Source organism: Chelonoidis abingdonii, chromosome 7 (genome assembly GCF_003597395.2).
Source record: "Chelonoidis abingdonii isolate Lonesome George chromosome 7, CheloAbing_2.0, whole genome shotgun sequence".
NCBI classification, from domain to species: Eukaryota; Metazoa; Chordata; order Testudines; family Testudinidae; genus Chelonoidis; species Chelonoidis abingdonii.
The window spans coordinates 35365802-35437248 of record NC_133775.1 but is presented as its reverse complement, the minus strand read 5'-3'; the positions used below and the strand labels follow the sequence as shown (position 1 = coordinate 35437248).

The following is a 71447-nucleotide window of genomic DNA, read 5'->3' as shown; positions in this document are numbered from 1 at the left end:
TGACTATTGACAGAACCCAAAGGTCATTAAAGCGGCCGTGAGAGTTGAGATTATCGAGATTACTGCTGTTCTGCCCTGCCTAGTGTTTGCCACTTCGGTGATCTACTTCAACTTGCGCCTTAGTTGGGTCCAACCTAAGAGGGGAGCTAGGGTAACGGTTCTTGTGTGCCCTCTCCACTCCACCAGGTTCAGGGGTACCTTTTGAGCCCTGGTGTAGGCGGTGTCCACAGCCATGTTAATTATTCCAACCTTGCTCGAAGTTGCCGTTCAGTCAGCTGCTCCTCCTAGTGGCCTACTGTTCCTAATTGGTCCTGCTCTGATTCCTCTCCACCTTCAGACGTTTAAGTGTGTTTGCAATTTGTCCCTGCAACACTTGAGAGAGCCTTGCAGGTGGACCTACCTCGATCCCTGGCACCCTGTGGGAGCAGCTCGAGCCTGACTACACCTGGAAGAGCACGTTGGTCAGTTGCTGTTCGTTCACTGGTCTGGCTTCTGCCAATGTACCCCCTCCGGAGTCATGATTAGAGCAGGTTTCTTCTCCGCTCTTTTCACTGCTCCCCGCCAGGCCTCCAACTGGAAGGCATGGATTACTCATCCAGCTCCTTCGTTCAAACCTTCGCCTCCAAACCTGGAGCATGCTCAGCCAGGTTCGGATTTACTAGGGTCACAAGGAGCAAAGTTGCCCTTCACGAGCTTGATTCGACCAAGAGGTACCAGGAGAGAGTGTGTGCATCCAGAGAGGAGTTTAGATACACACACGCCGCGAGCTCAAGGCCTCCTCCTCAGATCAGATGGCAGGTGTGTGCACACCGCGAGCAGAGCCACGTAGTGTGCCTTGGGAGCCAGCATCTCGCACCGAAGAGCCGACGACGATCGTCCGTCTCGTGGATCCCTCAACAATAAATACTCTGTTGTGTTGAGTGGTTCGAGTGCTGATCGTGTGCGCCGTGCTGATCACTCGCCCTAGTGACAATGGTGTATTGAGGTTGAGGATAGCAAGCAGAGGTATCGCCGCAGATGCATGATCTTGCGGGTTGCGTATTCCTTCGTATAGAAGTGTAACCACTGTAAATTGCGCATGTCTGCCACTAAGGAGAAAGTGGGTTATCCCCACAAATAATGCAGCTCTTTAGAGGGCTATCACAGCCATTTTACTGCAGCTCTTCCTTACTAAGTGAGCTGGATATAGGGTGCTTATCTCTCATGGGAAAAGCTTCTGACTGATGTAAGTACAGGGTGCTCCTCTCCGTTGATGTCCTGGGAACAAGCACCACTACAGGGCACACTCAGCCTATATATCGGAAGGCTTTGCCATTGTGCTATGTGTGAAGCTCTTGATGAGGTTCCAGGATGCTCTTTTAGCTCCTGGAAATGCCTTATCACAGACTGTGGGCCCACCTGATCTGCTTTGGGCTGGTGCCCTCTTAGGTACATGCAGTCGTAAGTGGGTGATGCAATGGTGGGCAAGAGATATGAGTACACATGCATCTGTAGTACCTGACAAGCTACAAGTGATGCCCCCGCTGACATTTTGAGACTGCTCGTATGGCGACACTTGTTGTCTTTAAGGGCCTGTACTCAGTCACTGACTAGGCAGTCTTTGATGCCCTGCCACCCTCCACTGTCGGTTACTACATACCAGATATGTGCCGTTCACGCTCCACCGCCTATGGGCCAGCATGCATTGGCCCACTTTAGGCATTAGCGCCTGCCTCTGGAGGTCCTGCAATATCACCAGTCAGTGCCTCAGAGTTCATTCGCAGGTCCCCACCTGTGAAACGACGATTAGTGTCAGTGTATGTGTCGTGTACCGGCCCCATGTAATGACACTCTTATCCATTAAGCACTGAATGGTGGCCATAGCCCCCTGTAAAGGCCTGAAGGGCAAGGTCTTAAATTGTATATCACACACACCGGAGGCAGAGAGTCTTTGTCTTGTGTCTTGCAGTTTAGGGGAATCTGCCAGTAACAGCTTTGATTGTTTAGGTCAAGGTAAGATACATACTCGGTCGGACCCCCCAGTCTGCCTAGTAGCTCAAGTTTCTCCTTCTGTCTATGAGGCGCAGCTGTAGGGAAATAATGTCTGGCGTCACCGACGCAACAGTAGAGATGGATACATGGCTAGGGCAGAAGAGTCCTTCCCCTCAGCGGCGTCAATGACAGAGACATTCCAGCACTTTTGAACCTATAATACACTTGGGGCGCAGGACGTGGCTCTTGTCAGCCCCGCGCAGTTCGCTCCTCATGTCTGCAGGGCAAAGCTCTGATATTAGGAGAGGAAGCTGTATCTAAGGTACTCAGTGACCTCATGGAACCAGATCTTGTATAAACATGCACTGGTCAGGGTTCACTAGAAAATGGGCTAGTATATCTGGAGGGGAGTGGGAATTTACTCCAAACCAGAGTAACAAGACACAGAGTTAAATATTAAAAATATTTGGAGATCTGCTCAACCTTACAGTTAAGAGTGCATTGAGTTATCACAAAGCAGAGCTCGGTATTTCCTGGAAAAGGAACTAATGCAAAAAAATTTTTTTTCATGGAGTGCCTCCTTATGGGATACCTACGTGTGGAGATACATCCGCCCTCAGGAGTTCATCCAATACAGGCAAACAAGAAAGATCAAATCACTGGAGTTGGTGTGTATATGAGCATCCATTTCCGGGGTGGCCTTGCGCGACTGAGAGCATAGGAGTGTTGACAAAGAACACCAAACAACAGATCCTGCAGTGGAAGAGCTCGTGTTCACCGCGATCTCCTCTGCGCCTCCCGCATGCCTTATAAGCAAGTGTTCCTGGAAGTACACCAAACCACATAAACCGATAGCTGCTGCCAGGCTATCGGCAGAAAGAGGCACAAGGAATTGCAGAGTCCTTTCTCCACTGGTCCAAGTTCCTGTTAAACAGGAATGGTGACCACGTCCAATAGAGTCTATATGACTGCCACTCTCATACGGACTTATACTGCGTGGTACCTGTGTAGATGTATATTCGCTTTCGGCACAGCAATGGGTGCAAACCACAAACAAGCCTTTGCCATCCCTCATCAGGTGGCTGGGCTTCCCAGCCATTGGTATCGCGCTGTGGGGCACAGCCTGATGTGGAGAAGGGTGGGGAGAGGTGAGTTTTCACAGAGCTCAGCCCTTGTCAGTTTTGGAATATACAAGCCAGGAATCGTGAACTCTCCTGGGTCTGAGTAAAATGGACAGTAAACAGGCTGCCCTGTCTGGACAGCCTTCAGGTATCCAGAGTGACAGAAGCATAGGGTCTCCGTGGCTAAGTCTGCAATCTCCATGGCCAAAGTCTGGGTTCTGGCCAGCTAAGGCTAGGAGGTTATTTTGTGGTTCCACTGGGCTGCAGAGTGGGCATCAGTTAATGTTGAGGAAGGGCGATACGTCAGCGGTCAGGGAATTGCCTTCAGATGTTGGGGGTGGCGAATGGAGGGTAAACTAGTCGTCAGTCTAGTGCGGGGCCTTGTTGCAGAACAAGTTCTGCAGCGAGTTCCCTATCAGTATGTGAATTCGTATGAGGCAACGAGAGAGATTAATAGGCGTGCACAATCTGCACAGTGGCGCGGGGCCCAGGGTCCAGTTCGCTTGCTTCAAATTGGACACTTGGTGATTAACTAGCCACACAGCGAGCACGCACAGAGGGGTAATGCGGTGTGATACTCAGACATGTGGCGCACGTGTCGGACTAAATCCCTCTAGCATTTTGCTGTTTTCGGACGCAGAGATCGCCTGTGAAGAACCCATGACGTATACTCAACTGTCCTTGGGCGAGATGCCAGATGGTTTTTTCCCCAAAAGTTGGCACCAGGCTGATTGGGTGTATTGCTATCCGGGATGCACGTCTAGAGGAGCTGGGCAGTCACTGCGAGGTACTTAGGGCCGAAGTCTCTCCATCAAGAGCAGCTACTCTGGCAAGGTCCCACTGGCGCAGAGTGCGCTCACCACTGGCAACTCTCAAGAGCATCCAAATTCAGGTCCACATCCAACATGTGGCTGAAGAGGGATTACAATCCAGGTGGCCACACAGCCCCTTCCCCAAATCCAGGACTGAATAGTGCTGTGGTGCCATGCGCCCTCATATCAGAGCATCTTGGGGTAAAAAACGATGTCGGATTTAGATTTGCGGACGGAGGCGGCTCAGACTTCCTGGCTTCGATACACATGGGGAGGGAATTATTCTGGCTAATGATAAGCAGTGCCTGGTGGAAAGTCGTAATATTGAGATGTGGCCTGGCACTTCCCATTAAACCCTGTTTTTTTCGTTATTACAACCTCTGCCTAGGCTGGAGACTCAGCTGCTCTTTTGAAAGGTCTCTCTGTAGCCTAGCCAGAGCAGGCCACCCAGCCTGGCCCACAGACGTCGGGTTAGGACCTGACAGAGCTGTGTAGTACACTGATAGGTGCAGGTAAGTTGCTCAGGCCCGCTCGAAGAGAACTCGAGGCCTGTGGGTTTTGGGCTTGCACTGACATGGCTCGTTTATAGATTCCTGATTTTTCACTGTATAATTATAAGTTGCGATGATTCACGTGGCTCTCACATCACCTATGCTCGGCACAGCTGCGGCCAGTTCCACACCAAGAAGGATAGGTCGGGAGGAGAAGCAGTGTGACGTGCTGGCTCTTGAGTCTGTGTAGGACATGGATGGGGTATAGGTAGTCACTCGCACCATAGATCTTTCAAATAATAAAAAGCCAGGTTTCCAAAAGTGGCACTGATTTTCAGCAGGAAACTGCCAGTTTTTGGCTGCCTAACTTACAAATCTAGACTCCAAGCGCCCACGAAGGGACACCTACTGGGCCTGTCTTGGCTGACCTCCTGCATGACCACTGGCCAGAGATGGTCTCCCCGAACATAAGATGCGTCTGGGCAGGAGTGCCTGGCAGACGTGCGGGTGTCTGCATCTCCTCCCCCATTGAATTCCCATGCGCCCCCAGGCTGCTTGTCCTAGAAGTAACATCCCCATGAAGAGATCTAGAGGAGCGGTGCCCCATCGCAAGGTGGTCGAGGGAAGACTCCAGACTGGTGCTAGGGGTTTGGAGCGCCCCACTAGGCGGCATCGGCAATTCCCCGAACCGCCAGGCCAGTGAGCATGGGTGAGCCAGGGCGAGCGGCTGTACGGGGGAGGAACGCGTAGAGGAGCTAGCCGCAGTTCGTGCCGTGGCGAGGAGGGGCTCACACCGGAGCCGCACGAGCAAGCCGAGAGGTGCTCACAGCCGGCCACTGCAGGCAGGTCACACAAGAGCAAGCCACCGCGTGCGCCCCCTCCGGCAAATGCTGCCACCCATAATTCGCGGCCTAGGCGATTGTCCTAGCTCGCCTAAATGCAAGCGGCTGGCCCTGAGACTCCTTCCACACACTGCGGGCAAGTCCGGCGCCTGGGCCAACAGCTGCTGAGATGCACAGGCCGCTGGGCGGAGGCTCAGGCATTGCGGAAGGCAGAGCTCCAGCAGCAGGTCTGAAGAGTTTGAGAACCCCAGGCTGCCGGCAGTCGATGAGACGCACAGCTCCTGAAGCCAACTCGGATGTGACTGGGCAGCTGGATCGGAGTGTTGGGGTCCTGGGCTCTCAGAAGGTGGGGACACTTCTGACAAGCTTGGGGTGCCTACGGTACGGAGAGAGCGAAGGATGTAGGTGGTCAGAGTGGTCAGGCCGAGCTAGTGCAGTCCCCTTGCAGAGGGTTTCTGAAGTGAAAGGGAGCTCCCTGCTGGCAGCATGAGCAGCGGATCAGAGCTCTAGAGAGGGGAGAGTCGTATGGTCAGTGGAACGCAGGGTCAAGAGACTGAGGCAAGGAAGTGCCGAGGTGTGGGGGGTGGGATGGTAGTAGAGCAGAGCGGGGAACACTTGTGTCTCGGCTTCACTACTGGTTGGAAGTCGCAGGTGGACTTGGATAACTGTAGGATCAAGATTATCTGGGGTGGGCTCGTGGGGATAGCTCAGACCAAAGAGCCTGCATGCAGCAGGTGACCGTCTGTGTCCCTAGGAGCGACGGCGCGCACAGCGACTCCTGCTGGGTGGTAAGGTATATAGCTTGGAAACGTAAGCATGAGCCATCATGTGGGGTGGTGGGGCTGCTCTAGGAGAATGTTTCCCATTGTCCTAGTGTCTATACACAGGGGATAGAGGGATATGACTTGGGTGACGCAGTCGGCTCCGCACTGTGGGTCCCTGCCTCTGGATCAAGCTGACGATGGTTACCTGTGAGAGAGACCGAATGGGCTGGTTACTTCCCTGCGACTACCTGTGGGAACACAAGGATTGGTAAGCAGGGTACACCCATGGCAGACATGTGAATCCATGGCAATTTTCTCCTCATTTTGCTGAGGTAAATAGTTGAGGAGATAGTCATGAGGCAAGGTCATGGAAATCGGAATTTCCGTTTCGAATGGCAATTTCAAGGATTGTCAAGCACGTGATTATATTTAGTTCCAAATTGGAAGAAAAAAAAAAAAAAAAAAAAAACAAGACCAAAGAATTTCAAAATTTCTTGTGAAATAAATTTCCCAAAATGGTCGTGTGTAAAGATTCATTTCATATTTCCTGACTTTGATTGGTGCCACATCAATAGAAATATTTTATAGTATAAAAATAGAATTGCAAACATGAGCAGTGTTTTTGAAATAAAAGGTCAACCATTCTGTCTCAAAAATTCAACCTTTGAACCAGAGTGTGAAGTTTTGCCCAGCATGGAATGCATGCTGGCGGGCTAATTCATTTCTGGCCATGACTAATGTAGCCACTGATAGACGAATTCTTCAGACAAATACACAGTAATCAAGGCATTTCCATGGAATAGAGAATATTCACTGGCGCGAGAAACTGTTTTCATCAGGCTTGGCTCCCTATCAATTTTAATCTAGTCTCCACTGTCCAGCCCCAGCCAAGGTCTATGAGACTGCGATTGGCCACGGCGAATGCCAGTGACTGGCGCTGCTTCTGTGACCAGCACCCTCTGGTTTGTTCCTAGAGTTCGAGGGGTTCTGCGTTATCTGGACTAGGCCGAGAGCTTATTTGGCTCCTGGATTCTTTCAGGCATCACTCGCCACCGCCACAAAGTGTCCCTCTGCCCTACCTATTTCCGCTGCGTGAGCTGCTGATCGTCAGACAGAAGGGAGGAGGGTCAATGCTCAGCCAGGCGGAATTGATATCCCGCCAGCGAACTCCTCTGCAACAACGAATATAAGCAGCAGCATGAGAGAGACACGTTGAGGAATTAGAAAAAATATGTAACCCCCGGCCGCTTCCCAGGTGACCACAGCAGCGAGATAATCTTCCAGGATTAACTCCTATGGTAAAGGCTGGGATAGCGTTCAGTGTAGGTCCCCCTGCAGCAGTTTGCTTTCTCCAACGGAATGTACCCCAGTACAGCCATGACCCAATCAGTCCCCCTTCCCAGGTGACCCGCAGCAGCGAGATATCTTCCAGGATTAATTAACTCCTGCACTCATTCCGTTACTCACCATTTCTTCACTGCTGTGTGTTTCTCTGTGCTCTGGTTGGTATGTGGAAGTATGCTAAAGTGAGACTGTAAACTCCTTCGCTGTGATTATAACACAATGCTGCCTCTCTGTTAATGTTTCAATTTTTGTCTTTCTAATAACAGTGTCCTTGAATACCCCACTGGCTGGATCAGAGACTGCTGAAAGCAGGGCCGTCCTTAGGCATAGGCAACATAGGCAGCTGCGTAGGCACCTGAAAATTTGGGGCACCACTGGGTCTTAGCGTCCACGCACCTTGTTTTCCTATCCCTGTTCTGACCCTTCCTGCAGGCTCCCACAGATGGCTGCTGCAGCCTGTGTGAGTCTTCCTTGGGAGGGAATCTAATAGTTAAAAGTAAAAGCCTCCAGCCTGCCAGACCTATTAGCACAACATTGAATCTGTTAAGAGCCATTCAAGGGTAATGAAGCCATTTAACAGGCATTTGCCACCCCAGGTATATACTGACAGGTTTAAGAGTGGTAGTCCTGTTAGTCTGTATCAGCAAAAACAAGGAGAAGTCTTTGTGGCACCTTAGAGACTAACAATATTTTGGGCATAAGCTTTCGTGGGCTATAACCCACTTCATCAGATGCCACGAAAGCTATGCCCAAATAAACTTTTATACTGTCAGTTTCTGACTTTACTGAAAAACATTGTGCCTTAATGTAATATTTCACAGAACATGTCAGTCTACAGGACCTTAGTTTAAAATTTGCTAAAAATATTTCATTAGTGAGCTGGTGAAGATTATAAATGACATCTCTAAAAAATGCTTGCAAGACTTTTAGATGCACATCATCTTTAGCCTTAAATGTTTGATCTTCAGATATATAATTTTTTAACTAAATCCTTCAGAAGACCTCCCTTATCTAATACACATTTTAATTACTATAGTTAAAAAAAATGCTTCCAAGTCTTCCTGGCCTTTCTGTCCATCCTTCACGCGCTGTCCTCCTTCCGATTGACAGAGCCCTTATAGGGACAACAGTCCTCTTCTTCCAGATAGCTGGACAAAGAGTTTCCCTTTCTTAATTCTAACTATTGATGACTAGTTTTAAGAGAACCCTCCAGCAAAATCAGTACCTTAGTAAGACATAAAATCCTTGTTATACCTAAAATCTTTGGAAACATGTTTTTTTAAAGTTGGTGAAATTTCATAAACATGTCTATTGTTGTGGAGATCAGACAAAGTAAATTAGTGTTCCCTTTTTCTAAAAGCAATGACATTGTTATGAACACACTAAACCTCTCTGATTAATTTAAAATAATGTCTTTGTTTCAGTGAGTTAAATATGTAGTAATCAGGAATGTTGGCTTAAGGTTTAAGAGTACATTTAAAATTAAATTCATCTTAGAAAAACTGATTAAGAAAATGTAAAACAGAGAAGAGCGTGCATCATGTATTCCATTATATGTAATGTTGTATTCAGCAGGACAGCTGACTCACCCTTACTATGAAGTTTTTGCAAATAAGGCCTGGTCTACCCTAGGGCGGGGGTGTCGCTGTAAGATACGCAACTTCAGCTACAAAGTATTTATTCCGATTTACCTCCCATCCTCACAGCGCGGGAGCGACGTCCGCAGCTCCCCCATCGACTCCACTACCCGCCACTTGCTCCCGGTGGAGTTCCGGAGTCAACGGGGAGCGCATTCGGGGTCGATATATCGCATCTAGAAGAACACATATATCAATCCCGATAATCGATTGCTACCCGCCGATATGGCGGGTAGTCTGGACATACCCTAAATCTCTGACAAATTCAGGGCATATCAAAAAGCCTGTGACTGACATTTTTTGTTCCAAGTTTTTAGTGCTTTTCATTAGTAGCTTCTTCTTCATGTCCATTTCTGCATGAGGGAAGAGGGTATGGGGGTCTCTGCGGGGAACTGTGACTCTCCCACCACAGTGAGGCAGGCTGGGCATCTCATTATCCTTTGCTGACTTGTCCCTCCTCCCCTCCCCCACCGGCCTGTAAGCTTGGGCTGCCATCGGCATAGGGGCACCAGTTTAATAATACTGCGTAGGGCCCATAAATCTAAGGACAGCCTGGCTGAAAGGCTACAAAACCGTAGAGAAGACATGAAAAAACAAGAAGATATGGTGAAAGCAGTTATGAATCAGTCTCCCAGACAGAGTAAAAACTCCAGGAGCTGGAGGGAAAAAATGCAGTGCTGGAGGGAAGAGAAGAGCAGGAGAAAGGCAGTAGCTAAGAAGAAAAGCACGAAGCAGTTGATTAGCATCCTGGCGCGCCAAACGGACTGTTACCAGCACATCGTAGCCATGCAGGCAGAGCACTACGTGCGCCCCCCCCCCAAGTCCCAAAGCTCTTTCCCTTGTGCCCCAATGTCAGCTCAAAACCCCCTCTCCAGCATCCAGGTTATTACCACCAGCAGCTGCCCCAACACCTGTACGTTCACCCTACCAGCCCTGAGAACTACAACCCTTACCTCTGCACTCAACCCCCATCACCATGCAGCATTTTCATCCTGAAGTGCAGCAGTCATTGCCAGCACTCCAGACAGGACATATTCAACCTCTGACTGTACAGTTCACCACCCACCCCCCTGCCCTTTTAGTTATTTTTTTTTCAATAAATGAATTTGTGGCTTTCAAAACAGTTTCTCTTTATTGCAGAAAGTGTAAGAATACCGTACCCAGGAAAAACAAGGCACTGCAATCATTGTAACCACTGCACTTCACTCCCGTGCAAGGCACCAACATACTGTTGGCTTTTCAGCCTCAAATTCCCTCCTTAAGGCATCCCTAATCCTTGTAGCCCTGTGCTGGGCTCTCTAGTACCCTGCTCTCTGGCTGTGCAAATTCAGCCTCCAGGTGTGTTGAACGCTCGAGGTTCTATTCCTGACTGAATGTTTCACCCTTCCCTCACAATATATAGGAGGGTAACAGCACGCGGATATAACAGCAGGGATGCTGCTTCCCCAAGTCTAGCTTCCCATAAAGAGAAGCCAGCGCCCTTTAAACGCCAAAAACACACTCGCACAGTCATTCTGCACTGCGGCTCAGCGTATAGTTGACCGGTCCGTTGCTCCTGTCAAGGCTTCCGGTAATGGTTTCAGGAGCCAAGGCATTAACGGGTAAGCGGGTCTCCAAGGATCACAATGGGCATTTCGACGTCCCTACTGTGCTCTTCCGGTCTGGGAAAAAGCCTGGCCTGCAGCTTCGCTGAAAAGGCCACTGTTCCGAAAGATGTGTGCATCATGCACTTTCCAGGCCGCAGCCTGTGTAAATGTCAATGAATGCTCACGGTGATCCATAAGCGCCTGGAGAACCTAGAAGAAATACCCCTTCCGATAATGTACTCGGATGCTAGGTGGGGTGGTGGCCAGAATAGGAATATGCGTCCCATCTATCGCCCCTCCCACAGTTAGGAAAACCCATTGTGCAAGCCATCCACAATGTCCTGCACGTTCCCGAGTCACGGTTCTTCTTAGCAGATGCGATTATAAATGGCCCTGCAAACTTGCATCAACACGATTCCAATGGTCGACTTTCCCACTCCAAACGGTTCCCGACCGATCGGATTAGCATGTCTGGAGTTGCCAGGCTTCCAGACTGCAATAGCCGACTCGCTTCTCCACTGACAGGGCAGCTCTCAATCTCGTGTCCTTGCACCGCAGGGTGGGGGCGACTCCTGACACAAGTCCATGAAGTGGCTTTTCTCATCTGAAAGTTCTGCAGCCACTGCTCGTCATCCCATACTTCCTGATGATGTGATCCTACCACTCAGTGGCTTGTTTCCTGAGCCCAAAAACAGCGTTCCACGGTGCTGAGCATTTCCGTAATGCAAAGCACTTTAGTGTCATATGCGTCAGGCGATCGATATAATCGTCGGACTCCTCGCGCTGTCACTTTGGAGCTTAAGGAATAGCTCAACTGCAACCGTGATGTGCTAGCACTCATCAGCAAAGTCCTAGCAGCTCGGGCTCCATTTCCCACAGAAATCGCACTGCACAGAAACTGTTGGGAAGCCTCACAATGGCGCGCCCAACTGGACAGAAAAACAGTGACTGCTGGGATGTGAAGCGATGCACCACGGGGCATTGGGACAGGAAGCGGAATGATTCGCACCCTTCCGTCCCCTTCCCACAACCCACGGTGCCAAAATGGGACGAGGTGCTCTGTGGGATAGCTGCCCACAGTGCACCACTCCCAACAGCACTGCAAATGCTGTGAATGTGGCCACACTGCAGCGCTGATAGCTGTCAGTGTGGCCACACTGCAGCGCTTTCCCTACACAGCTGTAACTCCCAGCGCTGCACAACTGCAGTGGCCACACTGCAGCGCTTTCCCTACACAGCTGTAACTCCCAGCGCTGCACAACTGCAAGTGTAGCCAAGCCCCAAGCTTTCTTCTGGTGGCCATCATAGGCCTGAAAGGATAATGTGATTAAATCACGGCTAAAGGCCACCAGGAAACAAGCAAGTACTGATGTAACCAGATCTGGTGCATCAGTAAGAGGTGTTTAGCCATCTAACAACATTAATTGTGTTTTCCTCCATTCTAGCTGCAGCCCATTGGAATCATTCCAAGTCTTTTGTTAAACATTATTGGAGACCAACAGACAATGATAAATATCAGCTTGCTGCAGCAAATTCCAGGTAACAGAAAGGGTTATATCCCTCCCTAGTGTTCACATAAAGGGGAGGATTTATTATTCCACATGAGAAAAACAGATTAGTGTTGATTGTGATAATCAGGAAATCTGTTTTTACAGCAACTGATTTTATCATTTCTGTTTCCTGAGATGCTGACACTTTCTTTTACATTTGTCTTTTATGTTTATTCATTTAGCTGGTTATTTAAAATATATTGTTGTTAGAGGTTTGTCTTATAGCAGCAGGTTTCCTTCCCAGGTACCAGCTGCAGACAACAAAAGAAGAATCCTCTTCTACTTTAGATCATATATAGTTCAACTGGGCCAAATTCTGGGTTTAAATCTGGAATACTTCCACTGAAGTCAATAAGGTTATTCTGGATTTTTATACTGAGTGGTAACGGAGCAGGCCTGTTGTGTTTATAATGTTTACATTTAACAATACTGAAGATTTGTTCAATTTTGGTAGAATTTTAGAAAAATATTATTTTACAGTTGTACAGCACCTTTCATCTACAAAGACTGCAGAATGCTTATAGCAGGTTGACCACTGTACCTGCCCAGAGACTCATTGTAAGGTTGGGCCACAGGGCTTGAGCCTGCAAGGTGCTGAGCACTGGGAGTACTCTGCACATTGTAGGACTACTGGACTTTTACAGTTTGCTCCTGCTCACTTTGAAGTCAAGGGTAAAACTCCCAAAAACTTCACTGGGAGCTAATCTGACCCCTACATACAGCGATCTTTTCATCCACTGCTAAATTGCAGACTCCCCTGGAGTGAAATGCTGTTACTGGATATCTTATTTTTTATCTAATGCACAGAGATGTTTATCCAGAAACATACTGATTACATACATTAGTTTGCAGTAGCAATCCCTTACCACGCGCGGCTGGGAAGGCACCCGGGGCGCGAGCGCTCACCCCCTGGCACTGACTGTAACCAGAGGGCGCTGCGCACGCAACTAGATAGCGACCCAAAAGCCCACAGGAGGGCAAAAGCTTCATGGCGCGGATGCGCATGCTCGGATGTTTCGGACATGCGCACTAACCGCAAAGGCTAGCGTCGGTGGGCTGGTTCTGCCTTTCGCCCCAGCCTGCCCTCGCTCCCGGACTCCGCCTCCCGGCTCCAAGAGGAGCAGCTCGAACTCACCCTCGCCGCTGTATCACCTGCTCCCCGCCCCGCGCCCTTGTCCCAGCGCCATGTGACCAGCCGCGGTTACAAGGCACTTTTTCTCCTTAGTCATCGCCCTCCGCAGCGCAGAGCCGAGCCCGCCGCCAGCGCGCACACACCGCGCCGGCTCCTCGTGCCCGCAGATCCCGGCGCTCCCTCGCAAGCAGTCGCTGCCGGCTCCGAGTCCTCAGAGCCGCGGGAACCTGCCGACCCAGCGAAGGCGACAGGCGGGCGGAGTGCAGGCTCCCATGGGGACGGACAGCGGCAGAGCCAGGATCCTCCTGGACCACGCGGCCACGCTCAACCTGCAGACGGGCAACCTGCTGAACTGGGGCCGGCTGCGCAAGAAGTGCCCGTCCACCCCCAGCGAGGAGGTGAGAGGCTGCCCCCAGCCGGCCTAAAGTCTTCCGGCCGCTGGCCGGGCGCAGGCTGCGGGTCGGGGTGGGTGGGGAAGTGTCTGTGAAATGCCCCCCTCGCCCGCATGGAGAGGAGGTGATTGGGGTATGAAGCCGCTGCCGCCCCCTTCCCCTAGGGCTTGAGGGGGGTGGCAGTCACTGGGGTAGAGCTGCTGCGAGCAGTCACTTCCGGGCAGGACGGGGGATGACTCACCTTCTGTAGCTTGTATCAGAGGGGTAACCCTGTTAATCTGGAGCAAAAGCAGCAAAGGGTCCTGTGGCACCTTATAGACTAACTTGTCTTATTGGAGACCAGATGCAGAGCCAAGTCTTCATACCACATCACCCTGACTAAGGCTGGAGGAGGGACTGAAACCTGGGTCTCCCCCATCACAGGTGCTTAGGTTACAAGCCGGTAACAGACGTTTAGGCATAGCTCCCTTTGGTGAAAACGTTCCAGAGGTTTCAGAATTTTTGAAACCTAAAACAGTTGCTACAGAAAGGAATTGCTGCCCTCTGGGCAGCTCTAATGATTGCTAAGGTAGGGCTAAATTGGGCTACCTTTTTTGTACCAGTACCCTATACCTCATCAGGAGCTGATTATTGACTGAGCAAGGAGTACTTACATGAGTAAAGTAGTAGGATTGGTTCCTCTTTACCAGCTAAGAACACTAGACTCTTGAATAAGTGGGTGAACCTCAGTGGACCTGTAGCTGCCTAGGTTGGTTTTGAATTTGGTCTGTTGTGGATATTAACTTATGGTACATAAAATGCGGCAAATTACTCACTGAGAGCATTGAACCCTAAGGGGCATAGTACAGGCCTCCCAAAGGAATTTGACTTGGCAGGATTTGCTGCAGGGAGTGTTGGTGCTGAAGGCTCAGTCATAGAGGCCATGGGCCTGCTACTGTGGAAATGCTTGGGTCTTTGGAGTCTGGCACACTAAAGGAGTCACTCCCAGGAGACTGGTTTCAGGCTGAGAGACCAGACTGTGACTCCATGACAGTCCATCTACTATAAAAAAAAAAAAAAAATTGCCACTATGTTGTGTTCTGGTCTTGCCTGTGATGTGCCTCGTGATTGTGATATGGAATCATATTACAGCTATGGGCTTTACTAATATGGATCAAAGAGTCCCCAGACTTGCTCTAATATATGTTTTCAAGGAAGAAGGGTGTTACCTTTCTAATAAGAGCCATGGTGAAACCTGATTCTCTGGAAAGGTACTAATGAATTTTAAAATGTGTATAAAGGGGCTCAAGCAACAGTACTGGAATTCACTTAAGGAGTAGTTTTAATTGTATATTTTTGGCTATAAAGTAAATAGAATCATTCCTTTGTGCCTTGCACGTAAGAAGATGCAATAGTGCACAGTGTGATGATGGTGATAGCTCTTAGGAAACTTTGATGTGTGTTTTAGTCTTGAGACTCCTCTTAATATCACAATCATTCCTGTGCTTTTCGAAGACTAGAAGCTTATGACACTTGTAAAAATTTTGAGCACTCTTCAGACTGTTTTAAAACTGTTGTATGCCATGTCTCTCCATGGCTATTACCTTTGTTAGTATGTATTTGGCACCAAACTAATCCAATTAGATTACTGCGGGAATGCCACCTTTTAGAGGTGGTGTTCATAGTGTCATGGGTTTCAGATCTTATCCACGCTATGAAATACATGAAAATTATCTCAGCATTATCACAAGAAATAGTAGTGGTAGCAGCTATCTAGCAAGTTGAGAATTATTCAGCAACTACAAGGATTGTGATTTTTAGAATAGTTGTATGAAAGCAGCATTGGCAACTTAATTGATCTAAAGTTTTATTTTTCATAACTATTAAGATGAGGTGCAATGGAGTAGACTTACGGATAAATGCTGAAAAGGGTGATTGACTGGCACAGACTGTGGGTAAGGAGATTATGAAACATTTATTTTTAAAGTTACTGACTCTAATTGAGTTGTTGCTATATGCTGTTCAGTGGCCTGGATGAAGTGAGTGTGAGGTCTCGGACCAATTCCTAGTGGACAAGTTTCTGCATCACAGCTGGCATGCTTGTTGTCAGTCTCAGTAGAAAGCTTAAGAACTGAATAAGCATAGAGATCAAACAATATTCTCATTCCAGGAATGAGCCCTCCAGAAAAGAAATTAGCGGGGCGGGGATTGTATAACTGCTGCCCTGGTTGTGCCTAATCTGTGGATAAAGCCCAGGTAATGCAGAACTGACACCAAAAAGGGGCATCCAGTTCACTGAAGTTGTAAACTAACATTGCTAGTAGGTCAACTTAAGCCCAAGAGTTAGCTTTTATAAACAACATTTTACATAATGTGTGGTTAAGATAAAGGTTTCTATTAATTCCTGAGAGAGAGAGAATATTTTTACTTTTGTTTATAAGAATTAACTGTTCCAGGTGACAGAAATCCAAAAAATGAACAAACAACATTAACTGTGGAAAATTAAGTTAAATTTTAACAATGCTCCTTTAATATTCTAAGGTGTTTATTGATTCAGATAAGAATTTGACCAAGGTTTTACAAAAGGTGAGCCTCAAGTTATGACCTGAGGAGCCCAACTTTAAGAACCCGCTTACAAAAGTGATGGCCAAAATAAACAAAACATGCTATATTTCTTGAAGAAAATTTTTTTCTTAATCCCAATTTTATTTGGTGGATGTGAGAAGGTGGAAGAGTTGTTAATGAGCAATATTTATAATGTACACCTTCAGCAGTCCGTTTCCTTTGCCCTGAAGGAAATGGATCCTGGGTCACTCCCCTGAGTTGTGCCCAAACAGTCTCAGTGCAGCCCCACCTATTTTGTAATCACCCAGAGGTATTAATTCCTACCTGTTGAGACTTGTGTGCAGTCTGCCTGGTGCAGAATTTTTATCCTTTCTTTACTATTTCAGATGGTTATAAAACAATCTTTAGACTCTTAACATTCACAAATTTTCTTGTCTCTTATATTAAACTTTTACATTTGTGGATCCCCACTTAAATGTTTGGGGACTGTGTTGGAGTTATTTTTGCAGGGTATTATCACAACATGGATTTAACCATAAATTCCTTTATTAAATTCAAAGAACAAATGGTATTTATACAATTGCTCTAAACTGCCTACACAGTCTAAATAATAAGCAATTTACTACATGCAAACAGTAACAACACTTACAAGTATTTAATCAAATTACTTACAAACAGGCTAACCCCAGGGGTTCTTAGATCCATATTGATTGGCTCCAACTTTGTCTGGCAGGTATTAGCAATGAACCAGTGGCGGATTAAGAATTAGTGGGGCCCTGTGCTCAGCTTCATTGTTGGGGCCCCTCTTTGGGATCCAGCCAAGAAAAAGAACATTCTCACTTATCTCCCCCTGCCCCCATTTTTCATTCTTTTTTTCTTTATCCTCCTTCTATAAGTAATAGGAAGTAAATGAAAATAAAGTGAGGTACTTGATTTGTGTATTTTTCCACAGACAACTTGAAAATTGCTGAGGGTCTCGGCAGACCACTAATGATCTTTCCAAATATTGTTTGTATTGTTAGCTAACTATTCTAAAGTGCTTTGGATAAGAGTGCTTGATCAAAAAAAAAAATGTAAAAAAGCATTGAGGTGCGGAGTCTGGCCAGGACTTATGATGCGGGAAGGGGCTCAGGGTTGGGTGTGGAGTGCTTACCCAGGGCAGGCCCCATTTGGTGCGAGGGGTGCAGGTGGGGAGGGGGGGTGCAGGAGTCAGGGAGGGCAGGGGGCTGAGTGTGTGGGCTGAGGTTGTGGGGGTGCTCCTGGTCCCCTGCCCTGAGTGTCTCAAGGCAGGGAGCTGGGGGGTGGGGGGCGGGGTATGTGCAGGGAGAGTGCAAGGGCCCCACCTTTGCTCTGCCCTGCCCCGATTCCACCCCCTTCTCCAAGGCTCCACCCCTGCCTCTTCCTGCCTCCTCTCCTGAGTGTGCTGTGACCCCGCTCCTCATCCTCCCTCCTGGCAGACAGGAAGCAAATTGTTCATAGAATGGTAGTAAATCTATGAGTATCCATACAGATTTAAAAATAACCTAAAAAGAGAAATGGAGCAATGGCTTACAAATCAGTTGTGTCCTGTACATGTCCAATTACTGTCTTTCCAGCTCTCCACAGAATAACTGGCCCCATAGAACATTCTTGTTTAGTAATGTGTTTACTAAAGCAAAGCCTGCAGTATAAAATAATGTGTAGTAATGATATAATATGATCCATATAGTTGTATGATCACAATCCTAATAGGTTTAATTCTGCATCTGTGACCTCAGGGAAAGGGTTACTGAAAGGTAGGATCTTAATTCTAGTCTCTTCGGTGATAGATGATCTGGGAGCACTGGCGGTACAAAAAATATATTAAAAAATGCAGTTAGTTATCTCTAGAAGAGAGGAAAAAGACACTTCCTTTCAGGAGATGGACACCTAATGAATGGTTTGACTGTTCTTGAAGCTCTGATTCCAGTGTTATGATATAATGCTCTTCTAATGTCTGATTAAATTGTTAGTTTACACAAGATTTTTATTGTCTTAAAGGAAGATGTTCTTTCTTTGCTGAAAGACAATGTGTTTGACCCTACAGGCATTGGGAGCTCAGCCAAGAATGCAAACACTTTTCAGAGACTGCGGGGACTGTGGGATAGCTGGAGTCCTCAGTCCCCCCTTCCTCCCTTCATGAGCATCCATTTGATTCTTTGGCTTTCCATTATACTTGTCACACAGCACTGTGCTGTGGACTCTGTATCATAGCCTGGAGATTTTTTTTCAAATGCCTTGCATTTCGGTCTTCTGTAATGGAGCTCAGATAGAACAGATTTGTCTCCCCATACAGCGATCAGATCCAGTATCTCCCGTACGGTGCATGCTGGAGCTCTTTTTGGATTTGGGACTGCATCGCCACCCATGCTGATCAGAGCTCCATGCTGGGCAAACAGGAAATGCAATTCAAAAGTTCACGGGGCTTTTCCTGTCTACCTGGCTGCATCCGAGTTCAGATCGCTTTCCAGAGCGGTCACAATGGTGCACTGTGGGATACCGCCCGGAGGCCTATACCATTGATTTGCGGCCACACTAACCCTAATCCGACATGGCAATACCGATTTCAGCGCTACTCCTCTCGTCGGGGAGGAGTACGGAAACCAGTTTAAAGAGCCCTTTATATTGATATTAAGGGCCTCATTGTGTGGACGGGTGGAGGGTTAAATCGGTTTGATGCTGCTAAATTCGGTTTAAATGCATAGTGTAGACCAGGCCTGAGATTTCAGGAGTGCTTTTAGGTTAAGGCAGTACTGACCTGAGAGATTTATGAAGTGCAGTATCCTCCACTACTGACCAACCTCTTAGTAAAAGAGGAGTCAGAACAGCATATATAAGCAGAACCAAACTAATTTGTACAAGCAACAAATAGAACTTTGAAGTAAAAATCTTTTCTGTTCCTTTGTGGCCCTTTTCTCTCAATCAGCTCCTGTAACTTTCATATGAAGTTCATATAAACCTGTTTTGTCTCTGCATTAGTGGCATAACTCTTAAAAATGAATTAATAATATAATGAAATGTTATTTTATAGCTACGTGACTGCATTCAAAAAACGCTGAATGAATGGAGCTCAAAGATCAGCCTCGATCTAAACCAGGTGAGAGGTCTACAGTTTCTTTGCAAATAGAATTTAACTGATCAAATATTTTCCCTTTGTCACAGCTTGGTTCAATACTTGTGAAATTAAATAGGTTACTGGAAAGACAAATATTGCTTTTGATTAATCTATGTTGTTCAACAGAAATAAGATTTAATCAGCATAAATTCCTGGCTAAAAACATGATTTGTCATTACATACTGGGGCAAATCTCAGATAATATAACTCATCTTGAAAATGAATTACAGCACATGCATGTGCAAACATGGTGGAGCTTCTGAGTTATAGATCTGTTTTGTAAGATCATGCAGACTGAACAATTTGGCCTGGCCACTCTTTGTAAGGGAGTTCTCTCTAAGTGAAATGTTAGAATACTACAGGATGTGTTGTTGCTGATTCAGAAGTGACACTTTTCGTTTGAGGTGCCAACTTTCAGATAACACATGAGACCAAGACCCTGACCACTTGATGATACTAAGGTCCTGTGGCTTTTTGTATGGTCGCATTTCAATATTAGAGCCCACCTACTAAAATTTGGAAAAATAAAAAAGGTAAAATATTTCCTGTTTTGTTTTGCTCTTGGCTCCCTCTCCCTTGGCTTGGGGACAGCGGCATCGTCAGTAGAGGGATGATGTCCCCTTGATGAGCCAAGTTAGACGTGTTCTTGTAGCTTAGCTCAGTGTTATGTGAGGAGAGAAGAGAATTTTGGCCAGTTGGCTGCTGCATGAGCCTGCAGCCCTGTATGTGTGAGCTTCTCCTATGGTTGGCTTAATATTAAAGACCTCTGTGGGAGCTGAAAGAATATGGATGGCTTTCAAGAAGCCATATGCTACTTTACTAGCAGCCTCAAAAGCAGGTCTGTATTTGAGGGCAGAGACAGACCTTGTCATGTAACTCTGGCTTGGTCTACATTTAAGTTAGGTTGACCCAGCTGTGGAACTGAACTCTTAGGGCAGATGGGGCTGTGCTGATGGAAGATTTCTTCTGTCAACTTAGCTACCACCACTCAGAGAGGTGGATTACCTATAGCAATGGAAAAAACAGTGGTTCTCAACCAATTTACCATTGTGGGATGCATTCAATACTACATGTATGGTCCTGAGGATATCACATGAGCTGCAGCTGTGTGCTGATTGGGCCGCAGGTTGAAAAGCTCTGGAAAAAACCTATTCAGTTGCTATAGAAAATATCTACGTTAAGGTGCTACAACAGAACAGCCGCAGTGCTGTAGTGGTGTTGCTGGAGTGCCTGTACTGTAGATGTGGCCTTTCTCTTACCTGTTACCCACTCCTTCTCTGCTCTAGAGGGGCCCAGCCTACTCCAACACCAAAGTGTGGAAGCACTAGGTTACTTCCTTTATTGTATTTTATGCTCATCTTTTTTTTTTATCCTGGTATAAAGCTTTTGTTGTAACAGGTAATGCATTCTTTAGAAGATTATTAACTTTCTAATATTGACAAACTGCTCCTAAATGTTATGTATTTACTGCAGGAAATGCCAGATGTCCTGGAATGTACTGTAGATCAAACAATGGAAAAGATAAATCCTGAAGAAAGGGAAGAATTGAAAGTGTCAGGTAAGGAATGAAAAAATGTACTTTGCTTTGCAGAATATACTTTAAATTTAGGAAACTTAAAAGAACTAAATAGCTTTACTCTGGCTAGCAGGCTTGTTTGCTTGGGTTCTGTTCAGGTGGAGCAGGGCTTAAGTTTCTTCATTAATATTAATTAAATAGAGAAGAGTGTTTCTGGGGTGGAACGAGGAGGAAAAGAGGAGAGTGGAAATGAGAGAGGAAAAGAAATTCTGGAAAAGGACATACTGAGTATCTGATGAGACTTGGGTTCTGGGTCTGAAAAACTGCTATGTAGAGGTTCAGGCTTAGACTGGAGCCTAAGCTGAGGATCCCAAAGCTTGGACTCCCGCCCAACATCTACACAGCAATTTTTAGTCCCCTGAGCTCAAGCCCTGCAAGTGACCCAGGCCAGCTGCAGCCATGCTCCAGGGCTTTTTATCCCCATGTAGATATACAGTGAGATTCAAAATACTAGAATTCCATTCCCATTTTTTGACTCACTTTGGTCAAGTCATTTGATTTCTCTGTCTCAGGCAGGTTATGTCTACTTGGGCAAATTGTATTGATTTAACAAAATTGGTTTAGAAATGGATTTAGTTAATGGGTGCAACTTCCTAATAAACACTCTTAGGCTGGTGAGATTTGCATTCATGTAACTAAATTGATATAGGGTATGTGGGATAGCACTGCTCCAGCAATCTTTAGCTGCTGGAACAGTCTTTGAGTGTGGTGCTGTGAGTGGCTGGTGTAAATGTACCTTGAGCAGCAGCTGAACTAAATCCTTACGCCTGATCTGTACTAGGAAGTTAGGTTGGTATAACTCTGTTGCTCAGGAGTATGAAAAATTCACACCCTTGAATGATGCAGTGCAGACAGTGCTAGATCGATGGGAGAATTCTATCTCTTGGGAAGGTGGAGACCTCCACCTTCCCCCACCTGGATGGTGTAGTAATGTCTTCACTGAGGAGCTGAAGAGGTTTATATGTAGACATACTCCTAGTTTTTAACGAAACTGAGGCTTGGTCTACCCTACAGAGTTAGGGTGACATAAGGCAGCTTAAGTCTACCTAATTATATCATGTCTATGCTAGAATTCTGCTTCTGCTGAAGTAAGTGGCCTGCTACACTGACATCGTAACTTCACCTCCATAAAAGATGTAGCGCTTATGTGGATATACACCTCTACCTTGATATAATGCTGTCCTCAGAAGCCAAAAAAAATCTTACTGCGTTATAGGTGAAACGGTGTTGTATTGACCTTGCTTTGATCCACTGGAGTGCTCAGCCCACCACCCTCCCCCTCCCTTGGAGCACTGATTTACTGTGTTATGTCCAAATTCGGGTTATATCGGGGTAGAGGTGTAGTTAGGGTGATGCAGTGTCCCTGTTGAGACTGTGTCACTTACATGGGGGGGGGTTGGCTGTCATTCTTGTCAGTTTCATGGCTGCTATTCTCTTCCTCCTTCCCAGAGTAGAGAGATTCATAGCTGGAGCCCTGAAATTGACAACAATGGTAATTTCACTGCTGATAGGCTCTCTGTTGTGAAATTGAGCCTGGTGCCAGGTTCACAGCTGCCCCTCCCCCAGCTATCAGCCCAGTGCCAGACTCTCAGCTGGATCCCCACCCTAGACTGATAGCTTGAGCTATGAGCTCAGTCTGGGGATCAATTTCAAAGCAGGAAGTCTATCAGCAATGAAATTGACTTTCTTGTTAAATCAGGACTCTGGCTCTGAGCCCCTGCTGCTTTGATCTGAGGCAGCCATGAAATTGGCAAGAATGTAAATTTCACTTGTGGCAGGCTCCAGGCTGTGAAATTGAGCCTCAGCCAGGCTCACAGTCCTGGCTGTCATCTCAAGGTAGGTGGGGGGGCTCCAGCTGTGAACCCCACACTCAGCTGTCAGTGTACTGCAATGCCCCACTAAAGCTGGTGCAGGTGCTCCTGGTAAGGATGTGCACCGCCAGCAGAAGGAGGGTAGAGTGGACACCAATGGCTAACTGAATTACCGCGGTGGTTGTTGGTCAATCTAAATTAAGCCGACCTAATTTTTGTAGTGTAGACAAGCCCTATGTTAAATCAGAGTAAGGCACTCATAGACCAGTTTGAGAGCCCACATCAGGGAGTTTCATTGACTTAATTAAATCAGTTCCTAAAAGGATTTAGTTAAATTGGTGGTCATACTGTAAAAGGTAGTTCTTAAGGAAGCTTTGAGGCTCTCCTGCATTGCACTGGGGATGAAGTGGCTCCTGGCATCTCTGAGGATTGTTGGGGAGTATCAGGGTGGCATGAAGACTTCTGTAACTAGCTTTGCTAGACCCAAGGGCTGTATCTCTATTTTTTTTTTTTTTTCAGTGTGTGAGTGCACATAATATATATATTGATACCCTCATGGGCAGGATGAATCTTCAGATAGTGTTATAGAAAGGACCCATGTGCTGTTGTTAAAAGCACAATATCCATAAATGTTACCCTTCAGTGCCTGATAAGCCAGATGACAGCAGTACAAACTTTCATATCTTTATTTAGGATGAGTCAGGCTTTCTCTGCTGTTCACTGAAAAGACCTGCATTAACATATCTTGGTGCTCTATACAGCTTTTAATTACTCTACCTTCCCCAAGCAGATTTTAAATGCATTTTTGCAAACCTTTGCCTCCTTTTTCCTTTAACACCAGGGTTGTCTTAAAAAAATGACTAATAAATCTTGTAATTAAGGAATAACACTGGAGGCAATTCTATTATAATGTATCCAAGTTACAGAACGGTAATCCTGTTAGTCTGAATCAGCAGAAACAATGAGGAGTTGTGGCACTGTATAGACTAACACATTTCTTTGGGCATAAACTTTGGTAGGCTAAACCCACTTCATCAGATGCACGGAGTGAAAATACAGTAGGAAAATATATATATAATATAATAGCAGTACATGAAAGGATGGGAGTGCCTTACCCAGTGAGGGGTTGAGACAAATCAATTAAAGTGGGCTATTATAAACAGGATGAAGTCGATACGGTGCCACAAGTACTCTTTGTTGTTTTTTAATGATCTATCCAGTGGAATATGATGAATTTAAGGGGAGAAGGTCAAACTATAGAGAGAGATGTTAAATTTTGAGCTTCAGTAAGTTGGGGGGGGGGGAGGAGAGGTCTGTTGGCTCTATGAGGTTAACTGTTTTAAAAACAAACTTGTCATTATGATTGTTGCTTAAAGTACCAAAACACTTACTTCTCTGTTTCACCTGTACAAGAGTCTACCCGTATTAGGTAACCTCCTGTCTTAAGAGACTTCTGAAAATATCTCCAAAACATACTAACTACAGTTCAGTTTCACCTTTTAGAACACCGCTTATAAACATCTCTCAGTTCCTTAAGAGGCTGGCATGTGTCCTAAGCACTCTTCAGTAGATCTTGCCAAAATGTAAGATTGATACAATGCTAGTACATAGCTGGAAATCTAACTGCTCTGTGCATTTTACTGTATATTCTCTAATAGCAGGAGCTGGTTTTAGTTATTAACTCACATTTCTTTGGTATGCAGCAAAACTGTTCATCGTAGGATCAAACTCTTCTTCAATCAGAGATGCAGTTGATATGGGTAAGTGCAAAACTGAAACTTGTGTGCAACGCTTTCTACTTTCTGATTGTTACAAAAATTCTTCAGTTTGTAATACTTGGGTTTTAGGTTATCTTTCTCTGTGCTGAAGAGGGGAATTTTACATTTGCCTTGATTTATTCTGCAATTTCTCTAGCAGTTGTAATACTCTTAAAAGTAAAATGGCCAAAATAACTAAATTAAGTTCTAATTTATATGTTGGTTCTGTTCATATTAATGGATTAAAATATAAGATAGACTCTTAGATCTCCAAACTTCAACTGGATCTGTGTGCACAGCCCCTTGTTCTGGTAGGTACAAGATCCACAGAGATGGGCTCTATTTGCAGGAATAAAGTCGCCTTATACCAAAATAATTAAAAAAACAAACAAACAAAAAAAACACTATTCGGCATAAGATGTGTGGTTGGTTCTCTTATCTGATGCTGAGGTAATTGTTGAAACAGTAAATATTTTCCAATTTTAATTTGTTCTCTGCCTAGTTCTGTACATTATAGAAACTGCAATATTGATGTCTCATATTCTATATGATGCTTGTTTCAGCAATGTAACATTAATGCTGCAACAGCATATTTAAAATTTATTTTATGAAAAGCGAATATATAGGGTTACCATATTTGAACATTCAAAAATGAGGACGCTGCACGGGTGAGGGGCGTCAGTCCCACCCACACTCAACCCCCACTCTGCTTCAGGTCCCACCCCTTCCCGCTCAGCCCCACCAGTGCATCTCTCCTCACCCCCTGGCATGCTGCTTCCCTCCTCAGTCCCCAACCGACTGCTCGCCTCCTCCCACCTGCCACTCACCTCCTCACTCCCCTGCCAGACACTCCTATGCCCATCCCGAGAACCCCCACCTGCTGCTGGCTCGCTGCTTGCCTCCTCACCCCCACCTGCCCACCCACCTGCTGCTGGCTCTCTCACCTCTTCAACCCCTGCTGCCTGCCGCTGGCCTTTTCACCCCTCCCCCGCCTGCTGCTGGTTTGCCGCCCCGCCTCCTCACCCTCCCACCCGCTGCTGGCTCATTCACCTCTTCACCACCCCCCGCCTGCCACTGGCTCCCTGCTCGCCTCTTCACCCTGCAGTGTGGGCGACCCCTAGGCACAGAGGCGGAAGGGGTCTCCGCGTGCTGCACTAGCTCCCTCCTGCCCAATCAAAGCAGCAGGGTCTGCAGGTGCTGGCAGCGGGCAGAGAGCCCTCTCCCCCCCAACCCGACCCTAGGAGCCAGAGGGACCTGCCGGATGCTTCCCGGGAGCAGCCCCAGGTAAGCACTGCCAGGACTCCCCACCAGTAATAAGGGTGATATAAATCAGCCAATCCTGCTGTAAATCAAAGGTATTCATAATGAAAAAGGAATAGAGAGATACAGACTCTGTTCAAGAAGTCATTTTTCACCACAAGACTGTATCTGAAATTCAGTTTTCAGCTCCATATTTGATTCTTAGCTGGATACAGAAATTCAGTTGCTGTCATTGGGTACAAAGATTCTTTGAGGCTCTAAAACGGTGATTCAGAAATGAAAGTGACGTAAAGCTGAGTATATGCTCATGTTTTTGAAAGATATCTTATCATACTTACTATTTATCTTCTTATCTCAGCGTGAGTTGTCTTTTTTTCTTTTTTTCCCCTCAGCATGTTCTGCCCTTGGGGTTGCCCAATTAGATTCTGTGATCATTGCTCCACCTCCTATTGAAGATGGAATTAATCTTTCTTTGGAGTATTTACAGCCTTACTGGGGAGAACTTGAGAACTTAGTTCAGCACAAAAAGATTGTCTCCATAGGTACCTCTGATCTAGATAAAACACTGTTAGAGCAACTGTACCTGTGGTCACAGGTAAGGACAGACTATTCAACCATAATAACTCTGAGGCATGGTATTTACTATTGTTTTCTTGGTATGCCACATATCCAGTTGAAAGTCTTGTTATAATAGCTGTTTTTATTTTAAAACTAAAATATTGATTACACTAATCTGTGTTTCTCAAAGGTATATTGGAGGGCAAAGGATGAGTTTTGAAGATTCTTGGGGTTCAGTGGGGGAGGTCTGGGTATGAGAGGCTCAGCGCAGATCCAAGTGGTGGGGCAGTGGGGCTTTGTGAGGTGGAGGTCTGGGTGCACCTGGTTGGGGCTCAGTAGGGTGGGGATCAGGTTCCGGGGGGCTCATCAGGGTGGTCCAAGTCCAGGGGATGGGGATATAAGTGTGGGGGGACTCAACAGGGGATGGTCTGGGTGCAGGGGTGGGGCTCAAGGAGAGTCCAGGTGCAGGGGGGGTTCCGGATGCATAGGAGGTGGGGTGCAGTGGGAGGTGATGGGGGGGTGCTGGATGCAGGGATGAGGCTCAGTGAAGTGGGTTTTCAAGTACAGGGGGCTCAGTGGGTGGTTCAGGGTGTGGAAGGGTGAGGCTTGGCAGAAGAGTCTGGGTATGGGGTGGTCTGGATGCCTGGGGGTTGGGCAGACAGGGGAGCAGCTCCCTGTACATTGCCCCTCACCCTGTGGTTGAGGAGTGATGGGGACAGGAAGCAGAGGTAGGGTGAGTGGAGCGTCCTGCAGCTGAGGGAGGTTTTGGGGGGGTCGATCTGATTCAGCCTTGCAGACGAAGAGGATGGTCCTGTCCTGCCCAGACCAGCAGAGACTGGCAGCTGAGCTGCAGGCAGGATACGAGCCACCTGACAGGAAGTCCCCAGCCGCTTCCCCTTCTTTTCCCCCCCGCAGTGATTTATCTCTTTGCCAGCTGCTCTAGGAACCTGAAATGATGGCTCTGTGCTGCTAGAGGGGGGCGTGTGACCACTCTTGCAGCTTCCCTTTGCTTTCCTATCAGAAGGCATTTTTCTGTGAGGAAGTAAAGAAATCTGCAGGGGACTTGAGTTCTGCACGTACACAGTGGCACAGAATTCCCCCAGGAATACTACCTGAATCTTTTTACGTTTTTTAGCCTCTATTTGGATACAATTCCTTTCGGAAAGATATCATTAGAATACCAAGCTTAATTGTAAAGGCTAGGCAAATTGTGGCCTTCTGCACATGGATCAAACAATGGGAACTGTTCTTTGTGGAATGTAACTGACCTTCTCCCAGAGACTGAATGTGTCACTTCCATAACATTCAAATTGTGCAAGTCTCCATTTATCTCTGCCATGTGCTTGTTATTGAGCTGATTACATTCTAATCATATTACTGTTAGTGTATGTTAACTGTTCATTTATTCAGAATCTTCCAAGCTCTGTAAAAGTGATATAAATTCGTAACTATGTATCCTTATGGTTCCTGATAAGAGCCTTGATTTGTACTGTTTTTGCTGTCCTACTTAAGTAAAGTGGAGGGGGAAAAAATCTTACTGTGGCCAGCATTGGTCACCAAGGTTCTGACATGATGAATGTGTGTATTCTTTGTTTGTGAGAGCCCGATCCAAAGTCATTGAATTCAATGGAGAAAAATCCCTTTCACTTCAGTAGGTTTTGGATTAGGCCCCTAGTTAGGTGTGTGGACAGCTGCAAATTTATATCCACAAGAAGAATGAAAATTAATTATGTACTGCATTATTTGTAGTCTAGTGTTTTTCTTTTAGAACTCGCATCCTGTTTTACTGAAACAAGGGGCTGCTGATATTAATGACCGCAATAGACAAGAAGCCAAACATTATTCATTATGCAGAGTCTACTGAAGTGAGACCTTGTCATCATTCTGTGCCTTGTGTTGCAAGGAGATGAGTTCAGTTAGTACAGCCAGTAGGACTGGTGTGCTTGACAGCATCTTGCAGGATCAGGCTTGTGCTTTGTTCACAGTTTTTGGTGTCTAAAACAAGGGTCAAGTCAAAATGCTCAAAATAACCATACAGAGCAGATTTTATTCAACAGTAAAGAATGCTTATACATATCTAAAGTAGAAAAAAACATATTAATGTGCCTTTCCATCTGAAGGATCTCTCTCTCTCTTTCAGGTGAAACCACATAGTAACCAGGTAAATTTAGCTTCCTGTTGTGTGATGCCACCTGACCTCACAGCATTTGCAAAACAATTTGATATCCAGCTGTTGACTCATAACGATCCAAAAGGTAAGGCTGTAGTTGAACTTGACAAAATTAATAATTTGAGTGCAATCTTTTTTTAACCTTTAAAGCCCTGTGCATTGGATTCAGATGAATACCTTCATATCATTTATTGACTTCAAGTTCTTATGTGCTTGCCTTAAGAAAAAAAATAAAAGCAATCCTACAACAGGACTTCTGGGATATTGTAATAGGAAAACAGTAAAGCAGTGGGAAGGGATGCCTTGTCTAAAAATATTGTGTACTGTACCATGTTTAAAATGTATGGTTTATTAATTCCAGCAAAGCATGTAGTCTCAAGTGTCATTCTGTACCCTTCAGAACAGTGAAAGACATGGAAGAGCGTCACACAGAAGCTGGCAATGAGAGACCCTTTGTAGCAACATACCCCTGGTTAACCTGAAATAGTATGTTTGAAGGTAGAGGATGAGAGAGCCCTGTTTAGCCTGTAATGTAATGTAAAGTTTGTTAGTGTGTTTTAATACGTGTGATGACATGGTAACATAATTACTACATTATAGTAGAATCACACAGTTCTCTTCTGGGTTCCAAATCCTCCTATGGTGCCATCTCCTCAGAATGCTGTTATAAAATAATCTTCTTAAAATATTAAATTGGTGGTTCTTAAATCTGGACTAATCTGTTTCAGCCTATTCGCATCTAGACAAATGCTTTGCTGGAACTGTAAACTAAAATAACTTGGACAAGATATTTTCTTTCACTTCCTCAGTTTAACTAAAATGGCTGTAGGCAAAAGTGTAGTGGAGATCAATTTTTTTTTTTAGTAAGGTACTTATTTCTGTGTTTAATTACCTGGTGAATCTTGCTAACAAAAATGTGACTAGTAGAATGAAACTTTAAGGTCTTATTAAATATGGTCTAAATTACTTTATGCTGTATCTGGATGAAGCTTGATTTGGGAGTGAATGAGACTTTGTAGTGGAATTCAGAAACTGCCTAACCATTTATAAGTATCAGTACATTTTGAGCAATGGATATGCCAGCATAAGATGCTATACATCAGTTAATTTTTAAATAGTAAAAATTAGTACTTGTGCTTCTAAATTTGTTTGTTTGCTTATGTAAACTGTAAAATACAAATCTTCAGCTCTCTTTTGTTGCCTTGCAAGGAAACCTGTTTTTGCAAGAAGCTTTGGCTTTCATGCAGGTGCAGGTTGGATATAATGCAGAGGTAGCAAGTTCAACATATGGAGGATGGTGAGAGAGGGTATAGTTTCCACCACTATTTAAGGAATCTCCCGTCTTCTTATTCAGAGCCTGAGTTGAAAAATTATAGCTGTCTGGGCTACATTTAGTCTATGCTTTAGCTCCTGGACATCCTCTCTGCTGAAAGAAATGTGTTTTCATTATTTAAGCAAACTTGTGAATGGCAGGAACCAGTAAGGACAAAAACAGATATCTTGAATTTTTGGGCAAGAGGCCGCAAATTTACTCCATACTAGAGTAAGCTCTTGAGGCAGTCTGGCCTTGGAACAGTGAAAATAGGCAGTGCCATCAATGCTCTCTCTGTTACCTGCCTTCCCCTTGTTGATGCTAAAGCATCACAGTACTAGGGCTTAGCAGCCTGCTTAAACCAAGGCCACCAAACTAGCAGCTACCCTACTGAAAAGGAGTTAACACCCCTGCTGCTAGAAGCTAGCACCCAGAATTGTGATACTACACAAGAAATGACTCATTAAACCAAGTAAAACCCACGCTGATTTGTCAACAAACCATACCACATAAGTCCTTAAAGAGCCTATGCCAACAAACTGAATATGACTTCAAAAGGCAGCAGGATCCCCATGACACATTTCCAGGTCCACCAGTCTTTCATCAGGTATGAAACACATATCGGCAAAGTTGCTGTAGTCCAGGTGACTCTTGGAAATTGCTGGCTGGAACCACAGTATTCTCAAACTCCCAACTGCAACCTGCAAACCAAAACAAATTGAAAATTAATACATACACACCAATAACTATCATGAGAGGGGAGGCAGGGTGGGGGTTTGTGGGATTTGTTCCCTACTCTACAATCTTATGCTGGCTAATAAGGGACATTGTGCCTTAATTATAGAATAATAGAAGCATTTACAGTGCAGGACATGACCTTATCTCTTTAGACTTATAACTGTTAAGGGCCTAGTCCGCAGGGTGTTGAGCACCCTTAACTGTGACTTTAGTGGGAACTGAGAATGCTCAGTACCTTGCTGGATTTGGTCAAACATATTACATTTTTCTAAATATGAATCTAGATCTTTTAAGCTAAAATCAATGTCAAACAAGAGACTGTCATTTAATTCTCTCCTCCAAAATATATAGCTACCTCTTGATCTTATTTTTGGTATCTTCAGCTAATGGTTTTAATGATTAATGTCATTTCAATCAACACTTTATGTAAAGCCAGGTCAGTTTATTACTTAGAGCAGGAGAGAAGTATGTTCTGAAACTTTCTTATACTATAAATTCTTTAACTTTTGAGTTTGTGCCTCATGAAACGTGTGTGTGTGTCTCCAGCAATGTGACCATATACTTCATGCTGTCACATTGCTTATTGAGATAATTAACACAAAGATCACCTCTTACTAATTACAGTTAAAGGAATTATTTACGTTTTTGTTTGGTTAAAATGTAAATATCTGTTTCTAATTTTAGAACTGCTTTGTGAGGCAAGTTTCCAAGAAGCTCTTCAGGAAAGTATCCAGAACAGTCGGGCACATGAATGGACTCCCTTGTGGCTTCTCCGGTATTCAGTCATTGTTCAAACCAGAGGCATTATCAAATCGAAAGGCTATATCCTGCAAGCGAAAAGAAATGTCTCTTAATACATTTTTCTTTTGACAACAGCCTGCTGTCTTAATGCTTTGGAAACATACCACCTTTTTTGCATAAAAACTTGCACGGTGGTGAGATCCATCACAAGTTATAATGAAGACCAAAAGTGGTGACAGGCCTGGGTTGTCCAGAGGCACAGAGCTCTGACAGCATTGTCAAATACTGCACATTTCTTTCCTAACGTAGAGACCGGTTTACTAATATATGAAATATTTGGTGTTCATTAAACTGTTTTCTAATTGAGATTATCTAAAGAAATTCAAAATATTTTTCTTTATGACTAATATAAAATTATCACTAAGTATATTTTGGCTTCCATCAAGGTAATATATAGAAATTTATATATTTTTGTTTTCAAGAAAGAAACTTAACATTCTGAATTTCTTCTGAAGTGCTTATTCCTACTAGTTAGGTAGCTATATAGGATTTGAGCGGTTGAGTAACTTTTAAGTAGTTTTCTTTTTTATCCATAGGAAAATTCTCTAAGTAAACAGACTAATTGGAATCTGATTAATTGGTATAGCTAGTAAGCTGCTTAATTCACGTGAATGAAAACCTGGTTTTCTTTTCATTATGTTACAAAAGGCCTTTCTTTTAAAAAAAATATATATTTTTTAAATTTATATTAGCTCATCCTGTTTGTTTCTGTACCATATTGTTCTTACTGTGTTTAGCATGTAGACAGGAGTGATGCCATTTTATGTCTTAAATTGTGAAGTGTATTGTAGTGTATTTTACGTGGAATTACGTGGCCAGAAACAAATTAAACTGTAGCCAGAATGTGCCTGGTTTTGTCCTAATCTATGTACTAGATGCTCAAGAGCCACAGATACTTTAAGAATGTGAATAAAATCAGAATAGATAAGTAGATAGATGTTGATGGGCTGTACATTGTATAATCACGTACAAAGGATATAATGTCTGTTAATTTTGGGTTACCTGGGGAATTAACTGATGTTCAGATGTCATCCAGAGAACAGAATACCAAACAAGCATTAAATCTGTGTTCTTGTTCCCTTGTGTTGCCAGCTTCATATGTGCAGTACTGTTGGCTTCTAAACCTAAAGGAAACTAATGCTGGATCTAAGACAGGCTATTGGTTTCTTTTTTCACCTGGAATATATCCACAGACTGAATTTTGTGTTTTAAAAATACAGTCTGTCTACTGCAAAAACATTTTGTTATCTAATGTGGTTTAGATGGTATAGATCTCTTCAGTGCAGTTCCTGTCAGTAGCTCACTGTAGTCCAGTGAAGTCAACAAGTGTTTTGCTATTGATTTCAGTGGGAGCAGGATCAAGCCATAGTCTGGTAATTGTTAACTTAGTTTTATGTAGACTTTGAGCTTGTAGTTTAAAGGAATGAATTTACATGAACTTTTTTGTGTATTTTTGTCATAGAAAAATCACGTTTTCTTGCATGGTCAGATGTATAAACTTTTTAATCCATTCCACTGAGTTAGTCTGTTGTTTTCAAAGACTTGGTACACTGATAAATGTTGTTTGGTAGTAAACTTCTGAGTCCTTAAATATTCAGATATGTGACTAAAATATCTAGGAAATACTCTAGACTTATTCAATTACTCAATAAATAAGGAGTGGACAAGGAAGAGAATGGGCACTGATAATGCAGAGGCAACAATTTTAGAAACACTTTCTTTTGACAGAAGAAAGTGAATTTTGGCCATGGAGGGTCATCTGTGTATAAAATTAAAAAAATGAACCTTATTTAAAACTTATGTGCCAAGTGTGCTGCTTACTGGTCGATATTGATGTATAGCATCTACTTATGATCATTTTATTTATCCTTTGCATCCAAAGCATACCACAGTCTGACTGTTGACAAGGATTCACATTTACTTGACATGTATATGTTTAAATCTACAAGACTAAAAACTTTAATACTGAGTATTGAGCTAAGAATAGTTTAAAAGTGCACAGATTTAGTTTAGTTCCTAATTGGGAACCATGTTAATAATTACTTTTTTGTGGAGAGAGAAATAACTTTTGTACCAATTGGAATAAGTATGGTAATTTGTTAGCTCTACAAGCAGCATTACAACCAGGCAGTGATTTTTCAAGTCATTACCTGATTAGTGATTACTGTATTTAACCAAAATAGCAATTAAAGTTGGAGGAGAGACAGGAGGAGGAATATAAAAGTTAAGATTTGAAGACGTGAAAATTGGCATTACTGTATTATTAGCATATGTCCTTCTTTGAGATTTGCATTTTTGTGTATGCTTTGTATGAATTCTAAATTTCTCTATATCATTGCTTGCATTGGTATCTCTGGGAGGCAAGCAGGAATGTCTCTGCTTTTCCATCATTTTAAATGACATATTGTATATGGTGAACATCAGATCACTCAAGATATGCCTTGATGTATTGACATAGTGGGGAGTAGGTGGTATTTAGAACATGTATGCCCTTCACCAGTCTGAAGCTAGATCCCACTTACAAGTAACAACAAGTCCCAAATTCTTCAACCAAGCCACCATGTTACTGCCACTTCCCTCCTAATCTCATTCATTCCTTTTTTGGGGGGAGTTGGGGTTCCAGGGTTGTATCACTGCAACTGTCATTGGTCTACATGAACTGTTTGTAGGAAGGGAGGAGGAGAGGGGGGAATCAAAGCACCCTTTAACTGTGTGTAACTTATTTCTTGCAGAAAGTGTGCTTTATGCAAGTTTAGATCTATTGATTATGTATTTAATCCTGGGGTGTAGCCTCTTTAATTGTCTTAAAGGTTAAATTGGAGTTTTTGTGCTGTATATTGTTTTCCTCTAATCGTTTTCTTACACTTTTCCGTGTAATAAAATAAATGATTAGTATAAATTAAGATACATAATTATATACAATTTTGTTTTTAATGTTGGAACTAGACTGCTTGGTGTGGGCATGGTTTTATCCCTGTGATCAAATAATGACAAAGATAATTGCAAGATTTCATTAATTTTATCTAGTCCCTGTATTGCACTTACTAAAGATTCCCTTTCATAAATTGAATGTTTGTTACTAAAATACAGATTATGTAAATTTTGCCAAGTATATTTGGAGAAATGTTTTTTTCAAATCTAACGAAGTACAAGACAACTTCCTTTGTAGCACATTGACGCCACTTTTTTTTTGTTTTTGTAACTAAGAATCGATTTTGAGTAACAGAGGCAGCACCCCCTCTATGAATCACCTCTCGGATCTGCTGATCCCTAGGAGTAGTACATTAGGAATGAGACTTGAACTTGTTCTCCCATCTGGTAGTGCACAACATTCCAGGAACATAGCCTGGAATGCTTTTTGCTTTTTTCTTTTCTTTTCTTTTCTTTTCTTTTCTTTTCAAGTTAGATTTTTTTGAGCCAAATTCTGCCCTATTTCTAGCACCTCAAAAGCCTAGAAATGCTTATGATTAGATTTAGTAGTGGTCACTTAACTGTTCCCTTACTATTAGCTGCCTAATCTAGCTAATCTTAAAAGTTTTTTCACTAATAGATTGTGAAAGGGAGAATCTTAATTAAGCCTTGCTTCTGGAAAATACAGTAAAAATGTGTGACTTAGTCCTTTTAGGTCATTAGGCAAAATGTGTAAATTTTTTAAAAAAATCCCGCATGGTTTTATTTAATCCTCTCTTGTTGGCTTTCTTTTGTTGGTAAAATGTTTAGCTAGAGCTGTAATGTATGAAACAAATAGAAAACAAAGCATTTGTTTTAACAAAATATTTATAGTCCTGAATGCTCCCTAGTAACTGAATGTGTTAAAATAAAATGAGTTGTTTGAGTCTGTAGTGGTGGATTATTGATTTCTAGCTAGACCTTTCCCAAACAAGTTGTCATGAATCGCTGTCAGCATGCTAGAATACTAACTAGAGCAGTGATTCTCAAACTTTTGTACTGGTGACCCCTTTCACACAGCAAGCCTCTGAGTGCGACGCCCCCCCTTATAAATTAAAAAAATGTTTGTCTATTTAACACCATTATAAATGCTGGATGAAAAGTGGGGTTTAAGGTAGAGGTGGAAAGCTTGCGACCCCCCCATATCTAATAACCTTGCGACCCCTCAGGGAGTCCTAACCCCCACTTTGAGACACCCCCCCCCGAGTAGAGTATGAGCTCGAACTCGTGGGGAGCATTTTAGCCACAAAGCCTAACCCATACTTTTGACCTAGTAACTTGCTAGCTCTTCATGTCCTGTACACTTCTTCTGCCTGAATGCTACACCCTCCTGCAACTCCCATCTAGTCACCGCTAACCTCTTCTTCCAGCAGTGCTACCTGGTCTGCCAAATCGTTGGTGGCATTGTAGACGAAGAGTATTGGTGTGTAAGCTCAGAATGGAACTCGGGTTACATGTGGGGTTATTTCTAGATTTGCTTTAATGCAGAAGGCAGAGGAATAATCAGCTCCTCAAGGGAGCCTAACTATTGTGCCAGGCTTAGAGGAGTGGAGAAGATGCTGTAAGGTGAAGATTACTGTACCGAGGCTATTTGCATCATAAGGGGACATCTGCCCTAGATGCGCATAACCCTGCTTAGCTGTCCCTGGGTGTTCTAGTGCAGTGAGGAGACACTAGGGAGACCCTGGCACTACCTGCGGGCTCTGAGGCTCACTGTGGGGTTTCTGCAGGCTATGCAGACATACCGCAAGTCAGTGCTCCTTCTATAACATGGACACTTGGATAACATGGATTGGGACAAAAGAAATCTGATGAGGTTCAATGAGGACAAGTGCAGAGTTCTGCACTTAGGATGGAAGAATCCCATACACCGCTACAGGCTGGGGACCGAGTGGCTAAGCAGCAGTTCTGCAGAAAAGGAGCTGGGGATTACAGTGGATGAGAAGCTGGATATGAGTAAGCAGTATTGCCCTTGCTGCCAGGAAAGCTAATGGTATATTGGGCTGCATTAGTAGGAGCATTGCCAGCAGATCAAGGGAAGTGATTATTCCCCTCCCTGGTGAGGCCACATCTTGAGTATTGTGTCCAGTTTTGGGCCCCCTGCTACAGAAAGGATGTGGACAAATTGGAGAATCCAGCAGAGGGCAATTAAAATCAGGGCTGGATTAACCTTTTATGGGCCTCCATGAGGGCAGTGGAGCATGGTGCGGGGGTGGGGCCTGGCATGAGTGAACCTGCTCCACCCATCCCGATGCGAGGGCACTATTTACAAACCGGCAGGTGTCAGACGCACAGTGGCCTGCCCAGTCCTCTGCTGCTAGCATGCCCCTTCCCCTCGGGGGTGGGGCCATGCCATGCCACAGAGACACTGCCCCCCCCATCCAACACTGGAACAACCCTCCAATTCACTATGCCCAGAGTGCCCCCCCCCCCAACCCTGCCACAAATGCACAGCGCCCTGCACAACACCACCCCTGCCCAGCACTCCCTCCCCTATGCCCTGCCTCCTGGCCGCATTCACCAACCCTGCTGGGAGGCGACTGTCTGCCGGGCTGAGCTGCAAGTGCAGTTCCTGGGGTGGGGAATCACTCTGGCCCCAGGTGCGGTGCGATCAGCCAGGCCAGGGCTTGCCCCAGCCAGCCTCCCTCAGGACCCACTTGCCTGGAGGGGCCCAGCCAAGCCTCCCACACTGCCCCACCCACTGTCCAACTGGCCAGGCTTCTGCACCAGTCCCAAGTGGCTCAGTTCCAGGGAGACAGGTGGGGCCCACAGTTGGTGAAAAGCAGAGACTGCCTGGAGCCGGACGTGCACTGGGGTCTGGCCAGAAGGCAGGGAGAAGCTGGTGAGTGGGGCCAGAAAGTGAAAAGGAGCCCTTGGCAAGCAGGCGGAGAGGAGCAAGTGGTGGGCAGGGTCGGGTAGGGGGAGCCAGTGGGCTGGTGGGGTCTTAGGGCTAGGGTGACCAGATGTCCTGTTTTTAAAGGGATAGTCCCATTCTTTGGGACTTTTTCTTATATAGGTGCCTATTACCCCCAACCCCCTGTCCCATTTTTTCACAGTTGCTATCTGGTCAACCTATCTCAGGGTGCAGTGCTTAATAATCTGCCGACTGCTTTTTACAGGGATTAAAAAGGGGCAAAGGGAACAAAATGGATGAGGGGGGTGGTCAGGGTCTGATCATGGGCAAAAATTGACTGGTCAGAAGTGTTAAGCAGCTGGAGGCAGGGTTAGGAGAGGGGTTGAAAAGCAAAATCAGGGCTGGGGGGGAGGAGCAGGAGTTAAACTTGGAGTGAGGCACTGGCAGAGGGTGACAGAGGGCAAAACCTGGCACAGGCAGGGGTAGAGGGGGTAACGGTTACCCCAACGGGACTGAGACACCAGTGTTTGCAAAAATGATGGGGAGCAAAGGGGCTTTTTTATTTCCCCTCTCACAGACAACACCTCTCAGCATAGGCTTCCTAGGGCTGGGTTCTTAAAGGCACAGGCATCCCAATGCCTAGTCAATGCAGCTCCTTTTTGTCTGATCTAACCTACTGAGGCTATGTCTACACTACAAAGTTCAAAGAGCTGCTGCGGGTGCCAATGCTTCTGGTAATCCACCTCGACGAGGGGATTAGCTCCGAGCACTGGGAGCCGAGCCTGTCCACACTAGCGCTTTAAAGCACTCAAACTTGCTGCGCTCAGGTGGGATGATTTTTCACACCCCTGAGCCAGCAAGCTAGAGCACTTTAACTTGCCAGAGTAGATAATCCCTGAGATTTAATTCAGTGAAACATTTTACATATATACCCTCAGAAACAAAGAATCCCTTATCACTGTATCTGCTTGCATAGAGTCTCATAGCAATTTCCCAAGTTATCTTATCTGCTGCTGGGATGCCTTGAATTTTTAATTCTAATTTTTTTTCTTATTTTTAGAGCAGATGTTTATTCTGTTGGATCATCTGACTTCCACTCTTTTGACTGTCAATCCAGCACTTAGTGTTTTTCTGCATGCCATTGCTTGTGTGTACAACTTGATTCTCAAATATTCAATAAAGGGAGTATACTATCTCCTCATCTTTCTCAAAGGCAAAAATCTATTGTAATTTTTGCTGAATGTTAGAACTGCCGTAGTGCGTCGGACAAATAGTCCGTCTAGTCCAGTATCCTGTCTTTTGGCAGGGGCCAGTGCCAGGTGCTTCTAAGGGAATGAACAGACCAGGCAATCACTGAATGAACCATCCCATTGTCCACTCCCAGCATCTGGTAGTCGGAGGATGGTTTAGGGCAGTGGTCCCCAACCTTTTCGGCTGGCGAGGGCCAGCCAAAGGACCACTGCGATGGCGGAGCACCCACCGAAATGCTACCGGGCGGACGCCGCTCAATGACGTCGCTTGCCAGTGGCGTCATTGAGAGGTGCCGCTGCTGAAATTCGGGAGCGACGCCTCTCGATGACATTACTTGTCGAGAGACATCCCTGACAAATGCCGCTGCAGCATTTCGGCAGCATTTCGGCAGATGCTCTCCCGGGGGCCAGGACGCGGGTAACAGTTTCACAAACCTTAGTCTGTGAGAAACTGCTATCTGTAGGAATTAGCTACATCTGATAGCAGTTTTTAGCAAATTAGGAAAAGTCAGCAAATAAGAACAATCTTATATTCTTGGTGGTGATGGGGGACTTCAACAACCCAGACATCTGTTGAGAAAATAACACAGCAGGGCACAGATTATCCAACAAGTTTTTGGAATGTATTGGAGAAAAAAAATTGTTTCAGAAGGTGGAGAAAGCTACGAGGGGAGAGGCTGCTCTAGATTTGATTTTGACAAATAGGGAGGAACTTGTTGAGAATTTGAAAGCAGAAGGCAGCTTGGTGAAAGTGATCATGAAATGATAAGAGTTCATGATTCTAGGGAATGTAGGAGGGAGAACAGCAAAATAAAGACAATGTCTTTCAAGAAGGCAGACTTTAGCAAACTCAGGGAGTTGGAAGGTAAATTCCCATTGGAAGCAAGTCTAAGGGGAAAAGCAACTGCAGACCATTGGCAGTTTTTTAAAGAGACATTATTAAGGGCGCAAGAGCAAAGTATACCATTGCGTAGGAAAGACAGGAAGTATGGCAAGAAACCATCCTGGCTTAACCAGGAGATCTTCAATGATCTAAAAATCAAAAGAGCCCTACAAAAAGTGGAAATTAGGATGAATTACAAAGGATAAATATAAACAAATAACACAAATATGTAAGGACAAAATTAGAAAGGCCAAGGCACAAAACGAGATCAAACTAGCTAGAGACATAAAGGGTAACAGGAAAACATTCTGAAAATGCATTAGAAGCAAGAGGAAGACCAAGGACAGGGTAGGCCTGTTACTCAACAAGGGAGGAAAACAATAACAGAAAACGTGAAAATGGAAGAGGTGTTTAATGACGTCTTTGTTTCTGTTTTCTCCAAGAAGGTTGGTGGCAACTGGACACCTAACAGTGAATGCCATTGTGAAAATGAGGTAGGACTAGAGGCAAAAATAGGAAAAGACCAAGTTAAAAATTACTTAGACAAATTAGATGTCTCCAAGTCACCAAGGCCTGATGAAATGTGTCCTAGAATACTCAAGGAGCTGACGGGAGATATCTTAGCCATCAGCAATTAGCTTGAGAGATGGGCAGAGGAGCAGAGACACTGCGCACATAGGTGAGAAGGAGGTGGGGTGGGGAATGAGGGGAGCTTGGCTGCTGGTGGGCACAGAGCACCCACTAATTTTTCCCCACAGGTGCTCTAGCCCTGAGCACCCACAGAGTTGGCAGCTATGAGTCTGGGATATATTATTAGGAGTATTGTAAGCAAGATACCAGACGTCATTATTCTGCTCTGCACTGATTATGTGGAGTATTGCGTCCAGTTCTTGGTGCCACAGTTCAGGAAAATGTGGACAAATTGGAGAAAGTCCAAGAAGGGGAACAACAACAAAAAATGGTCTAGAGAACATGACCTATGAGGGAAGACTTTTCGCGGTGGCCCAGGCCGGAAAGCAGCAGGCGGGGCGCTGCGCACATGCCGGCACGCGGGGCCGTGTCCCGCCGGAGCGCTTTTCGCGGCGGCCCAGGCCGGAAGGCAGCGGGCGGGGCGCTGTGCTGCGCACACCCTTGCACGCGGGGGAAGATGGTGGCCACGCGGCGAACAGCGCGGCGCGAGCCGGAGCCCCCTGTCCCGGCTGCGGCAGAGGTAGGAAGGAAGCGGGAGGCGCCCGCAGGCCCCGTGCCAGGGCCTGGCTGGTCTGTGCGGCCCCCGGCACGGGCGGAGGCTGCCGGGCGGCTCCCCTAGCCCTGCAGCGCGGGGCCTGTTCCGCCGAAGGGGGCCGGAGCTCGACCCCGAGTGAGTGGCCTGGAGCCCCCGGGGGCTGTGGTGAGGTGCGGGCTGTGCCCCAGGGCTGGGCAGTGGTGCTCCGCCTGGCCGCCGTCTCCGCTCCCCCGGTGGGTGACCCCAACCCAGAGACCCCGGTGATGGGCCTGCTAGAAGTGATTGACGGCTGGGTTTGGCTGGTCTGCTGGTGTCCTTGGGTGGTTCCGGGGGATAGCAGCCGCCCGCGTTGTGCCCCACTTCCCCGGCTCTTGGTTTTCCCGCAGTGCCGGTGGTGGTGGGTGCTCTTCTGCCTGCGTTGTTGAGGCGGGCTGGCCCCCTTCTCCAGTGGCCCGATTGCCTGGCGTCCCCGGCTTGAAAGTGAAGTATCATGTATTAACTGTAGCGCCGAACAATGGAAGGGCACAGTTGAAAGGCTCCCTAGACCTGAGGGGGTTTTAATAATTGGACACACTTCTGCATTTCTTTCTTCTGTAATGGCTTTCTCACTGTTTAACTGATGGGATACTTTTGGGATACACTCTGTATGACAGATGCTGTTCAGAATAAAATGGCTGTGTGCTGACAAATAGGAATCGCAACCTGTTAGATTGCGTTATCTGTTAGATTCGTTATCAGTTTTTAGATAGCAGCAGTGGCTTGTTGTGCCTTTCATCATCTAGTGCCAGCCAAGAGGTTTTGAGTATTTCTATGCGATACAGACTTTGCAACAGTCATCCATGCCTTGGATTCTGAAGCATCGTTGCATAGATGCCATTGGGTTAGAAGGGTTTAGGACTTCTCCAGATAGTGTAGCTTCCTTAACATAGTATATTCTGTCTGCCAGAAGCTTTCTCCTACTGCAGAATGCATTTGCCTGCTGTGGAACAAGCTTCAATGACTACATAATGTTTGAACCCAAGTCTTTGTACTGACTTTTATTTGTTAGTATCATTTCATGGTGTTGGTAATCTTTGTAGCCATGAATGGTCTGGGGCAAAGCTCTTTGAAAGGTTGACTCTGTACCTTATTGTGGGAAGTTTCCAGGCTTAAACAGTCAGTAGCTAGGGATGGCTGTCTGTGTTAAGGAATTCAATCTTTGGAATCTGCTTCCTGTGGCAGCCTGCCAGACCCAGACTGAACTAGATTCAGAGCATTTGATTTAGTTTATGTATTTTTGGGGTGTGTTTTTTGCTTATTTTTGCCCAGCGGGTAGCTTGATTCTTGAGTCTGATAGACTTCCAGTTGGTGTGGGGTCTGGTGTCCTAACAGTGATTTATACCACCTTTGTGGCTCTAGAGGACAGTCCATAAAGCTGTTCTTGCAGCTGGAGATTGCTGGCACTAAGGCCATTCTCAGCTGTCTACTTACATAAATAAATCACAGTTAACTTTGACAGATTTAATAAAGGACTGTGTGGAGGTATAAAGCAGAAAAAGAAACCCTAGGAATCAGTTGCTGGACATAGAAGCATATGTATGAAGCCTCCAACAGCACACATCTCAGGAAGTAGGATTCTGCCAGGAGGAGGCAATGTGGTGGGCAAAGTCTGATGCTAGTTTGCAAAAGGCATAGGTGGACAAATGAGTGATGAATGCAGGTTGTGGTACTAAGCATTGCATAATGTATGTCATCAGGTTAACTTTCTCTAGACAGTTATTTAAAAAGTAAAAATGCATGTGAATCTGAGGCCGGAATTACTCGTTATGATTCTTTTAAAGGTGTATTTTTCTATGGAAATGTCTTGTTTGTTGTTATTCCTTTTTATTTCTGTAGCTGGCATCTGCTGAAGTTAGTACTCCTGTTTCTGCGAAGACGCCCAGGAGAAGAACTAAAGGAAACTCGCAGCCAGAAGTCATTCATGAATCTCAGAATGAGGGGTTGGAAGATGCTGAAACAAAATCAGATCTTGGTGGTCCCTCTGAGGCACAAACAACTGAGAATGGAGACAAAAAAATGCATTCAGCAAACTCAAGTACTGAGCCACAGGCTGATGGAGATGAAGCAAAATCAAATTACACTGCCATGTCTGAACTTGAGACACCTTTATTTATAAGGATAACAAGGAGAAGACAAATCACAATTCCTTACCAACCAGATTCACCAGCCAAAAAGAGGCCTAGCAAGGCAGCTCTTCTGAGTGAATTAAGTAAATCTCAGGATGAAGATGTCTCTGAAGCTGAGTCATGTTCTTCAACTGTATCTGGCGCCTGTACAACTAGTGCTACAAGAACTACGAGAAGCAGGAAATGCAAAGCTAAACTCCACCCAGATCCAGTTTGTGAAGCCCAAGCTGAAGAGGTTTCTGATGCAGAGTCATGCTGCTCGGGTCTTTGTGTGGAGCCATCTGTAACTAGCAGAAGAATAACTAGGAGTATGCTAATGAAATCACAAGCAGAAACCATTAGACAAACTGAGAAAAAAGTTAGTGAAGTTGTGCTGGAAGATGAGAAGTTAACTGAGGACAGAATTAAATCTCAGCCAGTAGTCATATCTGACTGTGAACATGTCACAAAATCTGATTCTGATACAGAGCAAGCATCCTCTCTTTCACCTAATAGATACGTCACTCAGAGTAATAAACAACCCAGCCCCTGCAAGACCCAATGCCAGACTGAATCTACCAATACAAACCCAAGTGATGACCCAAAACAAGTTTTAATTGATTCAACACCCAGCAGTCCTACAGAAACAGGAAAAAGCTGTACCATAGCATCTCCTAAAAAAGAAACAATAAAGGAGACACACTTGGAAATTGTAGAGAACTCAGAGGAAATGTTAGAAAAGGAGAGAGACATAACTGGAAAAGAATGTGCTTCTCTTTTTCTGTCTGACCATGAGAGCCTTGATGCATCCTTTAAGTCCCAAAGGCAGACCAGCCCAAGTAAAAGAAATACAATTCCAGAATACCAAAAGGCAGATATTGGGGAGGCTACACAGAGATCTTTCACCCATGCAGATGAATTAATGGTAGCAGACAAGCCAAGTAGCACAACCACCAGCCCGCGAAAGGGCATACACCTATCACCAATTGGTGATGACAGTGATGGTGACTGTGAAATGTCTGATATCAGTGTAGACACTGGTGAAGGTCAAGCAGAACTAGTTACCAAATCCTCCCCACCTGTAACCAAAAGATCATGTAATAAAAAGAAATCTGCTGAGTTGCTCCTGAGCAGTGATGAGACGGATGAAACTGAAAACAGTGATGTGGAAGAAGTGGGTGATGTAGGAGAAAATCTGTATTTAGCAGAGACCAGAAATAAGAAATCATCCTTGAACAAATCTTTAGAAAATGATTCATCACATGGAGAACTGTTTGTAATTGACACAGAACCTGGTTTGGGCCACAGCAAAAAGTATTACCTAGAACAGGAAGAAAGAAGGAGCGATGCAGAAAGTAAGGATGAAGAAAGAAGGAGCGATGCAGAAAGGAAGGATGAAGAAAGTGAAAGAGATGAGTCCTCAGATCTGGAAGATAATGAGGAGGAGTTTGTAGATGAAGATGAAGATGCATATTTATTGAAAAATAAAAAACCTAATATGTAAGTGTTTTTACAAATAACTTAAGCAGCCACATAGAATTCTAACAGGCATATTGTTAGTTTAATAATGAGAGAGTTCTTGTGGTGATACAATCAATGTGTGAAACTGGAGTTGCTTGAGCTGCAAAGTGGAATTATTGCTCCACAATTCAACAAGTCTTCCTGTTATGCCTACATCCAGACGTCGGTCTGTGACATGGAGAGGTTCCATCAGCATGGCTCTCCGTTAAGGACCCTTTAGTGGTGTTTCCCTCATCGGTTGTTTTTTAAAAAAAATCTTTTTATCACCACCTGAGGCTCTTTCCTTCCATTCTGTAGTGGTACCTTTCCTCACCACAGGAGTGGCTTTCCCCACCCACTCCAATACCTATTTTTGTTGGCTGAATCTCATCAAAATTCATCGTTTGTGTTCCTATGAATTACAGAGCTCTTTAGATGGAATGCAACGTTCTTAGTACTGAAAACACTATCATTTAATCATCTTAAGTAGTTTTTGAAATAAAGCATAAAAAACTGAGAAGTTGAAAAAACAAATATCATTCCTTGTTTTTTTTTCTTTAAGGTAGGTAAATAAAGACAAAGGTTTTTAAGACTTAAATGAAAGGGAGGAACAAGAATGCATGGGCACTGTCCAAGCTAATAATGAGTATTTGTGACCCCTGCCTATTTCAGTTCATTTGATGAAATAGTTTGCTATTTTGCTAAGTTAGCCACACATGGAAACAGATCACAGCCTTTTATCATTCCTAGCATTTATAAAATTTGCTTTAAAATAAAGCATATTAAGCACCAGACCTGAGCCTAGAAGCCAGGTGGTTCCATATCAAAGCCCAACTAATTTGCCATAGTGTGCTGGGGCCAAGTCTTTAAACCTCTTCCTTGGTTACCACATATTAAAAAACCCTGCTTTGCATAGACATTTCATTAAATCTTTTCAACAGAAAACACACCTCTCGCATTGACCATCAAACATATTTTATGAATTAGTTAATTGTATTGCCAGAATGCAGTCGGGGGCAAATGGTACAATATTACTTTATATTATTAGAAACTAAGTTTTGAAAATGTATTGTTAGGAATACAAGCAAGGGCGTTACAAGTCTCAGTGTATGTCTGGTAGCAAACATACAGACACTAGTGTTCAAGAATCCAATATGTTTCTACCTCCAACTTGTTCTTCTGCTTTTACTTGTTCTTGTTGCTTCTTGCTCTTCTGTTTGGATTCCTTGTTAACAAATTACAGAATGTATAAAAGATAGGCAGTGACCTTGAATTTTTCACTTTGAAAGTCAAAAAACATTGAAAGGGAATATTTTGATAACACGGATAATCTACATAATCTCACATAAGATAGGAATGTCCAAGATAGGGATGGCACCAAACAAGTCAGAGGGGGCTTTTTGGAAGTGATTCCCCTCTGGTTCTCTCCAACAAACTTTTATTAATAAATGTTATGCTTTATGCCAAGTGGAAGTACAGTATGATTTGCTATACCTATCTGTCTTTCCACTTCAGCTTTTAGTTGTGTAACCCCATTTCCTTTGAGCATTGCAATCTAGAAACCCCTTTATGACAGCTATCTGATATGCACCAGGAGAACAGAGAAGAAGGATAAAAGACATTTTCTCTGAATCCTGCCTTGCTTCAGGGGGCACATTGGGAAGATCACTATAAACTTGTTAATATTACTGTAATGATTAACTAGCCATTTCTCTTTCAGATTACATCTATCAAGCAGCATAGATCCTGGTCTAAATATCAAGAGGCTTGGAGGCTTATATATTAGCTTTGATGCAGGAAAACAAAAAGCTGGCTCAAGTGCAATTAAACAGTTAAAGGGGGAAAAGAAAGAAGAGGTAATGTGAATCTAAGCTTATAAATTTACACAGATGTCTGGGATTCAAAGATGCTAAAATGAATCCAATTGTGACATTTATTTAAAAAGAAAAGCCTTGCTAGTAGAGTTTGGAGGAAAGAGAAATTCTGTATAGCGAAAGCATTTATTTAAATTGGTTTTTATGGTAGGAATTAAATGTATATGGCATGTAAGAATCTATAAAGAGCCCTCATGCATTGCAAATACTGGAGATTATCCCTACAGAATAGGAAGAAGTCCAGTCCACTCAAATACATGCCAAATGTTTATCTAGAGATTATATTTCATGAATTGAGTTTCTGCTACACTGCATCACTGCAATCCTAGATAATAATTCCCATGCTGTTAGTTGTGAATGAGATTGAGTCTGGTGCTCTGCCCTCAGACAGTTATACCCTCAGCATGAACTAAAACTTGGTGCAAAACAGCACAGCAAAAGTAGGTCTGCTAACAATGCTTAATATGTGAACTGCTGAGTTGAAGAGACATTTGACCCCTCCATACCTGTTCGGGCTGGGGTTTTAGGCTGACTAGTCAGTGGGTGACAGGCATGCGTTGCTTTCCAGCAGAATTATTTGCTTAGACAATCCCATCCCTCATGGGCTCGTTTACTCTGCCAGCAGGGTCTGCTAGCTCAGTTCTTCCAGTGCCAGCCTGCTGCACTTTGTAGCTGGCCAGCCCTGTGCTCTTTGGTTTTAAGAACTCCCACTTCCTCCATCATGGGGCGGGGAGGCTTGTCTCACTTAGCAACCATTTTATTGAAGTGATGCTTACTTACGATTCCCTATCATTTCTCTGCTATCTTATTGTGTAACCAAATGTGTAATACAATTCAAATCAGTCTCATCAGTAGCATGATTTAAACAATAATTTAATGATATCTTCTAGCTCTTGAAGAAGAGTATAATAACCCCAGATTTTGAAAAAAAGGACTGTGTTCCACCATTCAAGGAGTCAATCCATCAGATAAAGAAACAGCACAAGGTAAGTGGATAGCCTCTGACTGCTACAGCATGGTAACATCTGGCGCTTTTAAACTGTAATAAGCCTGCCTTTGATCTTTGTTATATGAAAATGAAGAGGGCTACGCATGCATGCCACCTCTAAAGTATATTGATTTATGAGCTGCAAATTCATATCTGCATTGAACAGTAATATGAGATTCAGCCTTCTGGAACTGTTGAGACTAGAACAAAGACTGAAATGGCAAATGCTGGTCGCAGTGCCTGACCTGAGGGAAATCATTGTCCCAGTTGCAGAGTTGATTAAATTGGCATGTTTTGAAAAGGTTTGGGGGCTTCCTTGTCATCTTGTTTCCCTGTATTTTTATAAGAATATCTTTGCTTACCTGGTGACATCTGCATAGTTTGTTGTTTTGTTCTTCAGAATGTTTGGGAAACCGAGATCAGGTCCTTGGGAGGCACTAGCTGCTAAGGTTAATTAATGCTTATTTGTAAAATCAGACGGTAAAGTTCCCTGAAATATACTCTTAAATAATACAAACTTTTATTTTAAATGCAGCACCCCTTTGCTTTTTTCCTTCCTCTCCACCACCAAAGCTCTTCAGTGCAGTTTTATTGTTCTTTATATTGTGTCATAGGCAGAGCGAGAGAAAACAACAGGTGATGGCTGGTTTGGTATGAAAGCTCCAGAAATGACAAATGAATTGAAAAATGATCTAAAGGCTCTGAAGATGAGGGCTTCCATGGACCCCAAACGTTTTTACAAGAAGAATGATAGAGATGGTCTGCCCAAATACTTTCAGGTGAGGAACTAGGAAAAATAAAGAGATCCTATTACTACTTTTCTTGTCCAGAACAGTTATGCTTATTTCCTATCTAGTTATTTTTAGACGTCCATTTGTCTGAACTCACTTTTACAATTAGACGCATAGACTATAATATTATGTTGTTTTTCGTTTACTTAAAATTTTTGAACTTGATTACAGTTTACAAGTGGGATTTTGTTGCAATCAACTATTTAGCCTTATCTGTGTACTTCTATATGTGCCTGTGTTTTGTATTTTTTTCACTTGTTGACTTGTAACTGATGTCACAGCATGGAAATACATCCCTTTGTTTTCAAAATCTGTTTTCACGCCACACAATGGTAATAAATTTGTATCTAACCTTTCAGATTTGCTAGTCTTCTCTAGTATATCAGTCTTTTTTACAAGTCTATAATAGTAATAATAATCAGTTCTCTTATTAGTCAAGATTCTCTTTTGTGGACTGACGTCATTGATCCACTGAAATTCCTGCTACTGTAGCTGTTGCAGCTTAATGTATTTTGTGGTTTGACAGTAATTGGAAACTGGTGCAATTTGCAGGAAATCTGGAATTATTTTTTTATATTTTTTGTTAGGTTCTTAGTCCTTTTCTGCCTCTAGCTATTTGGCATGTTCAGCACACATTTACAAATATTCATTTTTCTCAAAATATTGGTGGCTTGCTTTCAAGGCTGAGCATTGTTATATGCTATTGTAAGTTTCCTGTCACAATAGTATCTGGTGGCATTCTATTTAATTAAGATCAAGATACACATTTTACCACACTAGGAAATACATGCTCCATGGGCCTCCCTTATCCCCATGGTGACCAAACCAACTACTGTGAAAGATCAGAACCCAGAGACGCATCAGCCATGAATCAATGGGAGTTGAAGTGGGCTCAACATTTTTCACGTAGGGCCCTTAAATCCTGTACTGGGTTAAAAGGTAACAGTAATAGCTGAGCAATAACTTTTGTAGTGATAAAGACAAGACTCGTGAAAGATTTAATTGCCCCTCTCTCAGGTAAACGAAAACATAATCCTATATAAATTTTGAGAGCTAGGTTGTGATTACCATGATAGTCCCTATGTTCAGAACTGCACTGTTTTCACATGCTGTTCTTGGATTAAACACAAGAGGGAAAATGGTGATTATGCATACAAAACACTGCTTGTTTTTTTTTGGCACTTTGCATTACAGGTTTTCATGATTCCTCCCATTTTTTTCCTAAAACACCTAGGACTTGTCATTAAAACCAAGCAAAAACCCAGGTATTATGTTGCAGGAAGGCTCATTTTAAATTTTCTTTTTCCCAGGTTGGGACTGTGGTTGACACTCCGATAGACTTTTACCATGCTCGAATCCCCAAGAAACAAAGGAAGAGAACCATTGTTGAAGAGCTGCTTGCAGATTCTGAGTTTAGGAGGTATTTAAAAATAAGCTGCTTCATAACTCTAATACTACCAGTATGATCCATATGAGACAGCAAAGTATTACAATTTTGATTAGAGTAACTTATTTTTTCCTTTCAGTTAACTTGAATTACTTCTTTTATTAAAAACAAAACAAAAAACATTAGAGCCAGCTTAGTGCCACCACGAGACATTTTCATTCCAGAGATCAGAGTAATAGGAGTTGATCAGTTCATGCTTTACTGAATTAGATAAGTATATTGGAAGCAGTATGCACTATATAAAAGTTATCAATTATTTAATGGACTATAGGAACTGAGTTGGTGGTCTCAGTTTAGTTCCATAATGGAGACAGAAGTCAACACAAGTGGCAGTCTTGCCACAGAGCTTATTGAACTGGACCTGACCTACCTCTGCTTTTCTGGAAGTGACTTTTGCAGAATAGGATTCAGGCATGTTGATGGGGAGAAGAAAGTGAACCTGCTCTGCTGCTACCTGTGCTGTAACCATGCATATAGATGGGATTTCAGTTTACAGGGTTGTCAGTCTAGCACCTTCGTGATAATCAAATTTATTAAAAAAAAATTTTTAAAGAATGATTTAATGAGTTAATATTTGATCGTCTATAATTCTTGGGGTGGATTGGCAAACCTGAGCCATTTTGGATATTGGTTTGTTAAAATGATACCCAGCTGCAGTTTCTCATCTTTTCATATAAATGAAGAGAACTAGGGTTGGGATACAAGGAGTTGATGGCATGTCAGGATTTTAAATGTATTGGCAGCGTAGGGTATGGAAACTTCCATAGCTATTTCCTACCACTATGATTAGCTTTAGCCAGTATTCTTTCATAGGCACTGATTAATTCAAAAATATTTATTAAAAGCAATGTTTAAAGATGAATTGCTCACAAAACCTGACAATTCTAGTGTTTTTGAGTAATTAATAAAGTAAATGAATAAAGCACTTGGGTGTTACAACTGTTTGTCAAGTTTCCTGTTGGCAAGCAGCCTCAGCAAGTACTAAAATGCTGATATTGTTCATGCTGCTAATTGATGCAGGAACAGGAGAATCTGCCCTGGGAAAACATCTAAAGTTAACCTATCTTCACTATGTATGTTCTGTGTATTATTGAATATTAATCTTAGTCTTCTCACAAATCTTCAGTAGAATAAAACTTATTGTTAATATCAAAGAGTACATTGAGAGGTTAACATAACTGCTGACAACATTAGTGGTATTGGGATCACAGCTCTGGCTGAGCCTGGTCATCGGTAACAAATAGACAGCCATTTAGCAAACCATAAAACATGTGAGTCTAATTATGTGCATGATGTAAAAATCCATTGCTACAGGTAAGAACTGCTAATGTAAAAATACTTGGGTGTTTTTAAAACTTGCATTTTATTTAATTATTGCTTTTTTCCTCAGAGGAGCTTGCCTGTAAACAGACTAAAATGTTTCATTTATGTTGTGTGATGCAACAGTCCCTTTCTCCTCAGTTTTTTTGGTGGTGGTAATTCTACCAGCAGTATTTCAAAAAGGATTCCAAATATTTGCCTATCGCGTCAGCATTACCAGTGTCACTTCTCCTTTCTTAGTCATACTCCTATCAAACTAAAGAAGTTTGTATCAGAAAACACAAGACAAAACTTACTCTGGCAAAATATTGATTTTGTATCTAGGATTTTGTAGGTTACACTCATCTTTTACTTTCTGATTTGACATATTTAATATAAGTAAATTTGGTTGTTGTTTTTTTTGTTGTTCAGATACAATAAAAGGAAGTACCAGGAGATCATGACTGAAAAGGCAGCTCTTGCAGCAGGCAAGAAGAATCGGAAGAAGAAGAAATTTCACAAATAAGACTAGGAGAAAATAACAAGATGAAAGTCTCCTTTTTTGTTTTTGTTTTTAATTATAAAATTGGTTTAAGATTGAAGCTGTCATACTGACTGAGTTAGGACAGGGCTGGCCCTGTTTTAGCAGTAGTATTTTGACGGGAGAAGGAGATGTGAGAAATGTAATGGGATTTTTTATTGTGGACTGGCAGGGGTGGCTCCATGCCCCACCACGCCAAGCGCGTGCTGGGGCAGCACGCCGCGGGAGGCGCTCTGCCGGTCACTGGGAGGACGGCAGACGGCTCCAGTGGACCTCCTGCAGGTGTGCCTGCGGAGGGTCTGCTGGTCCCGCGGCTTCAATGGAGCATCCGCAGGCACGCCTGCGGGAGGTCCACTGGAGCCGCGGGACCAGCGAACCCTCCGCAGGCACGTCTGCGGGAGGTCTACTAGAGCTGCGCAACTGGCAGAGCGCCCTCTGCGGCATGCCGCCGTGCTTGGGGCAGCGAAATGGCTAGAGCCGCCTCTGTGGACTGGTATAGACATGCAACAGAGACAACATGATTCATTCTTCACAGAAAAAGGAAAAAACAGACGTCCTGTACAAATAAGTAGTTGATGGAAATGGGCATGTGAAAGAGCTGAGATTAAAATAGTCTTTTTTAATGGAAAAACCTTTGTTAAAAACTAGAATCCTCAGTTTTTTTAGTTTTGTGAGAAACTAGAAAACTTGCAGGCACTTGTCACTAAAGACTCCTAGTTACTGAAGGAGTTTATAAAAACACATGTATTTCAACCTACAGTAATCAGTGATTTTTTTTAAAATTTCATTGAGCAGTGATTAAGATTTACTGAACCATGATACTTCAAAATCATAAACTTACACCTGAACTGTAAAAATAACATTTTATTATGTGCTATAAAGGAAAAATAAATTGTTCACAAATGGGGATGAGTTTTAACAGATTTCAGGATGCTTTATCAGAGTTAACTTGAAGTGGATGTTCATGTACTGTATTGGTCAAATTTAATGTTAACTTAAAAGGTAAAAATATAAATTTCAAGAGATACTGCCAAATCTAAGGCCTCATCACTTTTGTCTACTTCTTGGTCTCTGTAGAGTCTAGCCTCTATTTACATAATTTATGAAGCAAATTTTCTATTGAAAGGAGCTTACACGTCATCTTTCCCTTGTTACATTGCTTAATTAATTTAGTTGTTCCTTATCTCTTGCCTCAGTAAGAGGAGTTGCTGGGCTGTTCTTTACCAGCGGTTAATGAGAAATGACTTGTGCATGGATATGGCTCTTGCATGCTATTTTAAAAGTAATTATTCTTGTTTGGCTTGGTCTCTGGTAGTGGAGTGTTCCACATCTGAAGACTGAACATAGCATGGTGCAGATTATCCTCTAGATTCCACATACCTATCTTTTTAAAATCCACTTTTTTTTTTTTTTTTGAGGGTTATGTATTTTTACCACTTGTCTGTTTAGCCATTGATATGAAATGACTCCATGGAGTCAGTCAGTTTTCTAGTATACACAGACTACCACAACGGGTATTATGGTAATTGCTATTCTTGTTGGCAGTTTTAGCTGAGAAGCTAAGAACTGAATGGATGAGGAAACAACAACTCTTTTCAACCCTAGTAATAGTCCCTCCAAATCAAGATTGAGGGAAACTGGTACATAGATGTGGGAAGCTTGCACTGCCCTTGCAGATTTTCTAGGTGCCATGCACTTCAGTTCCCCGACCTGTCAGTCCATCACCTTGCATAGTCACGTGTATTTTCAGTAAAAGTTTAGGCTGTCTTTTGAATGACCCTACAGTATTTTTGTACTGCTGTTGCAGCTAATATATTAATTTATTACTAATGTTAGGATAGAGAATAATACAGAAAACTTAATGGTAGAACAGAAGTTGATGGTAGGAAATTATTGGTACCTCATTCAATAATGGTGGGATTGTATGGGATGGACTGTCCAGGAGAGGAAAGGAAAAGAAACTGAGGAGAGATGATAGATGTAAAATGTGTAGAGATGGCCTTCACGATCCTATTTTATAGCTCCTGACCAAAGGAAATGTGACTTAAATAGTGTAGTAAAAATTTTTATTAAGAGATTGGACATTTGTGTTGTCAGCCCTCATGGCTCGAGCCATACAGTTAGGAAGAAATTCTCTCATGCCTCACTATCTTGCATACAGTGATCACCAACTGAAGTTAGGAAGAAATTCTCTCATGCCTCACTATCTTGCATTTACATTTTTTCTAAAGCAATCCAGCATTAGTCACTGTTGGAGACAGGCTAGGACTAAGATTTTCAAAAACAATTACAGATTTTTGGTGCCCAACTCAACAACTTAGAGGCTTTGCATTTTGAAACTGCTGAGCTAAAGTGTCAATCTGGGGACATACAGATACCCATCACTTCTGCAAATCTTGGCTGAGATGTAGTTTCTCTTCTACTATCGTCATTCTTGTATTTGTGTATCAGACCTGTGCATACATCATTGATGATAATGCAAGAACAAGGAAATAAAACAAGAACTGTGCTCTGTTGTGCTCTGTAAGAAATGTGGAAGCAGAACAATATCAATATTGGACAAACAGGAAAGAACAAAATTGGAATAAGAAATGTTTTGAAGTGTTTAAGAGTTATGAACAATGGCTATATGAACTTGTATACAATTATACAGAATTTTTGTAGCTATTTTAAAATTAGAATATATTTTTTGTGCAAAAACTTCTAGTTACATTTTAAAATAAGATGATATGGGATCTTAAATCAAAAGCTAACTTATTGATTTAACGTTATTATTGAGGCATAATATCATGCCTGCACTATTTATACAAGACTGATATATAAGGTAAGATGTTAAGAAAATGTTAGAAACTGTTTAAATTTAGAATTAAAACATGAGCACATTGCTGCACTCGAGTTCTAATTAAAGAACACATTGGTTCTATTTCATATTGTGTCAGATGGAAGCCTATCAGAAGGCCAAATCACTGATAAGCAACGCAGATAAAACAAGCCTATCAAAAATAGATTTATAAAAGAACAGTGTGTTTTGAGAAGCTTCATTTTTGTGTGTAAACAGTATGTAATATACTAGCTTGTTTGTCCTGTGCTGGAATGACCTGCTCAGATATTTCAGTTTGTAATCATACTGCTTTCTATAAGCTGGCCTGAAAACATAAGCTCTACTATTGCCAAGAGAGATTCCTCTTTAGTTCAGGGGGTAGAAACCTGTGATTTTTTTGGAGCAGCAGGTGATGTGGTTCTTTTTTATGTATACAGTGTGCACTTGCTGATGGCCTAGGTGTCCCTAGACTGTTGCATATTCTTTGATGACTATTAAGAGTAGATTTGTTTTCTTGTACTCCTTCCCAGTCTATATCCATTTTTTGTCTCTTGTCTTATGCTTAGATTGTAAGCTCTCTGGGACAAGGACTGCCTTTTTGTCCTTTGTTTTGTACAGTGCCTAGTACAATGGGGTTCTGGTCCATGACAAGGGCTCCCAAGCACTACCGTAATACAAATAATAAAATATAATGAAACTGTTAGTAAAGAATCAGATCAGCAATGGTACCATGATCAGCTTGGTACTATTAATATGGTGCCATTACAATGCCTTGTAGTGAACAAATTTAAGACACTGCGACTTTTATGCAGCTGATTTCTCAAACTACTTTCTTCACCTTTCCCTGACTATCCAGTCTTTTTTTTAGTTGTCTCTCTGACTGCCAACTCGGTCTTTCCAAAATGGAATGTGTCTTTTCTCTAATTCCTCTTCCTTTCCATAGAGAACACCACTCTGTCCTTCATGTTATGTGACTCTTCTAACCATGTAGTGAATATTTCACAAAGTTGTCACTTTCTCTTTAATCCACCCTTTCTCCACTAAAAGACTTTATCCATACGCTGTTCATCATTCTTTGATCACTATAACCTATCCTCTGGCCTCCCTGCTTTTCATATCCTTCTGCTTTTCAATTGGTTCAAAATTCTGTACCTAATGTAGTCTTCTGCTTTCCCTCTCCAACCATATCACTTTTCTTCTTGAATTCCTCTATTGGTTTTGTCTCTTACTGCATCATGTTCAAATTTCTTGTCACCTAAAAGCCTTGGTATTTTTGCTCTTTTTCTCCACTCTCAGCTGGGTACCTTCCATCATACTTGCCCCCTATCTCTGTAGAGCTTTCCCTATCCTTATCTGCTCTCACTTCCCTCTTCAAGTAATCCTCCTTTTTCGTCTCATTCAGAAATCCAACTTATTCCCTCTTGAACTCATTTACAGTGTAAGCTCTTTGGGGTAGCTTATCTAGCTTTGTAAGATACTGTGTACATTCACAACATTATTGTATAAATGATTTGTAATATAAGAAAAGGTCCCTGCAATGTAAATTCCATAAATGATAGCACTAGAGCATGGTGAGTACAAGGATAGGGACATTGTGGAGGAGAAACAGTAAACAATGGGAAGGAAATACATCTGCTGGGTAAGTGAAGCATTTACATAGAAAACAGATTCCATAAACAAATCTCATGCTGTTTCACTTTTTTTTTGTAATGGGTAAGAGTCAGAGCTGAGATAAATGGTGGAAACAAAAGCAAAATGTGAGTTCTCATAAGTCAACTGGCACAAAGGAGAGGGAAACTCTCTCAGATAAAATTAATTCACTGCTGTGAATATGGTGCTTGGATTAATGTCTCCTGCTTTGAAAAAGATGTCTCTGTCACCACCACATTTATGTGGTAGAGGACCATTATGCTATGTCAGTATTGCATTTTGTTAGTAGCCACATGTGTTTATGTAAGTTTGTTTGGCCCACTTCTCCCTTAGTGACTTTTTTTTAAAATCTGACAGACAAGTGGCATGATTATAATTAAAGCAATTGGCAGGAGGAGGAGCTGTAGCTGTAAGAGATTATGCAAGATGGAAAAGACAACTGTTAAATGCACATGACTAAAAGAGGATTTGAAATTTGAAGATTTTTTGCTAGTGTTTAATTTGTGGTGTTAAAATAAGGCTTCCTGTTTCTTGGTAGGTTTAAAGATGATTGAAATGCTTTTTTAATCACTTCTGTCTCATTTTTTAATGTGCATTTTTTAAGAGGGAAAACAATAACATACCATGCCAAATTCAACACTAACTTCATTGCAGTGCCTTCAGTGATGAATTTGACTAACTTTTAAATAAACTTGTTTGAAAATTTTCTTCCTCAAATGATCAGTGCTGTTTTGAGGAGTTGAGAGTATATTTTTACAAGAAGTCCTTATTTTCTCACCTAGTAGGAAAATGAGCTCTTACATTACAGGTTGCATTTTTAGTGGTGTTGGTGGAGGGAAAAATGATCAGTGTTTTTTCCTATAAACTATACATAAAAATCTGATCCTTTTAAAAAGTGTAGAATAAAAAGATAATTTATGAGTTCATGGATAAGGAATGGTGGGGGGGGTAGGGGTTGTTTGAAAAAAGCTATAATGCAACCCCTGGCTGGAAGTTGAAACTAGACAAATTCAGGCTTGACCTAAGGCATACATGTTTTGACAATGCTAGTAATGAACCACTGGAACACGGTGGATTCTCTGTAACTGCAATCTTAGAATGAAGCTGGGATGTTTTAGAGAAACATATGCTCTAGGAATTATTTTGAAGAAGTGCTATGGCTTGTGTTATGCAGGATTTCAGACTGGATTATTACAATAGGTCCTTCTGGCTTTGGAATCTATGAAAACAGACAGAAGGAAAGACACGTATTTGCTGCAGACGTACTGGTCATGCTAGAATGAGATGCACCTGCTGTTTACTGTTTATTATGTAACAGCAGCTGTTACAACCAAAAGTCTCAAAGCACTTTGGCCTGAAGATGATGTAAGTAGAGGCAGTCCTTGGCCTTGTGACCAGTGGTTCCTGAAAATTGTGTTGTAAGTCGAAATGTCATAACTCGGAATCGCAATACAGGCCCTTGTAGGCCTGAGCATCATAAAGTTGAAACCAACTGTCATAAATTGAATCTGGGTATCAATTCAGAAACCACATAAGTGCTGTTCTTTGTAAATCAAAGGTTGTAAAGTCAGGGACTGTCCCTATACAGCATCTGTGCTAGCTTTATAAAAGTGGAATGAAAATCTACCAGCCCCAGACTAGAGTCCCTTTAGCAGCATAAAACCCCATGATATTTTATTCATGTAAACACCTCCCAGCCATTTATAAAAACCCATATCTTTCCCGAGTAAGAGACTTCAGTAGTTTCTAGTAAGCGAGTTTGGCAAGATTAAGTTATAATAGAAATGAACCCGAGATAAACACTTCCCAGGGAGGCTTCATGCTAATGCAAAGCCTCATTGGTGCTCGCTGAAGCCTGCTCGTGCACGTCTTCAGTCCCTGCTTTCACCCCAGGGCCAGATCCATTTATCAGGTGCTCGGAGGCTTGAGTGACCAGAGCTGAGTCCCCTGGGCGTTGTGCTGCTGCCTTTGTCCCGCCTGTTCTTAGGGCTGGGTGCCAGCCAGCGGGCTCCTCGGCGCAGGGCTTCCGGGGGACTCCTGTGTTACAAAGAGGCCGGGCTGGGCTCGGAGAAAGCAGCAGCCCGGCTGCCGCTCGGCTTCAGCGCTGGGTTCCGCCTTCGTGCAACGCGCGCAGAGGCGGGTCAGCCGCTCGCCCCCGCGCTGGGCCTCTGGCGGGCGGGGGCTCCCCCTGCCCGAGTGGCTGCCGGGGGCAGCGGGCCCGTGGGGGTGACTCGCTCCCCAGCTCAAGGACGCCTCGGGCGCCTGGGAGAGGCACCCAGATGTCGGGCCGAGCCCGCACCGGGGCCGGGGGCGCAGAGCCCTGGGCTCCGTGGCCCGGGACCGACCCTCCCCGGCCGCGGGGAAAGGAACACGCCCTCACCCCCGCCGCGGCCTCCCTTCAGCCCCGTACCCGAGCGCCTGCTGACTGAGGCACCGAGTCCGGCCGCGGGGGCTGAAGGCAGGGCCCAGGTTGGGCAGTTTCCTGCCACGGCCGGGTCTCGGGAAGCTCCGGTCGGTCCCGGCAGCGGCGGGAAAGCTTGCTAGGAATAAAAATTAAAATACTTTGTTAAGTAACTTAAAATAAAAACGCGACTCCGCCGGGACTCGAACCCGGAACCTTTGAATCCCTTCATCCTCTAGAAGTCCAATGCGCTATCCATTGCGCCACGGAGCCACCTGTTGGACTTCTTGCATATCAGCCATACAATCTATAAACAGAGCTTTGCGTCCTGCTCTATTGGGGACGATCGATCGGCAGTGAGAGACTAGGTCCTCCCTTCTTTACTTAACCCAATTAGGTCAGGTCCTGAAAAGAATCAGGTCTCTAAACAACCCCACTCACTCCTACAGCCCTTTCTTAAACTGCTGCTTCTTAAATTTAGTTTGAAAACTTTTAAAAAGGAGAGTTATTGTAAAGGAATTTAAAGTATATTTTATTGCTGATTAATTATATTTTAATCAATACTAATGAATATAATATTAAATTTCTATTTTATTTCAACTCATTAAGTTTATGCTTACTACTATACATGTATTATACAAAATAGATCAATGATAATAGCACAGCACATATTCAAAATGCTGTAGAGACATTAACAAATCCTGGTAATGATGTTATTTCTAGCACTAAGCATTTACTTTGTTAATGTTTTTATTCATTTTAAACATGATTGTGTTTATTATTCACTATTAATCATTTATTACCTTTATTACTGAGAAATTATTTTGGAGCATACTGTGGAACTGATCCTACAAGTATGTACATAAGTAAAGTATGCATATGTGTTTGTTGGATGTGTCCTGCTAGGTACTATAGCAATGAGCACTAAATCAATGTCCATAAATAAAATCAGTCTTGGATGTATTAAACATGTTTTATAGCACTGTGTTTGTTGACAGGAGTATTAATAAGCCTTTCTCTTTACATTGCTTTGGCTTTGTCATAAACATGAAGGAACATAAACTTGAAGGCTCTACTTCTGAAGCCATAGCAGCCACGGTAAAACAAAAAAATATGTTGAGTCTGCTTGAAACCTTTGGTGCTACCTGACTCTTTTTTGTTCTTGAAACCTTTGCACTCTCTGAAGTTTATGATGTGAAAATTATTTCTAGGATGCTGATTTTTGCAATGTATATCTTCAGTGAAAAAACAAAATCAGCATTTCTAAGACAACTACAGCTTCACCCACTAAATTTGGAACAATGACGATTTTGTTTGTGACAATCTGATCAATTACAGCATTACACGAGTTATTGCAGTGATTCTGGACACCAGCTGAATCACAGATACACCTCTACCTCGATATAACGCTGTCCTCAGAAGCCAAAAAAATCTTACTGTGTTATAGGTGAAACTGCGTTATAACAAACTTGCTTTGATCCACCAGAGTGTGGAGCCTCACCCCCCCGCCCCCCCCGAGCACTGCTTTACCGCATTATATCCGAATTCGTGTTATATCGGGTCATATTATATCGAGGTAGAGGTGTAGTGTGTGGAAATCTGGAAGACAAAACACCTAGAGGACCAATGACAGAAAAACATTCCTGTGCAATCTGTACTGGAGACTTCAGTAGTTTCCAGGCTGGAGTCCAGTCTTTGTGGTGTGGAAGGCATAGAAACACTTTTGCACCTGGAATCAAACCTGAGAAAAACAAATGTGATATAAATTAGACATACTTCTTCCACATACTTCTGAAGAGCAACCTCCTCTGGGGTGCAACAGCGCAGCTGTGACTATGTAATGCACAGCAATGCTTCCCAATGGTTTAGGATAGGAAGTGAAGACTACTGTATCCAGTTGAAATTGCAGCAGGGATTTAGTTAAACAGAACATAATTATCTGTTAGGCAGATAATATGGCTTTTGTAGAATTTTTTTGCAGTAATTACGAGGCCATCTTGACAATCATAGAATTGATAAATTCCCATTCTCTGGCCCCTTATACACAAATGGTAGTGCTTGTGAAGCATGAAAGCCAGAAAAGTGCAACACTGTAAGGCTTCTTTTCTTTTGGATTTATATGTTCTGTTTTTGTACAAGTTCCTCCAAACTACTTCAGAGCAGGTCTTGTTTTCTGTTATGATAATGTCACAATGGGTCAATTCAAAATGACTACAAAGAACATAAAATGGCTTCGCAAATTATATAGTGCAAAATTTGGCTCATAACATATCCCAGAGAGGGGAAATAATTTCTTAGATAAGATTTTCTTTGACCTGCTAAAAGTACCGATAGAAAGAAATTCTCAGATATTTCTGTGTAAAGTAAAATATCAAAATATGACACCCAATATTGCACACATAGTTTATATTAATCATTTTATTTATTAATTAAATTAATAATTAGAGGCTTCAACCAGGTCAGGACCCCATTGTGCTAGATGCTTTACAGACATCTAGTAAAAGACACAGACCCAGCCTCAAAGAGTTTGCAATCTGAAAAACAAGATGTAAAAAAAAATATGTAAAATAAAGAGGTGGGCAGAGATGAGAGACACGTTTTTTTCAGCATTTATTGTGTGTACAATGCATAGGTGAATCTGTAGTTTAGATATCCAAATGAAATAATACACTTAACCATGACTTTTTCTTCTTTACAGTATTACCATTTGGGCCCCAGTTCTGCAAAGGCTTCAATGGGACCACTCACACTGTAGAAAGTTAAGCACATGCATAAGTCTTTATGGGACTGGGACCTTAGATTGTTAGCTCTCCAGGATTTATGTATTTATTTTTGTTTGATGTTGGTATGATAAGCCTGTGACTAAAGAGAGAGAAAGAGATTGTTTCAATTAAAATATATTTTTGAACTCTGTAAAAAATGTGTGGGGGGAGAGATCAAAAGCAGGATAAATTAGAGAGTAAAAATTCTACAGATTACATGAATGAATTATCCCAAATCTAAATGAAAACAAGTGTAGATTACAATTGAGTTCCTGAGTGATTAATATACCTGTGGCACTGCTCCAAATGATGGTGGGTGCCTGTTGCTAAATCAAGTCCTCAGAAACATAGGGAGTAAAATTCCAGCACCAAGTCCATGCAAAACTTCCTTTAACTTCAACAAGGTCAGGATTTTCAATCAAGAGCTGTAATCATGTCCTAAGGACTGTTGGATTTTGAACAGGTTGTAGGATCATAGTAGCTAGAGGTAGAAAAGACACATAGGTACTAACATGATAAGCACGTGACTTAAAAAGGCAAATGTGATCCATGGATGTATTAGGCATGGCATTTTCAGTAAAAATAGAGAAGTATTTAATGCCATTGCACAAGACACTGGTAAGCCCTCATTTGGAATACTGTGTATCGTTCTGGTCACCCATGTTCAAGAAAGATTAATTTAAACTGGAACAGGTTGCGAGAAGGGCTACTAGGATGATCAAGGAATGGAGGGCTTATTTTATGGGAGGAAACTAGAAGAGCTTGGCTTGTGTAGACTTGCAAAAAGGTTTAGAAGGGGATATGATAGCTCTCTATAAATATGTTGGCGGGTAAGTAACAGGCAAGGTGATGATCTATTTAAGATAAAGGATAGTGTTGGCACAAGAACAAGTGACTATAAACTGACCGTGAACAAATTCAGGCTGGCAATTAGAAGAAAGTTTCTAACCATCAGCGGGGTGAGGTTCTGGACGAGCCTCCCAATAGAAGTTGTGGGGATAAACAACTTAATTAGTTTTTAAGAAAGAACTGTATAAATTTATGAGTGCAATTGCATGATTGGGTTGCATGCATGTGATGGTGCGGGGCAAAGCTCAGTACCCTGGGGGCTCACTTTAGGCTTGTTTTGTGTTCCTAAAGCTCATGTTTCAGGGATTTAACTGGCCACCACCAGGGGTCAGGAAGGAATCTCCCCCTCGCGCGCCCCCCCCAATATATTCTGGAAGGTTTGTGTATCTCCTTCCCCTGAAGCATCGGGGATCATGGCTGGATATATGACACAGGGTGGGGTGTGCCAGGACTCTGAAGTGGCACTAAGCAGTCTCTTTCAGGTGCTTGGTTGGCTGGTTCTAGCTCACATATGTAGGACTAACTAAACACCGAATGTGGGGTTGGGAAGGAATTCTCTCCCGGGTCAGATTTGCAGTGACCCTGGGGTTTTTTCCACCTTCCTCTGCAGCAAGTGGGTGCAGGTCACTTTCCAGTATTATCTGGGTGTATTTCATTTAATCGTTTCCCTGTCATTGCAAGGGTCTCAAGCAATGATGCACCTTAGTCCTTCCTATCTCTGCCTGCGGCAAACAACAGGCTACTCTTGTGGACTCCAATACTTCGGTCTAATTGCAGTTGTTGGGTTTAGTGTGTGGGTGCTGGGTCATGTTGGTGGCCTTTGATAAACAGGGGGTCAGACTAGATGATTGAGTGGTTCTTTCTGGCCTTAAACTCTATGTGAGAATCTCAGCTTTCTTTTTTTTTCTTTCTCTCTTTTTTTTTTAAAAAATGAAGTTTCTAGCCCTCATGGATATGAGAAAAGCTTTAAAAATGTGATCTGAGTGTACCCTAAAATCTCAAAAACCAGGAGGCAAATACCACCCCCAAAATGTATTATTATTTTTTAAATCTCATGATTTGTGAACACTTAGGATTGGCTATACCATATTTATTCCAATGCAAAGAGACTGTAAAAATCATAGAATCATAAAAATGCGGGGCTGGAAGGGAGCCCGAGAAGTTAGCAAATCCAGTCCCCTGCACTAAGTCAGGATCAAGTAAAGCTAGACTATCCTTGACAAGTGTTTGTCTTACCTGTTCTTAAAAACCTCCAGAGTGTAACTATCCTGACAGTTAGAGAGTTTTTCCGAATATCTAACCTAAATCTCCCTTACTGCAGATTAAGCCCATTACTTCTTGTTGTACCTTCATGGACATTGAGAACTATTGATCACAGTCTTTATAACTTCTGTTAACATAGTTGGAGACTGTTAGGTCCCTAAGTCATCTTTTCTCAAGACAGAACCTTCCCCAGTTTTTTTAACCTTCCACATAGGTCATATTGTCTAAACCTTGTATCATTTTTGTTGCTCTTGTCTGGACTCTCTCCAATTTCTCCACATCTTTCTTATAGTGTGACCCCCAGAACTGGACACAGTACTCCAGCTGAGGCCTCACCAACACCAAGTAGAGCAGGACACAGTTACCTCCCATGTCTTATATATAATAACCCTGTTAATACACTTCAGAATGATATTAGCCTTTTTCACAACTACATCACATTGGTGACCCATATAGAGTTTGTGATTCACAATAACCTCGCCCCAGATCCTTTTCAGCAGTGCTACCACATAGTCAGTTATTCCTTGATTTGTAATTGTGCATTTACTTTTTCCTTCTAAGTGTAGTACTTTGCATTTATCTTTATTGAATTTCATCTTGTTGGTTTCAGACCAATTCTCCAATTTGTCAAGGTTGTTTTGAATGCTGAACCTGTTCTCCAAAGTGTTTGCCGCCCCTTCCAGCCTTGGTGTAAGGAGCAAATTTTATAAGCAGACTCTCCACTCCATTATCCAAGTCATTAATGAAAATGTTGAATAGTACCGGATCCAGGACTGACCCCATAGGATCCCACTAGATATGTCCTCCTACTTTAACAACAAACCATTGATAGCTACTCTTTGAATATGGTCTTTCAACCAATTGTGCACTCACCTTATAGTAATTTCATCTAGACCACATTTCCCTGGTTTACTTACGAGAATGTCATGGGGGACTGTGTCAAAATATATCACATCTATGTTTCCCCCCATCCCACTACGCCAGTAACCCTGTCTGGCTATTCCTTATAACCCTATTATGCTCTAGGTGCTTACAAATTGCTTAATAATTTGTTCCAATATCTTTCCAGGTCTTAAAGTTAGGCTGACTGATCTATAATTTGCCCTTCCTCTTTGTTCCTCTTTTTAATGATAGGTACTATGTTTGCCCTTTTCCAGTCCTCTGGAACCTGTCCTCCTTGAGTTCTCCAAGATAATTGCTAATTGGTCCAAGATTGCAGCTAGTTCCTTAAGTACCCTAGGAGGACTTTCATCAGGCCCTGCCAACTTGGATACATCTAACTTGTCTAAATATTCTTTAACCCGTTCTTTCCCTATTTTGGATTGTGTTCTTTCCCTGTGTTGTTGTTGTGTTGAGTATCTGGTCACCGTTAACCCCTTTAGTGAAGACTGATGCAAAAATAAGCATTAAATACCTCAGCTTTCTTGATAGCATCAGTTATTAGTTCTCTTTTCCTGCTAAATAGAGGACCTATGCTTTTCTTCATCTTTCCCTTTCTCCCAATGTATTTAAAGAAACTCTTCAAATGCTTCCATTCTGATTTGATATAATTATACGCCTGCTTAGCATAGGGGTAAATGACTGCACAAACTGCCAAACAGTGACGAATCAGACTTGAGTTCATAGTGAGAAGTCTGATGCTGAATATGTGCATGTGAAGGCCTCTGAGATTCATACCAGCCTTTTCTATTTTTTTCAGATTTTCTATGTGCTTAATTTGTTTATATCCTGGTATAGGAGGATAAGATGGCTGCCGATGAGGTCCCTGAAGAAGTCCTGCTATGTGATGAAGGAGGTAAAATGATTGGAGAAGACTTAAGGGACTTTTCATGGACCTAGAGCCACATTCAGCTCTCCTCTGAGGATGGATACAATAGGGAACAGAGACTTCCAGAGGATCCCCAAAATATACATTTTAAAAGGCATACATCTCTTGACTCATATAGCTACCTGATTTGTTGTGTCATCCTCCTGGTGCATTAAGACATTTGCCGATGTTAAGTGTGGCATGTTATTGGGCTAATCTGGGAAGCTGGAATTGTATCACACATTACATGGAATTTACCAGCTGACAAAGTGACCCCATACCCTTCCTCCACTAAGTAAAATAATTAAAGGTTACTGGTTAAGGAAACAGTTAAACAAAAGAAGCTGAAAAGGATATTCCAAATTATTCTAATAAATTCATTTCCTCCTTTGTCCTGGCTACAGTTCCAGTGCAAAGTTTGCCCTGTTTGTTGGCCAGCAGGTGGTGCTGCTGCATGGGAAATAAGATGTCTTATTCTAGCAGTTCCTGGGCTATACATACAGTTTGCAGAATAAGATCTTGTGAGTCTGATTCATCCCTGTACCAAAGCTCTGCTTTGCGCTGGACCTAAGAAGATGAAAAAAGTGAGTTTCTGTTACCTTTGTGCCTTCCCTATTCTGGAGCTAGCTCGGGGATGCTTCAACTGCAAGTGCAGGTTACGGCAGTGTGTTGGGGCAGCTGTCCCACACTAGCCGAAAAGGAGTTAAAAGCAGCCCTAGGGAGGCTGTGCTGGAGGCAGCCAATTAGAAAGAGTCTGAAGGGAGCAGCCAATCATGGCCCAGCAGGTTCATATAAGCGGGGCTGCAGGGCAGAGCAGAGGAAGTCACTCCCTGGGCCTTGAGGAGGAGGTAGACTGACTGCCTTGCAGGCTGAGGGCAGCAAGCACCCTGGACATAACAGTGCTGCAGGCTGAGGCCCTGAGGCTAGGGCAAAGAGGGAACTGGAGCTGCAGGGAAGTGGCTCAGGGAGATCCACAGAGGAGTCGGAGAGGAGGCAGTAAGTGGCTGCTATATATAGGGTTCCTGGGCTGGGACCCGGAGTAGTGGGTGGGGCTGGGTCCCTCCCCCCTGCTCCTCACCACTGGGGAAATGGTTAAACAGTAGACTGCACTTGGCATGGAAGGAAGACACCACTTGAAGAGGGCACAGAACTAATTCCCAGGACAACCACAGGGAGGCGCTGCAGTTTTGAGTCACGCCTCCCTCACACAGACAGTCTCAAGACTGCCCTTTGCTTGCATCTGGCTTCCTGTGGAGGGAAGGATACTCTGGACATGCTCACACTTCTCTGGCTTCAGGGAGGTTGGGAAACGTTCATGTTGTAGTGCTGATATGCTGGCTCTGTACCACAGGAGGAATTTCCTGGTGCCAAATCTACTGTCGTTACAGTCCCTTTGAACTGTCATAAAGGTGCAATAGGTCACTGATGAACTACTAGATCCTGTGAGTAACAGCAGATAACTATTTTGTCTTCTGATTTGAAGTCCACATAGGTGAGATGTTCCATGGGAAGTACCTGTAGCAATGATCAAGCACCTTCATTACATTTTTGATGATTTTTGGATTATTTTATTACACACATTTATAAGGTGCCTGTTACAATGCTATCTGGGTATATTTTACAACATTTTATTACTTAGCTCTTATCATTGTAGCTCTTAAAGCAATGTACTAATCTGAATGTCATTACGCCCATTTGACAGATGGGGAAACTGAGGCAATGGGTGGTTAAAGTGACTTGGCCAAGGAATGAATGGCAGAGCCAGGAATAGCACAACATTATAACTATTTCCCATCAATAAAATATAGGGCATGTTCTTCAGGGTCCAAACATTGAAGAATTGTTGATTGTCACAGGGTGGCTGGCCCTATATAGAGCGATGGGTCTCAGCTCCATTTGTGACATAGCCAGCAGTCCTCCCCAGGTGGGGAAAATGAAGGTCATGTAACACAATCAGACCTCTGAGATAGAAAAGGAAGGTCCTGGAGTGGAGATGAGAGGGCTGTAGGGCATTAGAAGGTGCCTGTAGTTTGCAGAGAATAAGAAGGCTCCTCTAGGGAATCCTGAGACACCAGAGGTGAAAAAACTCCAGCTAGATAGGGCTGGGAATGACCTGCCAAGGCAGGGAAGTCTCCAGCAGGAAGGCCTATGAGTAGCTTGATTAAGAGTGGGAAAAGATGAATGTAAAAGCCTTTTGATTTGGACTCTGAGGACTTTATTTTGGAACTAGCTCAAGTAAGGGTGTAATTGGTATGAGAGAGTATCTGTGAAGTTACTGTGGAGCCCTGAACAGAGGAATACTGAGGAAAGGATGCTGCAGGGCTACTCCATGCCATGAATGAGTAGTCTGGAGATGGGCACTCCATTACAATTTTCAAGGAGATTGTTTACCCTGTGCATTCGAGTGTTCATTCTTATCAGCCTGTGTCACGCTGTCTGGAGTGAATACCAGCCTCAGGGCAGACTGTTAAGAAGTAGGGCACAAATCCAAAGCTGGTTGTGAGTTTTATACTTACATTTCGCCAACCAAACAACAAGTGTAAAGTCCTCAAGCATTATAACAGCCTTAACATGGAGTCACAGACAGTCCCCTTCATCATTCTGATATATCTTGCCACCCAGGCAACCTTGACTCTGTTATAGATGGTCACTTTACACCAACAATCACAAAATATTCAGGTTACTCCCAGTCCCAAAGGAGCAGTCACTGACCCCAGGTCAATTTGCACCTTGGATTTCACGCCAAAGATAACACTTGTTGCCAATCCTGTAATAAACTAACGAAAGGTTTATTAGCTAGGAAAAAGAAATGAGTTAATTATAAGGTTAAAGCAGGTAAGCATACACACAACTGAGTTTCAGGCAGGTTTCAACAGGTAATGGAAACTTATATAGTAATCAGACTCTGTATATCCTTTAGGGCTAATGCAGGCAAAACAGCTGGGGACTCCTTGCATATGCTTAGAAATCCTCAACTGCTCAGAGTTTAAGCAGCAGGTGGATAAGTAGGTCTCTTTAACAGGCATTTTTATTCCCTTCCCCTGGTGTTCTAGTTGTGACAGAATGCGGGCTTGGGCATGTGCCCGCTTCAGGACTGCTGGAGAAGCGATCAACAAAGTCTTTGTTCCACAATGGCCCATTTGGATTCAATTGTCCTTCCTGATGGGCAGGAGGAGATAAAACCTTCTGTAGGAATCCAGCATTTTTCAGTAGGTGATGTTTTATCCTGTTCGGTGAGTTACATAGTTTCAAAACAAACATTTTACAGTTATAGAACCAACACGTAAGAATTAACATATAACATGGGATATAGAGGTTGTAAGTGAGATTAATGCATAAAGTAATTTACAAGCATTTCATCAAGTCTAAACACTATACATATTGATATAAGTCCAATACCTATCTTAACAATACTACGCACAGATGAGACCGTCTGATTTCCAACTATTCATTTGTCATGCCTAAGGGCCTTGGCATGAGCTGGCATCTGGTCTGCCAGCATCACAGCTTGGATAAAGAGATGTTTTGCATCTCCTGTGATAGGTTGGCGGTTTGAGCTCTCATGGCTTTCCAGCTGGAGCAATTTGCAGAGCTGCACATTGTCTATAGAGAATGCCTTGCTGCTGATGCGATCAAGTGTTTCCTGGGGGAATATTAGCGTAAACCTTCTTGCTGAACCCAAGAGACTATGGGACGCTGCAGAAAGAGAGGCAGTCTCATAGGCTTGGTCTACACTACAAACTTAGATCAATATAAGCCGCAATAAGTTGATCTAATAATGCAGTGAGTCTCAAACTTCTGTAGTGGTGACCCCTTTCACACAACAAGCCTATATATTAAAAACACTTTTTTAATATTTAACATTATTACAAATGCTGGAGGCGAAGCAGGGTTTGGGGGTGGAGGCTGACAGCTTGCAACCCCCCCCCCCCAGTCACCTCATGACCCCCTGAGGGGTCACTATCCCCAGTTTGAGAACCCCTGTAATAATGTATGTCTACACTACTGAGTCCCAAGTCATCTGTAAAGTCGACTTCTGTACTCCAGCTCCACAAGAGGCGTAGTGCTTGATTTGACATCCATGAGTTGATATGGAGATAGTGTAGACACTGCGTTGTATAATTTGAATGAATTGTCCTCCAGGAGGTGTCCCACAGTGCTCCACGGTGACCGCTCTGGAGAGCACTTTCAACTCCACTGCACATCAGCCAGGTACACAGGAAACAGCGGCTCTCCTGTTAAAGCCCCGAGGCCTTTTGAATTTTCATTTCTTTTTGATCAGCATGGAGAGCTCATCAGCACAGCTGATCATGGAGACTAAAGGCCGCAAACACACTCTAGCATGGAGTACACAGGAGGTGGTGGATCTTGTTGCTGTGTGGGGAGAAGAGTCTGTGCAGGCAGAGTTCCGATCCAGCAGAAGAAATGCGGACACCTATGAAAAGATCGCATGGGGGAGAAGGGCTACACCAGGGACACACAGCAGTGCTGTGTGAAAATACAGGAGCTTTGGCAAGCATACCAGAAAATAAGGGAGGTGAATAATCATTTTGATTGTGCCCCACAGACATATTGCTTTTATGAACAGCTGAATGTGATTCTCGGCAGCGACCCCACCACTACCCCAAAACGCTCCATGGATACCTCCCAGGAGCCCCAGGTGACCTCGAGCAACAACGAGGAGGACATCATTGATGAGGAGGAGAAGAAAGAGGATAATGTGAGGCAGGCAAGTGGAGGATCCATTGTTTTTAACCCTGGAGCCCATCCCTTCACAGGACCAGTTGACGGTGGAGCATGATGCCAGGGAAGGCATCTCTGGTAAGTACACATTTCCGATCAAACTGTAGGAGCTATATGCTATTTTTTATGTTTAATCTGAACAAAAAAGTAGATGTTGTGGGTATCAGTGGCTACTCCAGCTATGCAGAGGGTGATCTCCAAGAAGACTGTTTATGTGCCTGGGGATGACCTGGGAATCCTCCATGGAGATCTCTAGGGAGTTTTCATGGAGATACTCTGCAATCTTTTGCAGAAGGTTTCTGGGAAATACTTTCTTATTTCATCCACCATTGTGACCAAAGGGACACTTTCGCCTACCATTCCAGTATTAACAGCTGACATCATTTCAGCACACAGCATTGCAGCATAAGGACCAGGTCTGTATCCAGACACTTGGAGCATCTGCTCCCTTGCTGCCTCTGTTACCCTCAGGAGAGAGATATCGCATAGTGTCACTTGGGGGAAGTTTTCAATGCTAGCCCTTAACCTACAAACAATTCAACAAATAATCTATCCCCCACCCATCCCCACCATTGGTTTGGTGAAATCTGTGTCAGACAACCATGCTTTCCCAAACATGCTTTGGATGTGGTTGGAAGGGAACACCGTGTATTGCAAGCATCAGTGTGTGGGGGTGGGGAAGGCGGGCAGGGGGGTGATATTTTCCTGTTTGTCTCCCTTCCCTCCAACCCAGTGCTGCTTTTGTAAAAAAACAAACTATTTGGGGGGTCTTTACGGTGGTGCCTGTCCTCAAGCACCATCCAGGTTGCTAGGGGAAAGGGGACTTTTCTTGAGTTCCATTCCAAGGATGTCTTCACAAAAGCAGCAGCAACACAAGACCTCTTTCCCATGCCTTGTAGCCTTACTCGCCATGGCTAGAGCAGCAAACCAATTTTTGCAATAAGCAGCAGTTGTTACTTACATGTGGTTTGCAGGGAAGTGTATTGAGGGGTGGTTTATTTATTAAAAAAAATTAACCTTGCACTAGAAACAATGTATGCACTGTCAAAGCTACCCTTGTGCTTTGCATTCCTTGAAGCTGAAAACTTGTCCATCGGCACATCCTTCACACCGGGACCGAGACTTTCCCGGATTAGAAGGTGGATAAAGAAGACTCAGGAGGACATGTTCGGTGAGTTAATGCATGCCTCAGAGAGTGACAATACTAAGCTCAGAGCATGGAGGATTACACTGTCCAAGAACATGAACAGAAGGACAGGAGAGTATGCAGGGAACAAGAACATGCCATGTAGGAAGAGATGCTGCAGATTATGAAGGAACAATCAGACATGTTGAGGTTCAAGAAAGGCAGCTGTGTGCTAGAGTCCTTTTGCAGCCGATGATGAACCTGCTGCCATTATCGCCCAGTTCTACATCCTTCTCCCTCGAACGTCTTATGAGGCCAGGGGGCAGTTCGGTATCCCTTGCACTCAGCACCAGGGGAGGGTACAAGGACCAAAAGGAGCCTGTACCCACACCTTTGATTGTTATTGCAGTGGATCTCTAAACAAGCTTTCCTTGTTTCTCCCCCCACAGTGTTAAACTGGGGCAAAAGGGCTGATATCTTACTTTTCTTTGCTGTCTCTGTGTGCATAATAAAACAACGGATTGAGGAGAAAAGGCTCTTTATTCATTCAATACAGGGTGGTTGGTGGGGGTGGAGTTTACAGGGGATAAAATGCAATGGAGGGGACAGTTTGGTAAGGAACAACACAGATAAGTGTCACCTTATTCTGGCTCATTGTTGAAACTGGTTTTCAAGCCTCATGGAGATACAGAGGTTCTTGATGTGCTCTTCTTATGGCCCTGGTGTCTGGCTGCTCAAAATTGAAGCAATCTACCTCAACCATCACACCCCATCCCACCCAGGCAGAAACTTTTCTCCCTTTGTTTCACAGATATTATGGAGCACACAGCAGGCAACAATAACTATGGGGATATTGCTTTCACTGAGGTCTAACCTAGTAAGCAAACAGTGCCAGTGACCTTTTAAATGTCCAAATGCACATTCAACCACCATTCTGCACTTGCTCAGCCTATGGTTGAACCAGTCCTTATTGCTGTC

General features: G+C 43.4%; 2 protein-coding genes and 1 non-coding gene across 4 annotated transcripts; 2 read left to right on the top strand and 1 right to left on the bottom strand.

Moving 5' to 3' along the window:
• The first annotated feature begins 12988 nt into the window (after nt 1-12988).
• Nucleotides 12989-35137, top strand: GCLM (glutamate-cysteine ligase modifier subunit). Of its 2 annotated transcripts, XM_075067797.1 has the most exons (8): nt 13368-13648; nt 19236-19301; nt 20793-20877; nt 24410-24466; nt 26116-26318; nt 28422-28536; nt 31186-32407; nt 32496-35137. In XM_075067797.1, exons 1-7 carry the CDS (start codon nt 13523-13525, stop codon nt 31353-31355), a joined length of 822 nt encoding a protein of 273 aa, XP_074923898.1. In that variant the 5' UTR covers nt 13368-13522; the 3' UTR covers nt 31356-32407; nt 32496-35137. The 2 variants fall into 2 exon arrangements, with proteins under 2 accessions (XP_032628924.1, XP_074923898.1); XM_032773033.2 differs by having other exon boundaries at nt 12989-13648; nt 31186-35137.
• Nucleotides 35138-40240: 5103 nt separating this feature from the next.
• DNTTIP2 (deoxynucleotidyltransferase terminal interacting protein 2) lies at nt 40241-52082 on the top strand. Its single transcript, XM_032773032.2, has 7 exons — nt 40241-40448; nt 42339-44107; nt 45828-45963; nt 46872-46967; nt 47584-47748; nt 49071-49180; nt 50939-52082. Exons 1-7 carry the CDS (start codon nt 40278-40280, stop codon nt 51030-51032), a joined length of 2541 nt encoding a protein of 846 aa, XP_032628923.2. The 5' UTR covers nt 40241-40277; the 3' UTR covers nt 51033-52082.
• A 6025-nt stretch (nt 52083-58107) lies between these two features.
• Nucleotides 58108-58192, bottom strand: TRNAR-UCU (transfer RNA arginine (anticodon UCU)). Its single transcript is given in 2 exon segments — nt 58108-58143; nt 58156-58192. It is a non-coding gene; the product is annotated as a tRNA-Arg (tRNA).
• Between the last annotated feature and the right edge of the window lie 13255 nt (nt 58193-71447).

Bases quoted from the DNA above. Each gene is read 5' to 3' on its own strand.
- GCLM (XM_032773033.2), top strand. From the start codon at position 13,523: ATGGGGACGGACAGCGGCAGAGCCAGGATCCTCCTGGACCACGCGGCC. The intron at 19,302-20,792 runs GTGAGAGGTCTA...TATTTACTGCAG, and splicing joins TCAGCCTCGATCTAAACCAG to GAAATGCCAGATGTCCTGGA. The intron at 20,878-24,409 runs GTAAGGAATGAA...TTTGGTATGCAG, and splicing joins GGAAGAATTGAAAGTGTCAG to CAAAACTGTTCATCGTAGGA.
- DNTTIP2 (XM_032773032.2), top strand. From the start codon at position 40,278: ATGCCGGCACGCGGGGCCGTGTCCCGCCGGAGCGCTTTTCGCGGCGGC. The intron at 47,749-49,070 runs GTGAGGAACTAG...TCTTTTTCCCAG, and splicing joins GTCTGCCCAAATACTTTCAG to GTTGGGACTGTGGTTGACAC. The intron at 49,181-50,938 runs GTATTTAAAAAT...TTTGTTGTTCAG, and splicing joins GCAGATTCTGAGTTTAGGAG to ATACAATAAAAGGAAGTACC.